This window comes from Ranitomeya imitator, chromosome 2 (genome assembly GCF_032444005.1).
Source record: "Ranitomeya imitator isolate aRanImi1 chromosome 2, aRanImi1.pri, whole genome shotgun sequence".
In the NCBI taxonomy this organism is placed as follows: domain Eukaryota; kingdom Metazoa; phylum Chordata; class Amphibia; order Anura; family Dendrobatidae; genus Ranitomeya; species Ranitomeya imitator.
The window spans coordinates 149472095-149544183 of NC_091283.1; the positions used below are offsets into that span (position 1 = coordinate 149472095).

Below are 72089 nucleotides of genomic sequence, written 5' to 3' on the forward strand. Positions count from 1 at the left end.
GAAAAAAAACAGTCTCCAAATCAATGGGATATGTTGAAGCATTTCAGAGTTATTACCACTTAAATTGACACTGGACAGATTTAAAAAAAATTAGCTCCATCACTAAGGGATTAAAGAAAAACTAACAAGTCTGTGAGAGCCAGAATTCTTGCTGGTTGGTAGGTGATCAACTACGTACTTCATGAAATTTATGTAAAAATCACACAATGTGATTTTCTGGTTTTTAATTTTAGATTCTGCCCCTTAGTTGACTTGGTGTACCTACGATAAAAATTACAGACCTCTCCATTCTTTGTAGGTCAGAAAACTTGCAAAATCATCAGTGTATCAAATACTTATTTTCCCCACTGTACACGACTCATACAGATACAGATGACTGATAATGTCTGCACAAACAAAGAAGCAGGGAGTGCTGGGGAGATTCAGCTTTATGTCCCCTTCTCCCATGTGTTTAAGAAATCAAATTTTTTTTATAAGATTTATTATAACAAAACTGTTTGCTTACAAAGCGTAAAAAAAAATACATCATTATTTCCAAACTACAACTTTGCGTGTAGATAGATACAATATTTGTCACTACATTCTAGACCTTTTTTTTCCCCCAATTCTCTTTACAAGATGATATCAGACGCTCCCGGTATTAATCCGCATATAGAAAGGGACTAGGAGTTCATCTCTCCAGCTACTTTAGTCTCAATACGCTTTTTACAGTGGAGGACAACCTCGTAATTCACCGTTCTCCAACCGTGTGCTCATAAGAGCGTCCTTTGCCGAAATGTCTTTGTAAGATTAGAGTTCACGGCGTAGAACCGCAGCGAGTGCGTTTTCCTCCAGGGATATTCACGTAGACTTTTTAAACAAAATCCACAGTATGGGTCTAATGTCTATATACAAAGCTTAGAGATGCCACAGGCTTGTACCAAAGAATAACTTTTTTGTTTCTTCAAGGCGCTGTTCACGATTTGAGGGAACAATGGCTCTGGGACAAAGATATCAAATGTATAAAAACTGACCAAAAACCATTATAACATGTAACTGGGTGGGATATCAATACAACTAAATAGCATATTCTACCATTTAAAAAAAAAGAAAACAGTTTGGGGGCATTAAAAACAAACATTTTCCGTGCGACAGTCGTCAATAATTTGAGTGTTTAAATGTGGGAAGCACATTCAACAATAGACCATAATACTGCAGACTGTCTCAGATGAGGGTTCTTTGGCCCCACAAGCTGCACACACTAATATATATATATATATATATATATATTTTATACACCTTAATGTACAATGTTTTGCCAGTCAGGGGATAAAGTGTTTTGTTCTTTCCAATAGATGGTGACATGAGCAGAGGAGAAAATAAATACCATATTCAATACAAAATCTGTTATCACACAATAGACATCTATAGCTCTATACTTTAAGGCAGACATACCGGTATGAAAAAAAAAAAAAAAAGAATAAAATAAAAGACAAAGTTCATCCAGAAAACATAAATAAAAAGGGGCAGTGTTAAGATTTAGGTCAGCACTAAAAAGTACTCAAATAAATAAAAACAAAATGTTCTGGACTTTGAAATATAAAATTGTATAAAAAGTTTTCCTTTCATAGTCTGTATCAGCATCTGATATTGGCCCAGGCCTTGCTTTATGGCTATTCTTTAGTAGAGTCTATTTGAAAGCCTCAGGAATGTGGTTATGTTGGGGCTGTATATTTGTCGGAGGACTCGATATACCCTCAGACCAATCAGATAGATTTGAATGAGGGGACGAGCTTGACCATTGGTCTGGCGATTCAGGAGATGGGGTTAAGAAAGGGTGGTCTGGGACCTGTAACTGGTGGCTTGGGGTATTGTCTATGGGAGAGGAGTAACTGTGCTGTGAGGGTGGTGTTAGGAACTGGGTGGTTGACATAGATTGAGTAAGAGTGGTTGGCAAAGAGCCCGCTAAGATTTGGGTATCCTGGGGAATTAACGAACGCAGGCTGTTACTCGTCAACTGCTGCATGTCTGATTGTGCCATGTCGTTTGCACAGAAGGGTGCACCAATGTGGGTGGTAGATGCAGAAGTTGCATTGTGTTGCTGTTGCATATTTTGTTGCTGCTGTTGCATATTTTGTTGCTGGAGTTGCAGGTTTTGTTGCTGCATCTGCTGAATTTGCTGAGCTTGCAGAAGATGAGTTTGTCCAGACAACCTTGTGTTGGGAATAGCCTGATAGGTCATCATTGGTGTGAGAGCGGTGGTTGGCAACCCATTATGCAAAGAGGACATCAAGCTGTGCTGGAGGGCTGCTGCAGTTTGCTGATGGCCACCCTGCTGGAGACTAGTTCTCATGGGATTGTACTGGTTGGGGACCATCCCATTCTGCAGCCTCAGCCAGTCACACTGGCCATTCATCACTGAACCACCCACTGTAAACTGCATGGTGCCTCCATTCAGAACAGTGCTCGGGTTCGATACGGAGAGATGAGCGAGACGGGGTGTCATAGACTCAAATCCCATTTGGCTACTACCACCAACCATTTCTTGCTTGGCGGACATATTCATGTGATTCATGCTGATGTGGGTATCAGGCATATTGTTGAGGTGGCTGAGAGGCATTGATGGAGACTGCTGGAATGGGGAAGTCATCAGTGGAGGAGATGACACATCCGACAGGTAGCCATGAGGAGACTCCAGTGAGTCGACGGGGGAGAGGACACCTGAGCTGTTGTTGTCTAGCACCCCACCCTTGCCATCTTGACACTTTTTCCTCCTGGTTTTAAGGTCTTTAGTCTCTTTGCACCCAGAAGCTTTGGCACTTGGCTTTCGAGCTTTCTTCCCTTGCACTGCTGCCTTCATGTTTCCAATATAACCATTAGGAGAGCAGATGGGGGATAAAGTTGAAGCTCCCATGGGACCATTGTGAAGCTGTGGACTCCTGACAAGGTTATAGTCATCCAATAATCGAACAATATCGTGGTGCATACGCTCTTGTGCAATGTCACGTGGAAGCCGATCCATGTGGTCAGTGATGTCTCTGTTTGCGTAGTGATCCAGAAGCACTTTGGCCGTTTCATAGCTTCCTTCTCTTGCAGCAAGGAACAAAGGAGTTTCTTCCTGCATGTAAAGAAGCAGTAGGTTAGAAGATTTGCAGCAATACATTTCTCTACTTTTCCAGAGCAGAACATTTCATCACATTTCCAGGAGGCCACAGATAATACAATACTTTTGCCTCACCTTGTTATTTTGCATGTCTTTATTGGCACCATTTTTCAAGAGAACAGTTGCTGCATCCACGTTATTCACTGCGGCCGCCCAGTGTAAAGCAGATTTTCCTGGGAACATATAAAAGCACAGATTTTACAACCTTTCCCGAAAGGACAGGAAAAAAATGTGATGACTAAAATAGTGTCCATGTGCTTACCAAGATCATCCACTGCGTTCACATCGGCATGGGAGTTGATTAGCTCTTCCACCATACCCTCCACAGCCAGACGAGCCGCCAGGATTAGCGGAGTTGTACCGTCGTACATGCGAGCATCTAACTCTGTTGCTCTATTCCGAATGAGAATCTGTTCAAGGAGGATAAAATAATTAAAAAGGTATTTCCAAGAAAACTGCATCTTTCTAAGCTTCAGGTCTATTCCTGCCCTTGCTTAGAGACGACTGTTATGGAAGAGGGTCAAGATAACGTTCAGTAGTTTTCTTGGTACTCACGTCAGAGGCAGAAGCAGCAACGTAACATTTTATCACACAATATCTATAATTGAACAAACAATACTACACACCTGAAATACACCTTGTGCATCAGCTGCCACCGCAGCATGAAGTGGAGTGCGCCCCATGTTGTCTGGCACGTTGGCATCAGCACTGGACTCCAGCAGCCGCTTGGCAGCATCAGCACGGGCATATCGAGCAGCCAAGTGAAGGGCAGTCTCTCCGGTGCGGTCAGTTTGGTTGTGTAGACTTGCACCTTGACCAATAAAGTCAGAGATCATGTTAGCAGGCGTATCCTCCTCTTCTTCACTGTTCCCGGTCTCTAGTCCTCCTCCGCTGCATGCTGCGATCATAAGTGGGGTGAAGCCATCTGGAAGGAGACAAGAGACTGTTAAAATAATAAATAATAATAATTTTTATTTATATAGCGCCAACATATTCCGCAGCACTTTACAATTAAGCGGGGACATGTACAGACAATAAATTCAATACAAGTTAAGACAATTTAAACAGTGACATTAGGGGTGAGGTCCCTGCTCGCAAGCTTACAATCTACAAGATGATACTTTCTAATACCCAGGATGCAGGTAACATTTATATAATACCCCAAAAAATAAAATAAAGATATATAAGCTTGCCTGGTCCCCGCACGTTGACATCCATGTCACTATCAATCTCTCCTTGGGGTGGAGTGGGAGCCATAGATGGAGCTCTGAGATCGGCTGCATCCAGGTGTTGCTGAGTCCACTGTCTGTGGTCTGTCTGATCATCAAGATCGGGAAGTATGACGTGATCATCAAACTAATGGAGAAGACAAATATCAGCATGAGGCACCTCCAGCTCAAAGACACACACAACTTAGAGTTCCCTGATCTATAAATGCAGCACAAATATGTCAAAAAAGATGCAAAAGCAGCACAAATACCTCTACAGAGAACAAACAAAGCACAGTTGTCCTTAAGGAGACCCAAGATGTAAAGCTCAGTGCAAACTGATGTACAACTATTAAAAGATGATTTTTACCCGGAATCTCTTGCTTTCTGAGGCTTCTTCATCTCCCCACTCATTCTGATTATCATCCATCAAAGAACCATCTGCACCATTTTTTAAGGGCCTACAATGAAGTAACAAAAAAAACAGCTAAAACTTTAAAATAAATAAAAAACAAAACAAACTAACATTTATTTAACATGGTTAACCCAGAACTTAATGCACATAAACAGTATAAATAGAAAAGGCCAATATGTAAAAGATGGAAAGAAATGTGGCGGCAATCAGCACATTTCCAGCACCGGGTTCAACACTTACTTTAAGCCTACTGAATCCTCCCCAAGGGGCTCTCGTCTCTTCTTTTTGGTTGACTCCTTTGCATTGAACCCTTCTGGGTACCAGAGGTGACCGTGCTCCCGTCGTCTCTTCTTGTTGTGGATGAGGACTCCCACGACAGCAAAGATGACAAGGATGACGCACAGGCTGACACCTAGGCTGGGATAGAGCGGTGAGCTGGTCGGTGGAGTTGCCGTTTCACCTGAAGATAACCAGGAGAAGCTCGGTGAGACAGACATTAAAGCTGCATTTCAAAGAACAAGCACAATGAAAATGAGCAGAATTCTCTCTACAAAAAAAAAAAAAAAAAAATTGTAATCTCTTAAAAAAAAATCATTAAAAAAAAATAAGATTATTTTCCGTTACTCATCAGAATTGCAAATTACCCTTAAAATTTTCTCCTGCCCCAAATGGCAGTATCAAGAGACAGGTTTTCTTTACTCCTTTAAGAAAATGGATTAATCAACTTCACATCACTGCGCTCTCGTTGAGCTGCTAAGTCAGAGGATTTACATGGGATTTTCGAGATAACGGTTCTACCACCTCGTGTATGCTATTGATCAATTTTTCTCCCTTTTTTTTCTCCCTTCTTAAAGAATTAATGATCCTGACATAAATCCGGTAGAAAAAAAAAAAAGTTGAAAGGCGTTTTATTTACTAAGCTTTATGAAAAAAAAAAAAGACACCGATTTATTGTACGGACTCCTGAAGTTTGGGAACTTACTTCTAACAGCTTCTATCTTGTATGGGAGGTCTAGATTGCCAAGTGATGCCAGAGCCCCGAGAAATGCCGCCACGTCTGTGGCACTATTGAAGCACTGAGAAGTGGTCTGGAAACACTGCCTATTATCGATCTCCAGGTAGACGATTGACCTGTGTATAGAGGATTACAGGTCACTTACAATTCAATCATGGCAAGCTTTATCTCATGTAACTTTGTGTCGGAAGGAGGTAGTCCACCTACCCTTTCACCTCCAGCTGGTCGAGTTCTCTTCGATATCTGGCAAGCATCAGGGAATCCTTCACACCACTAAAGATGGCACTTGGGGCATCGGCCCAATCCCTTGTGGATCTTTTGATGTGATGTTTCTTCAGCTCCTCTTTGTTGCCGTAATATGGGATAATCATGTAATCTCCATGCTCGTTCTTCTTAAACACAACATTTGTGTGAAGGATCCTACTTAACTCTCGGAGGAAGTCAACAGAAATGTTCTTCAGCTTTTCTGGGGGTACCAGAACCACTAATACCAGGGTGCCATCAGCCAATTTCTCAGGCATATTATTAGCGCAGTCCAAACCATCCCACTCACACTCGGCATTGTTACAGCCTTGGTCACAATGACCATCCCGGAAGTGGTCCTTGCAATACTGGTCATACAGAGGGCTGGAAAAAGTAGGAAAATGGAGTCACTCACAGAGGCTTCAAATGCAGGTCGCCATGCACTTTCCCCACGCTAACTGCACTGTCAGCACTGCCGTCCCCCTGCTCACCCCAGTGTCGGCACATTCTCCCCTAACTTGCCCCTACTTTTTTACTTACTTGCACTGATTGTCGATGTTCTGGCAGTCAAAGCCGTCATAGAGGCATCCTGCGTTGTTACACTGGGAGTCACATTTTCCATCGTTAAAATATTTCCAGCACTGCAGCGCCTCGGTACAATTCTTCCAAGGATCGTGGAAATCCAGGGAGCAATCGCCTCCATCCCATCCACAGGCATGAGTGTTGCAGTTTGTGTTGCAGATTTTATTTCCTGCCTGATCTGCACATAGGTCAATTCCACAAGCTTCTTCAAACTCAGGTGGTTCGATGTCCTGTCCTTGGCCGCCTTTAAAGCCATAGTCCAAGATGTGGCAAAACAGACCATTAAAGTTCTGGGGGCAGATGCACTGGTAGAAAGGTTCCTCTGTTACAAACTTGCACGTGCCACCGTTGTAACAAGGGTTGGAATTGCAGGGGCTGCTGACCGGGTACTGACACAGGGGTCCAGTGAATTCATCTGAACAGACACATTTAGGGGTCTTGAGGGCAGATATACAGGTCCCACCATTGTGACAATGAAGATTCCCACATAGACGGGTGTCATATTCACAGCTGGCTCCATCAAATCCCTTAAAAAAAAAATAATTACAACTCAGTTTTCCATCTCCATATTCATCTTAATAATCTACAGGTTAAAAGACCAAGTGTCATTTTTATAGATAAGTTTTGTTAACTACATTTGGGCCCCAAATCAACAAATCAATTTGGAAGTTGTGTAAAAAATTAACCACTTTTGTTTTCAGTTCTGCTAAAATGAGCAAAGCTGGAATGGGGAATGGATGGGGCCTGATGCCACAGTTGGTCCAATACATGAGGAGCTGTGGCGTTCCCTACAGTAGAAATCTTACTCCAGTTAGGTTTCAGGTGTGGCGCATGAAGGTACATGCCACTCGCCAGATGCTCCCGATTCATAACAAAATATTCAACTCTTCATGAACTAGGACTCCCATCACACCCCCCTCATAAAGACTGGGGAGAAAAAACACCAGTCTTGATGAATTGGGGCCAATATGTTTTATGCCCAGCAGTTCATGCTCATTTCTTACCAGGGGACACTTGCAGATGAAGCCTCGCTCTGTATTTGTTGCAATGGCACAAGTTCCACCGTTTTTGCATGGTTTTCCTTTGCATCCATCAAGCAATGACTCACAGCGCCTCCCTAGTGACATAAGGAATTGGATTAGTACTCACGGTTTACACGGAAGACAAGAGGAAAGAATGGGACCAGAGATATTTGTTACCTGTAAATCCTTGTCGGCATTCACAGCGGTAATCATTCACCAGCTGGACGCAGTTCTGGGTACCGCGGGCATCACAGGGGTTAGAAAGGCATTCGTTCACATCGCCCTCACAGCGCTCCCCGACAAAACCTGGCAAACACTTACAATGATATCCACCAACACGATCAACACATTTGCCGCCATTGAAGCATTTAGGTTCTTGGTTGGGCCCCTCATACAGTGGATTGCAGTCATCAATGTTAATTTCACAGTGAACTCCTGGAGTGAAAAAAAAATAGAAAAAATGTGGAATATTGATGCAATATAAGAACTGGAGGGTTGATATAGCACCCGCATATTTGCAATGTCCTTTTTATGGCTTCTGCTTTACCTTGGGTGCCTCTGGGACAGGAGCATTTGTAAGTATTGATCAGATCAATGCAGGTTCCTCCATTTTGGCAAGGGTAAGAGTGACACTCATTAATTTCCTCTGAACAGTTAACCCCATGGTAGCCTGCAACACACTGCAAAAGAGAAGAATATATAACAAAAATATCCAATCTCCATTTTATTGAGCACTGACAGCAGGTCAACAAGGTCCATAGATGCTCACCTCACAGGAATAGCCGCCCAGGTAGTCTGTACAGGTGGCTCCATTCTGGCATGGGTTGGGACTACATTCATCCACCTGCTCCTCGCAGTAGCTTCCAGTATATCCGGGCTGACACAGGCAGTAGTGGGTGTTCCCAGTGTCTCGGCAAGACCCAGTATTCCGGCAGAGACTCTGGACGTCCACACCTGGTGACAGACAAAGTGCAATGTCACAAGACAGGATTTTAAGGAAGCAGTAACGTGTGATTATAAAGCACAGTGGTCTCCGAGAAGATCTCACCTCGCTGTAAAGCCGCAACATCGCATGAAACATTGGGGACATCACAATACAGCCCAGTCCAGCCGCTATTACACTCACACCGATACAGGTTGTTGGTTTGCCAGCATTTTCCCCCGTTTTTACATGGTGAAGAGTCGCACCATCTCACCAAATTCTGTAGAAAATAAAATCAATGTTGTTACATTGTGGAATATGGAAAACATGCTTTTCCTATGCAAGTAGAAATAAACTTGCAGAGTATAGTATTGAGTACCTGACAGTTCAGTCCAGTGTAGCCCTGGGGACAGGTGCACTTGTAGGTCCCATAGCTGTCCTGGCACGTGCCACCATTGAGGCAAGGTTTGGAGTCGCACTCATTGATGTCATGCTGACAGTAGCTTCCGGTGAATCCGGGCGGACACTGACAGGTAAAGGCGTTTATTCCGTCCACACAGGTGCCACCATTGAAGCAGGAGCTGGAAAAGAGAAGACCAGTGAATGGCGGAGAATATTCAGCTGTATATAATAATAAGCTTCTCATTTTCTCCAGTGTGTGTGCTCTTGAAGCTGCTGTACCTTTCTGTACAGTCTGGAGTGTTTATTTCACAGTGAATTCCACTAAATCCCGAGGGGCAGGTGCAGGTGTAGCTGTTCACACAATCCGTGCAATTTGCCCCGTTCTTGCAGGGGTTGCTGGCGCACTCATTAATATCCTCTTCGCACTTTGGCCCACGGAAGCCGGGCAAGCAGTTGCAGTAGAAAGCATTGATACCGTCAGTGCAGGAACCTCCATTGTGGCAGGGGTCTGAAAATTAAAATCATAGGAAGGCAATTAATTTCTCGCTCACCCCCCTAAAATTCCACCATCTAGAAGAGACGGCTGGAGGCTGGCACAATGCACTCACTCGGCTGGCAGTCATTAATATCAGTCTCGCAGTTCCTGCCGGTGTATCCAGGTTTACAGATGCACTTGTAGCTGCCATTCGTGTTCTGACAAAGGGCGCCATTTCGGCAGGGGTTCTTCACGCACTCATTGATATCGATCTCACATGTTTGTCCTTTGTGAGAAAAAAAAAAGGATAAGATTGTACTGATATGGAGGATGATTCAGGTCACTAGTTAAGTCTATGGAAAATATCTGCAAGTCACTCAGCTGAATAAGCACACATTGGTACGGCTGGTTTCTATAGCAAAGGATTTATAAATCTCAAGTTACAGGGGCTTTATTACTGAGAACAAACAAGGCAGCTTGTCGGCCATCAACCATAGGACTTTATATATTACTCAAAGGGATCCAATACAGAAACATAGATGAGACTACAAAATATGCAGCAACATGGAGCTCCACTCCATCACGTCACACAAAGATAAAGCCAAAAAGGAACATGTGCTGCAAGACATATCAAGAGAGCAAATCTCATCAGGCTAGGATGCCAGGGTAAATGCAGGGCTAAATTACCTTGCCAACCAGCAGGACAGACACAGGAGAAACTTTCAAAGTCTTCTGATTCTCGACAGTTTCCATCATTTTTACATGGGCTATTTGCACAGGGGGCTAAGACATCCTCACATGTGGCTCCTGGAGAGAGTACACAAACAGCATTACCAAAACAGTGTGCCAAGACCCATTTTATTACAATCAGTGCCTCATCTCCAGGTTTTGTGCTGCAGTTATTGGTAGATGAAAAAAAAAAAAACCTACAAAAGCAAGCAGCTAAAAATGTGACATCGGCAACACGGAAAAAATAAAACGTAGGAAATTTATTTTCTCAGTGAGCCGCTCTCTCTGAAATAGGCCATGGCCTTTTTCCAAAACCTTCGATATCCTCATTGGGTTACTGTGGAGACCAGGGCCAGGCAGGAAATTCAGTAGGGTTTCCTGCAATTGTGCACATTGCCATTTTAATGGAAGGGGAAGCAGGAAGCCAGTAAGCAGGATTTGACTCGGACAGCAATTCCCATCTACCGCAAATCTGTCAAAATAATCTCTCACCCACCCACCAGGGCTGGAGACGCGCACTGTAAGCCGGTCGCCCGAGAACGATCCAAAAAAATGGCACTCAATACGCCAAGAATGAGGGTTTTTCCACCTTTGACAGGATCATTGGAGAGACTCATCGCACAGCCTCAACTTGTTTGCGGGAAAACTATGTTATTTTTGGAGAGAGACAGTGTATGTGGAGGCAATGGATAGTTTTTCCAAGCAAAATATTTTCTTCCCTTGACTTGGAAAAGAACAACGAAGTAAGCCGAGTATCCCAGGCGCTAGCGCTGCTTATATAACAAAGTATTCAGTCTGTTGGACTTACCAGTGTATGGTAATATACAGTTGCACTTGTATCCAGCCACGCCATCAATGCACGTCCCCTCATTGAGACATGGGTTAGATGCACATTCATTGATGTTTGTCTGGCAGTTCACTCCTTAAAAATAAAGCACACAGCATCAGAAATAAATCCGGTTATCCATTAGAATTCGGATTGTACTGATAGGCGAGGATGGCGACACTTACCACTGAAGCCCTCCTTACAAGTGCAGAAATAGCCGCTGGTCATGTCCTTACAGGCTCCCCCATTCATACACGGATTGGAGTCACATTCATTGTTATTAATGTCACAGTTGGTTCCACTCCAGCCCGAATCACAGTCACATTTGTATCTAGAGAACAGACATGGGATGTGATCTGTGGCCAAAATTATATGGTCATCCAAGATGGCTGTTCCTATAATGCCAGCCCCTGGATAGCAAACCTACATATTAAGGAACCACTACTTCCCTTGACCCATGGTCAGGCTTATTTACCAATCAGGGAGCGAGAAAAAGTTAAGTAATAGCCCCTGGAGGGGGTACTATGGGTAATTATGTTATTACATTCTTAGACAATTTTCCCACAAATAAGGCAAACTAAGAAGTTCAAGGTTAATCATTAAGTACTCCATCCAAGAGGGTTAACTAGCTTGTAACCTGCGATATCAACCCCTTGTCAACACTCACCCATTGATGCCATCACGGCAGAGTCCATGTATACAAGGGTTGCTCCTACACTCGTCCACTTCAGACAGACACATTGGTCCTTGGAAACCCTCAGGACACGTGCACCGAAAGCCGTTAATAAGGTCTTCACAGGTTCCCCCATTGTGGCAGGGATTGCTGGCGCACTCATCAATGTTAATGTTACACATCTTCCCTGAAAACAACATAAATGTCACAAATGGCAGATTGCATTCCTATAAAGCGAAGGATCTCCGTGATGTATTATCTGTCTGACTTACCTGCATAGCCCGGCTCACAGGCACACTCGTAACCATTGATCTTATCAATACACTTCCCCGAGTCACAAGGATTGCTGGCGCAATCATCTACATTTACTTCACAGTTGGTTCCTGTTAAAAAATAAATAAATAAATACATTAAAGTTGCATTTTACATCGTGTGGTCTGTCAGTGTCATTAATTATCTAGATCGCTTCCCAGCTCCGTCCATGGTTTAATAGCAGGGAGATTCCCTATAACAGACGCCAGAGGACAATGTATGTTCTGTTCACTGGAGAAGACTATGGCGCCTCTTACCTGTTGTTCCTTTGAGGCACTGGCACTCGTAGTCGTTTTCTTTGTTTACACACTGTCCACCATTTTTACAAGGCATGCTTAGACATTCGTTAATGTCTGTGTCACATTTCCTTCCAGTATACCCAAGTTTGCATTCACAGGAAAAGGTGGCAATGCCATCGATGCAGGTTCCATGGTGGCAGGGTTTTGGACTACAGTCATCTATATCAACTTCACAGTGGGGACCTGCAAATCCTGCAAACAACACAATTAACCTTAGAGCCGAGAAACACAGAGCTGACGGGTAATTACATTAGTGGACCAAAAGTTGTATCAATATGACTTTTTGTCAGAAGCCTAAGAGGAGATATTATAATTTTTCAACTGCGGTATATAAATTATCATCTCTATCAGTCATTCGTCAAAGACTTCTGTAGTTTGCAGTGGCAGCAAGAAACAGTACAAGTCTCTGACGACTGTCACCTCTATTAGCATCTAGGGGAGCAACAACTGTACGGGACAAAGTGGTCACAGATACTATTTCAGTAAGATATGGCCTGCAAAATTAAAGTAATCTTCCTACGTTCAGGAAATTATCTCAAAGTATTTAAAATGTTTCTCCTCCTGTAATTTTACGTCTGTCTAATAAAATATGGGGAAAAAAGGCTGCAGTGATTATGCAACAATGAAGTGTCTCCGTCTTCTCAGTTTGCTCGCAGGGAGAAGCATTCAGGGCGCACAGTGGCCGCGCACTTGCTGGAAATAACAGCTTTTCATCGCTCGCTGCCATTCATAGGAGCCTGATTAGAAATGATTCAGCTGTGAAGGCTCAGTGGTGACAATAGTGGCATTGTCTCCCCTCAGGGCTCATGTCATCGTCCCATCAAGGCCACTCCTCGCAGCCTGCCGCTCAATGCAAAAGAGAAAAAGAAAAACCCTTTCTGTAGAATGGCCTCCAACTTTTCCCGCGTCTTTTTCTTCCCCTCCTTCTCTACACAAAAAAAAAAAAATGTTCTGGCTTTAGAAGATAAAAGCACAAAAGGAGAAAAGAAAAGAGCCCCTGTGTGACAACACCTCTGCCCTGCGTTCCACATGGGGAGCGTTCCGCTTTCATTCTAATTGCGACACCAAAGCTGCAGACATCTGCTCCATCGCAGATCACTTTCCACGCTCTTTCATCATTAATCCATTGGCTTTTGCGACATAGGACAGAGGTTTTCTAATCTTCTGAACAATCAAATTATTTTTCTCTTTGGTCAGTACAAGACCACAAATCCCAGCATTTCTTTCTGGATAACTGCCAGCCAAAACAGAGACAAAGAACTGATGTGGATAGTACATTACCTTCTGTGCACTGACAGGTGTAGGTGTTCGGTCCATCCACGCATTTGGCGCCATTTTTGCAGGGTGTGCTGGCACACTCGTCAATGTCATACTGACATAAGTGACCGTTAAAACCTGGGGGGGGGGAAGTTGAAAATTTGGTTTTGTGGGGGGGGGTTTAGGCAATATTTTGGGCAATATTTAGGCAATCCCCTGCTTCCCCCCCCCCCCCCCCCCTCTGCAAATCTCTTCACTGGCTCCCATTCCCTCAGCGTATCCATAACCTGTCTCCTCCATACATCTCTGAACTAATCTTCCCTCACGTAATCTCCGGTCCTCCCAAGACCTCCTACTCTCCTCCACACTCATTCGCCCCTCATCCAACCGTTTCCAAGACTTCTCCAGAATATCCCCCATCCTCTGGAATTCTTTGCCCCAACACGTCCGACTATCAACCACATTCGGATCCTTCAGACGAAACCTGAAAACCCATCTCTTCAGGAAAGCCTACAGCCTGCACTGACCCCGCTGCCGCCTCATCACTACCGAAGCTACCGCCTCACCAACACCGGAGCTCCTGCAACCCTCAACATGCTGTCTCCTTCCCCATAATCCTGTAGAATGTAAGCCTGTCATTGTTAGTTTGCTTACTGTAAGTGATATCTGTAACTTGTATGTAACCCCTTCTCATGTAAAGCACCATGGAATCAATGCTGCTATATAAATAAATAATAATAATAATAATCTGCTTGAATGCTTGGGAAATGTGGGTTCTGGCAATGACCAGAAACATACGCATTGTCAAAATGGTCATCCACTGACTGCGATAAACATATTTGGAAGACAGGCGAGGGGGACAGTCTAGTCTTAAAAGACCCAATACTGCAGCCAGGCCTTGTATGCCCATCTTAAGCTGGACTACAGAGAGATGATGCCGCTCAGCATGAAATCAGTCTGCCCCATTACTGCAGCCGGCTCAGCCTTACTATCCTCACAGCTCAGTTTAACATTCATTGTCAATCTTCACACCACATTGCCCTCCATTGCAGGTCACGAGACCAGAGGAACCAGTAGCCTTATGAATGACTTTAGGATTTAAACTTTCTTGATCCTTAGACACAGGGGGCCAAAGCACGTGCTTCACTAAGGATACCATGGAGGCATCCACGCTGGATGAAAGGGAACGGGGCCTCCGATGCTGCATTCACATCAGGTTATTTACATTCTTTGCAGAGATTAGGCGAATCCTGATTAGAATACAACGCTGCTTTCAGCTCTAACCTCCCGCCTCACCTATCCAGTATCCCCTCTCTATACTGCACACATGCATTGCACCTGTCAGTGCCACTGCATATAATATGCATAATCTTTCATCAGGACACAGCATGTTCCCTTTTTTTGGCTCTAATATCCATTGTGAAATTTATGCGAAATATTCACATTTACAATTAGGTCTTTAATATATACAAAAAGAGGACAGCAGCCAATATGAAGACCAAAGCAATGTCAGAAGATGCAACCAATGCTGTGCCCTTCAATAGCCCATTCTTTCCTATGTAGAATTATAACATGTGATCGACCCATCTCAGATCGGCAGACGAGTATCAGCTGATGGGAGGAATTTTCCTCAAGTGATGGAAGGAAGATGCCTGCGGGTGCAGATTAGTTGTAGCCCTGCCAGACAGCGCTGTTCTATTGATCCGCTTTCTCACCTGTGGGGCATTCACAGAGAAACTCGTTGATTTTATCGATGCATCTGCCATTGTGTAGACAGGGACTGCTGGCACATTCGTCAGAATTGATTTCACAGAACTTCCCCTCATAACCTAACAAATTAAAAAGTAACAGTTCATATGATGACACGACCAGAAAGAGAAGGTGAATGCTCCACATCTTCCTATAATCAGTAATGGGCGCACCTGGCATACAGATACACTGGAACTCGCCAATCTGGTCCAGACATGTGGCGTCATTCTGACAGGGGTTGGAGAGACACTCATTAACATCAATCTCGCAGCGAGGTCCTGTGTAGCCCGGGAGGCAGTTGCACTGGAAAGAGCCCTGAGTGTTGATACATTTACCACCATGTTCACAGGGGTTTGCACCTGCATAGTCAAACCAAGAGTTAGTGCGACTTTCCAGTAATGTCTGACGTTATGGTATTCATTGAGGATGGTTGGAAGTCTTTTTACCTAGAGAACATTCATCCACATCATGGTTGCAGGCAGGGCCCGTATACCCAGAGGGGCAGGTGCAGATAGCTTTGCCATTCACTGGGTTGGTATCGCAGTTGGAGCCTTCGTTGCAGGGGTTGCTAATACAAGCGTCATCCAGGTGACAAAGCAGACCTGTAAAAGCAAAAAAGTACAGCAAGGCATCAGCCAATTCTGATCAAATAAGCTATGAAACATACCCGGAAGTCTCAGAAGACATGAGGAATTATTCTCACCAGTGCGGCCGTGTGGACATTCGCAGTAGAAGGATGCTACTCGATCATGGCAGGTGGCTCCACTGTTACATGCGGCGTTGGCACAGTCATCAATGTTCTCACTGCAGTCCTCTCCTGTCCAGCCGTTGACACAGACACAATTATATCCTCCATGGGTGTTGTGGCAGGTGCCTCCATTCTGACAGGCGTTTGGCATCAGCTGACACTCGTCAACATCTTCGGTGCAGTACTGGCCTGCGTGACGAAAAATCACAGACATTGAGGCAGCAGCACTGATATACTAGAAACATATAATACACAAAGTTATCCCTACCTGTCCAGTCAGGAGAACACCGGCAGTTGTAGGTGTTCACGCCATCCACGCAGGTGCCTCCATTCTTGCACTGATTTCCTGGACAGTCGTCAATATTCTCCTCACAATTTTGGCCAGAAAATCCTTTAAAAAAAAAAAAAAAAAGTGCAAAATAAGTGACAGAAATAAAGGGAATTATTGTGTGTCAAAACTAAACCGGGGGGAGGAAAAGGTTCAATTTTAATCTAGATACCGGATGCAGGTAGGCGTAGGTGAAATATTCATGGACGATACAGACCAACAGGATTGGGATTAAATTACAGCTCGTTTTATGATTTGACCTTATTTGATGGCAGCAGTCGCTGTATACACAAAACGAGGAGCTTATTCTCTGGGATTTGCACTATATAGAGAAGACTTCACTGTTGGTTACATGGAGTTATTGTTTTGTTTGCTAAGTGTGAGGAAGATGGAAATTGAGCAACAAGTGAGATTAGACCAAGTCTCCAGCAGCAATCAATGTGCCAGGGAAGGGCCAGGAGTAGACCAGCCATAAAAACGTGCACAATAGACTTCTAATGCTGCCGCCAGCCTGATTGTTGGAAGCTCTTACACAAGACCAACATGTGGCTAGTTACTTATTAATCAGGCTACTGCAGCATATGAAGCTTATGTGATAACGCTTGCCATTCCTAAAGGTGGTCATAAACCTTAGATGGCTGCTGGCTGAACATTCATTTAGTCAGTGAGTTTTCTCTCAATCACCCCATGTACACGTGTGATGGGCGCAGCAGATCTGGTGTGGAGAATGAGCAGAGACCGGGCACCACTGATACTGGCTTATTTGGAAAGTAGAAATCAAGCATGCCCAGCTTCCCCCACAAACACAATAGATGGTCAGCTGGTTAGTTGCATGGGCACCAAGTGGGTAGTCTGGATCAGGAACTCTCTGCAGAAAACGGATCCTTTTGACATTTGGATAGGGATTCTTCGGCCAACCTATTGACAGAGTTCTGCAGGTCTATGACTTCATATTTCACTTAGTCACCATTTTGAAGATCTCAGCTTGGTGTCAGTGAACAAGTCCATTCTATACAACCATAGGCTGACAATCCTATTCACAGCAAAGTGATAGTTACAATCCTCTGTGAGCGACTGATACATTGTAGCAAAGACAGGAGACAATTAGGTGGAGAGCTGTACTGAAAATATTGTAACGCCTTCAGTTACAGTAAACACGTATCTATAGATTACCGGATAATTGATCGTTCAAGAGGCATTGGAGAATGTTTTACTGTGAGAAAAACAAACGTTTCTAATCAAATCTAAGTTTACTGTACACAGAGCGAGGTAGTTGCACTGACGGCAGGGATAGCATGCAGGTCAGTGTGAACCTGTGTGAACACATTAGTGGGTGTGAGAACCAGGGCGAGGCCATCAATCACTGCTCACAATTTATCTGATAATAGCAGGATTTCTACTGCAAACAGCAGCAGAGCTTTTTGTGCCGCCGGAAGGCGAGAACATAAATGGTGCAGTTAAGCAACGGGGCCCAATAATGAAATTGAATGTGAACAATGTCTGCCCCATCCATCGGTGTGTGTACAGTGACAACATTGCCGTTCGGCTGCCCGTGCTCTGCCAGGTGTAATATGATCAGCACGTGTTTATCCAACAACAAGAAACAAGTCTTTCCGAAAGTGTTTCTAAATCTGCTGGTGCTGCCGGCCCACACCTCATTCCCTGCAACAAACTGGTTGTAACCAACTTTCAAATAACTGACGCTGCAGGAGACACCAGAACATAACGTCAGGATGGATCGGCAGCCAGCAAACAGAAGGGACAGGTCCTTCAATAAAAGGCAGTAATGATCCAGGTGTGATGGAGCGCGGGACGCCCCACCGCCAGCCGCCGAACACACACCCGGGGATCATGTGGTCTGCTCTTTGATCTCTCAATCTCTAGAGGAGGTATTCTATTTTATGATAAAATGTCCCAAGTCGCATGTGCTGTTAAAGACACCTGCTCCACAAGCCCATAAAATAGAGGCGGCTATTGTTGTTCAGCTTCAAAGTATCATGCAGGTTAATGTTTGCCCAGTTTTAACATGCCTGGGTGCAGAACTAAGAGGAAGGAGAATATACCCGATGATTCACAACTTAACCCATGGAATGGTCTGGAAATCATGAGACAATGGAGACATCTTACTGCATATATGCTGTCCGGATACAGCTTCTGAAGAGCACAACTCCCAGCATGGCCACACAGACAACTCCATACATTCTGCAGCAAGTGCGGGTATATAGGCACAAGCCACATGCACACATTTCAGAACTAAGCACCAAATATCAATGTGCCTTTAAATCTGGGATTATTGATCTTTGGTTACTTCTTGACCTTGTGGTAGGGTTAGAGGGGTATGCCCATCTCCAATAACCTATCCCAATATGTAGGAGGTGTAATAGTAATAATATTAGCAAATACCTCCAGTTAGAAATGTAGTATTTGTTTTCGGAATCACGGTGTCTTTCCTCATGTGCAGGCATTGCAGGACTTGAGGTATCCATGGTTACGACTACTAGCAACTAGCCGTCACTACATAAGTGGTCGTAACCATAGATACCTGCAATTCCTGCAATGCATGCATACGAGGAAAGACACAGTGAATCAGAAAAAGTATACTACATTTCTGATTGGAGGTATTTGTTAATATTATTACTACTACTACACCTGCTACATATTGGGATAGGATCTTGGAGATGGGAATACCCCTTTGATGCTCCGTGTTTCTCCTGGTGCCCAATATATTTAGTGTAGTGTTCAGTCGCAAATTACATGCCTCTGAGGCTACTTTCACACTGGCGTTTTTTTCATTACGTCGCAATGCGTCGTTTAGGGGAAAAACCGCATCCTGCAAAGTTGTTTGCAGGATGCGTTTTTGCCCCATAGACTTGACACACGTCGCAACCGTCGTGCGACGGTTGCGCCGTGTTGTGGCGGACCGCCGGGAGCAAAAAACGTTACATGTAACGGTTTTTGCTGCCGACGGTCCGCTTTTTCCGACCGCGCATGCGCGGCCGGAACTCCGCCCCCACCTCCCCGCACCTCACAATGGGGCAGCGGATGCGCTGGAAAAATGCATCCGCTGCCCCCGTTGTGCGGCGCATTCACTGCTAGCGTCGGTACCTCGGCCCGACGCTCTGCGACGGGCAGAGTCCGACGCTAGTGTGAAAGTAGCCTAAGCCACCTATTAATTCAATTTAAGGATCTCTGCTCCTAACTTTTATACTTGTTTGGTCTCCAATAAAACTAAAGATTTTTTTTTTTTACAGCTTAATTTTGTATTTTCATTCAATTAAAAAAAAAAAAACTCCAGTGGAGCATTTGACACCCATTATTCCACAGGAGGAGATAATGCTACAGGCGCATGAGGGAATATCAAGGATTTTCATACTTCTCTTGATCTGAACAGAAGGAATTTATTTTTATTGCTTTTCTGAGCTGAGGAGGAAGAAATAACTTCCGCTTTGTGCGAGGTTGAAGCTTCCTGTTCTAGAAGTGTGTGGCTCTAGGGGTCATCATCTTACGTCTCAGAATCAGACCAATATAGAAACGGTGAGCAGTGACACAGGCAACGGATCCCTTAGGAAACTGCAACCAGAGCGAGGAGGCTCAGTGCTGAGTATACACATTATTCTTCACTTCAATTATCTTATTGCTAGCATTAGGAAAATCTGGTTATATACCCTAGTCGCCTACAATTTTCTGCCGTGGAGGCTGCAGGACCAGACATCTTCCTCCTGTTCTTTAGAGTGACAATTATTGTGGTGGAACGCTTTCTCCAGGTAGGTCTGTATGTGCAGCTTGGGAAGTGATTGGAGTATTTGGTGTGGAATCACATTGCCGGACATTCTTCTTAAAGCCGTATAACAAACACTTACACCACTTAGCAGCTTCCCCTTTAATGCTACGGCTGAAAATCAGTAATCTTATAAATGGCCACACATTGTTACGGGGCAACAGCTCAACATGCATGGCCATATCTTTGAATTGTGGGGAGAAGCGGCGTGTGATCACATCAGACAAAACATTTCCTGCCACAGTACAAGACCCAAAGCTTACACAGAGGTCTGCAGCCACAGGATCCCCCCCGCTCCGCTCATAACCTCATTATTGCACTATGCTTCCAATAATTGGTTTTATGTCACCATCCAGATGTGACGTCATCTCAATTCAACAACAGTTCTAGCGCTCTGCATATAATCTCTAGAAATGGACATACCTGGCAGACACGTGCATTCATAAGAGGTGTCATCTGTCTGACGGCAGGTCCCACCATTTTGGCACGGTGACGGGGTGCATGGCACGTAGGGGATATCGCAGTAGCTTCCAGTAAACCTGCTTTTGCATTTGCAGGAAAATGATCCAATTTCATTTGTACATGACCCTCCATTCTTACAGGGGTTATGCTTGCATTCGTTAATGTCCAGTTTGCAGGTTTCTCCATGAAATCCTTCTGGACATTTACAAATGTATTGAGAATCAAAGGGGACGCAGCTTCCACCATTAGCGCATGGGTTGGACGCACATGGGTCTGCTTTCTGGCACGTGTCACCTGTAGAAATGTAAAAAGACAACGTGAGACAAATACACTACAGAATGTCAGAGCTAATGACGCCCCAGCACTAGCACCATTCCATATATATGTATTCCCTACCTGTCCATCCTGGGGGACATCTGCATTTATAGCTCCACTCATCTGTGGTCAGATCGCAGGTCCCTCCATTGCGACAGGGGTTGCTGAGACACGCATTGTCCTTCCGAGTGATGCACCGCAAGTCCTGATAACCCAGCGGGCAGGTGCAGGTGAAATAAGCTCCGCTCCCTCTGATGTCGTATTGGCAGAAACCACCATTTAAACATGGGTTACTCATGCAGGGATTGGTAAACTGGCAGCGCTCGCCAATATATGGACTTGGGCATCTGTAAGCGTAATATCAGAATTCAGCCTATAAACAGCTTGTAAAAGACGACATTTTACACACTTAAACACAATGCAATGTTCTTGGTTATCAGCCAGTTCAGGCTGCGGAGGAGATGTGACTGTAAGACAAGTAATACAATCTGTTGCTCCCTGTTGGCGACCATTTGGGCTGGAGAGTGGCTGATTTTAGGACAGGTATAAAAAATGTATTCCTCCCTCCCTTACAAAATGTAGTGTTATTTAATAGGGCAATCAGAAGGATGCCTCATTCATAGGTTTTAATCAATGGTTAAATATTCGTAGCTCTTTTTCCTCAGGATTAGTGTTAGAGCTCATTCAGTACACGAAAGGCAACTAGATCTGCCCTCCATTAGCAAACTCGGCCCCGGGAGAATCGTACACCTCCTGGCAATAAGCCTTTAACATGACTGTGTCGCATGTAAAAAGCATGAAATAAGCATGCAACGCTGCAGCCTGTGGATCAGAGTGGGCGCAGCAGATGTGACCCCTACATCACCACCTGTTACCAGCGCATTGGCCAGTGAAGCCTGCCTCAAACTAAACAGATTAAAGGGAGATTTGTGGGAGTGTGTGGCCCCTGCAGTCAGGGATCATCACTTCCCAATCATCCCAAAAATCAAAAGTCAACAGAAGAAGAAACTAAACAAACACAAAGCAGCAAACTCCCTGCCAGATGATTGGAGGTGGAGGCTCCTTGTAATCTGGAGAAGGAAAATCGAGCAGTGGTGAGAAGAGCACTACAATTAGGGTTTCGAAAAAGTTTTATATACTGAAGTATGTAACTATTTATAGCTGAAAGGGTATATTGGTATATACAGCGAGTTTAATAAGTATTGAACACGTCACCAATTTTCTAAGTAAACATATTTCTAAAGGTGCTATTGCTATTAAATTCTCACCAGATGTCTGCGACAACCCATCCAATCTACACAGGCAAAGAAATCAAACCATAGATGTCCATAAATTAAGTTAGGTGTAATAATGAGAAACAACACAGGGAAAAAGTATTGAAAAGATGAAGACAGGTGCAAAAAGCCATGGAAAGTCATGACACTAGCTGAAATCCATCAATGATTTGAAAACCATCACATCAAAGACTGAAAAAATAATATCAACTGGTTCAACTGATGGCCTATAAAAAGATTTCTCATTACCAAGGTGCCACACAAGAAATATCTCACGATGGATAAAACCAGAGAGTTGTCGCAAGACCTTCGCAACCTTATTGTTGCAAAATATGCTGATCGCATTAGTTACAGAAGAATTTCTAAAATACTGAAGGCTCCAGTGAGCACTGTTGGGGCCATAATCCGGCAGTGGAAATGGGCCACAATCAGGTGCTTCCCACAAGATTTCAAACAGGAGTGAAAAGAATTTTCAGAGGAGTTGTCCAAGAGCTAAGGATCACCTGTGGAGAGCTCCAGAGAGACCTAGAATCAGCAGAAAAAAATAAAAATAAAAAATAAGGAAAATCGATAAGACAACTCAGGAGACGGGAGACATCACCCTCACATTGAACATATGGCATTAATTGGCCTGGGAAGAGAGAAACTAATTAAATCAATCAACACTTCAATGTCAATAGAAATCGGGGCCTCCTGTAGTGACCAGGTAATTTAAGCAGATAAATTCTCTGGGGAAAAGACACAAAGTCTGAGATCCATATATTCCATAGGCAGAGAAGTGGAAAATCTAACATCTTCAGAGGTAACTTGTTCTTTTCAGAGAAAAACTCAACAATTGCAGTTAAACACTGAATCCGGTGTACAGATATGAATATTGGGGTTTTATATTGATGTGATATTTAGGGGAGTTTTTTTTTTGTGTTGTAGTGAAGGGACGGACATAAATTAAATCACCGTAAGGCCATTGTAACCCCTCCAACTTAATAATGATGGTGCTATCCAGGTCATGTTTAAGCTCTATAGAGATAGTTAAAGTCACGATAAGAAGTATGACGACAATATCTATCGCCTGGGTCCTCCAGGGGCAAAATACCCTTTTAAGTTGGGGATCTCATGGAACTCTGAAGGACCTAGCACATGTCACAATCGGTCCCCATGTGAGCTCAAAGGGAGGGAGGATTTGGGCATAGCACGGAGCTAATAAAAATGAAAGTTTGTGTGTCTATGTACATTTTTGCTGTGAGTGTTCAATTTTCCTAACCAGATTTTCTTTTGTTATTCCTTTTTATTTTATATAATTGTATATATAATATTGTGTTATTCTCATTTTGTATCATCTTTGTATATTTTTATAACCATTGCCTACCTTTCTGGATTAAATATATAACATTTTATAGCGCTGTTCCTCTTACTATGTAAACCGCACCCTGAAGCCATGCACTGCCATTAACTGTTGTCCAATCGGCCTGTATAAAGGATTGTTGGTGGCTGCTAGTGGTGGCGCCTTTTTTTTTTTTTTTTTTTTTGGTTATTGTGGTGCTGGCAGTGACCATCCTGGGATATATATTTATATATTATACACACACGCACACCTGTGAGAGACAGAATCTAATAGTAAAAAAACTGAAAAATCACATTGTATGATTTTTTCATAATTAAATTGCATTTTACTGCATGAAATAAGCATTTGACGACCTACCAACCAGCAAAAAATTGCGGCACTGTTTCCCTGACAGACTGGTGACAAGAGGTGGGATCTGCGTGAACCCACACTTGACAACTGGTGACAGCGGTAGGATCAGTGCAACCCCCGACTGTCGTCCTTGACAAGCAGGTACAATTGTTTCAAAGAAAACAATACATAGTGCACTCAACCTCCATGGCCTGTACGCAAGACTCCATTGCTGAACAAAAAGCATCTTCAAGGGGGTTTAAAGCTTGCTCAACATTTAGACAAGCCTGTGAAATATTGGGAGAATATAGTCTGGTCAGATGAGACGAAATTTGAACTTTTTGGATGCCATAATACACACCATGTGTGGAGGCCAAAATACACTGCACACTACCCCAAAAGCACCATACTAGCAATGAAGTGTGAAGGTGGGAACATCATGTTGTGAGGCTGTTTTTCAGTATACCACACTCGCAAGCTTCATATAATTGAAGGAAGGATGAATAGACAAATGTATTCTTGATAAAAATCTGCTGCCATCAACCAGGATGATGAAGATGAAACGAGGGTGGACATTTCAGCAAGACAATGATCCCAAACAAACATACAGCCAAGGAAACTCTCAATTTGTTTCAGAAAATAAAAATAAAGCTGCTACAATGGCCCAGCCAATCACCGGACCTGAATCTAATAGAAAATGTATGCAAGAAGCTAAAGCTGAGAGTCCAGAGAAGGAGCCCACAGGACCTTCAGGATGTGAAGAGTGGAAGAGTGTAGTGTAGAAGAATGGGCCAAAATCACACCTGAGCAATGTATGTGACTAGTTTCTCCTTACAGAAGGCATCTTGAAGCTGTCATCACCAACAAAGGCTTTCGTATGAAGTATTAGTTCAATTTTAGTAAGCGTGTTCAATACTTTTTCCCTATGTCATTTCTCACTATTACACAGTTTTGAACAGCTATGATGATTTATTTGTCAGTGTGGATTGTTTGTTACCGACATCTGGTCAGAATTTCATGTCAATAGCACCTTGAGAAATATGTTTACATTATCAAATTGGTGACATGTTCAATACTTATTTAACCCGCTGTTGACCCTCCAAAGCATCAGTCACAGCATAAGACTTAGAGCCAGTTCCATCTCCACATGGCTCAACTGCACCATTACATGTGTATCTTAACAATCTACTATATAATTGTCTAAGGGTCACTTCCGTCTGTCTGTCTGTCTTTCTGTCTGTCTGTCACGGATATTCATGGAAATCCAAGTCGCTGATGCGTATGCAGCATCAATAGTAAAACAATCTAATGTTACAAATAATAATAATAAAAAAAAGGTTATTCTCACCCTCCGACGTCACTTGCTGTCCTCGGCAGTGCAAGCGGCAGGTTCCGGTGCCAAGGATGCTATACGAGAAGGACCTGCCATAACGTCACGGTCATGTGACTGCGACGTCATCACAGGTCCTGCGCTCATACCAACCCTGGGACGGGAAACGGGAAGCTGCTGCATGCACCGCACACAGGCGCCAGGACTTCAAGGGGTCTTCGGAAGGTGAGTATATGTTTATTTTTTATTTTAAGTCTTTTTTAACCACGCATATAGTGCCCACATTGCTATATACTACATGGGCTGTGTTACATACTGCGTGGGCTGTGCTATATACTACATCTCTGTGCTATATACGATGTAGCTGGGCAATATACAACGTGACTGTGCAATATACAACGTGACTGTCCAATATACTACGTGCTCTGTGCTATATACTACGTGGTTGTGTCGGTTCTGTTATATACTACGTAGACTGTGCAATATACAACGTGGCTCTGTTATATACTACGTGGCAGTGCAATATACTACGATATACGATCTGGCTATGTTATATACTACGTGGATCTGCTATATACTACGTGGCTGACCAATATACTACGTGTCTGTGCAATACACTACGTAGCTGTGCAATACACTACGTGGCTATGTTATATACTACGTGGCTGTGTTATATACTACATACGCTGTGTTACATACTACGTAGCTCTGTTATATACTACGTCGGTTGTGTTATATACTACATCACTATGCAATATAGTATGTAGCCTGTGCTATATACTATCTACATATTCTAGAATACCCAATACGTTAGAATCGGGCCACCATCTAGTTCTAAATAATGAGCGAAGTCATCTATAGACCCCGGAAAGCTGCAGGGCCAGGCCACACTGAGACATCGCCACCATTTGCTGTTATAAACCAAAAGGTCTGACCATTTGCATCCACTGCCTAAAAAGGGACAAGAGATGCAAAAAGTCTTAAAGACATCAGCCCCATCTACTGCTTTAAGAGGGAGGTCTGGACTAGCCCAATTTCTAGACGCTAATATATTGTATTTCTAGGCTATATAAATGCACGAGAAGAAAAAAAAATTGACCACCAATAATCCACGTAAGCGTTGTTACTTGACTTTTCCAGGTTCTTGAATATCCAAAGCTCTGAACTGAGGAGACAGTGTGTGTGTGTAATGGAGTCACATACTGAGCGAAATGCAGAGATTAGATTATGAGCTTCTATGTTCTGCAGAAGAAGTTCCTGCTATATCTAGTTAGATCAACAATTATCAAGTTTGTTACTAAAAAAAAAAAAAAGTACAGAAAAGTAACAAAATAAACTTTGGGGAAAGTATTCATTTATTTTCTTAATTCCGAAGGAGGATCCTTGCCCCTGGATTTCCCTGCTCCCATTTTCTTTGTTAGGGAATTGTGAGAGAATTTGTTAGGAATTGGAGACATTTCGAGTTAATGAGAAAGCATTATGCCGGCCAAAAGGAGTGCAGAGAATAGGAGCAAAATTAATTAGGGCATCTGCCGGCTGCACAAAAGCTGCAAAGAACAGGTGTGCATATTAATGAGAGGCGGCAGCTGCCTCTCGCGAGTGGGGCCCAATCACCATGAAGAAGGAGCCCAGGATTGTGGGTGGCTGTCCGCTCTGCTTCCAGTCGGAGAATGCAGCGGGCTCGAGCTGCGCTCATGAGAGAGGCCATTGTCCTATGGCCGCTGAGGCCAGTGAAGGCATGTGGCTTGTATGAAGTGTGCACTCAGTTGGAAAGTCCGCCTCGCTACGCACTTTTCCAGGATGCATGCTAATATTAATGCGCTGCCAGCTATCCTGTGGGTTCCCTGTCACACATGTCAATGTGTTATCAAAGGCCGGATGCACCTGCAGGGGATGACATTCCAGAGACTGCGCCAACCACTTACTACCACTATTCAGACTAATCGCCGAGAAGAATCAGAGACCTAGCGACAGTGAAACACAATGCGGACCGCAGGATGAAAACCAGTGCGATAACTGCCTAAGTCTCTAGAGGAGCACGGCCATTACCTGACTCATGACCTGGTGTCTGCCACATCAAGTTGTCAATGGACAAGGAATTTGGGACTGATGCTTGATTTCTAGCGGTTACTAAACAGCAGGACAAGATCACATCATGACACAAAAGGGATGAGTCCAGATATGTGACTGAGCGTTGTGCAGACCCCAGATGCATGTAAGATGTGTTTATTCTGAGTGGGCCCCAACTCGAGGGACTGTCAAAAGATAAAGACTATGGAATATTTTTAGCATCGATTGAGTAAATGGAATTTCCTAAATTGTTCATATGATCTTATTTAGATAGACAGGAGTACAAAAGAAAAAACAAACAAACGGTAATCATTTAATATTAATAAAGTCCTGAAACTTTTCACTGTGTAGGTTATGAAACTATGGTTAAGAAGACCAAAAACTTGTCATACGTGGAGCCAAACTAGGTAGGAGTGTTAGGAAGCTAAACGGCTTTACCTCCAGGAGTATAGCAATTGCCTACAATGATATACTGCAACAAACCTTCGTGTGTGTGACCAGGACCTGGCTCTGTATATTCACACTGCAAAATATCAACAGGTGAATGTCGCTATAAATACCACATTAAACCATTCCAAACCATTTTTTATTTTTACACCCATTACTCTTGTAAGGCTGATGACATATTAAACTGGTCAATAAAAACTCCAGCAATATTTTTCTTTATTCTTCAGATGATAAACATCTGTGAGACGTTAACACCGCCAGTTTCAGGATGTGGAGACAAGTCGACGCTTCTCCTTTAGGCCATTTACAAGAAGCACATGATGAGTCTAATGAAGCCTCATAACATCCCGGACGACACAGGCCTCAGATCTGAAAATCTACATGAGGGCAAAAAGAATTCTATACTCTAGAGAAAACAACAATAAGGCGAATGTCAAAAACAGAAAAGAAGAAACAGCTGGGATCTCAGACACACAGCGACCACATACAGTCATGGCCAAAATATTGACACCCCTGCAATTCTGTCAGATAATACTCAGTTTCTTCCTGAAAATGATTGCAAACACAAATTATTTGGTATTATTATCTTCATTTAATTTGTTTTAAATGAAAAAACACAAAAGAGAATGAATCAAAAAGCAAAACATTGATCATTTCACACAAAACTCCAAAAATGGGCCAGACAAAAGTATTGGCACCCTCAGCCTAAGGCTGCCGTCACACTAGAAGTATTTGGTCAGTATTTTACATCAGTATTTGTAAGCCAAAACCAGGAGTGGAACAGTCAGAGGAAAAGTATAATAGAAACATATGCACAACTTCTGCATTTATCACCCACTCCTGGTTTTGGCTTACACATACTGATGTAAAATACTGACCAAATACTGCTAGTGTGACGCCAGCCTAATACTTGGTTGCACAACCTTTAGCCAAAATAACTGCGACCAACCGCTTCCGGTAACCATCAATGAGTTTCTTACAATGCTCTGCTGGAATTTTAGACCATTCTTCTTTGGCAAACTGCTCCAGGTCCCTGATATTTGAAGGGTGCCTTCTCCAAACTGCCATTTTTAGATCTCTCCACAGGTGATCTATGGGATTCAGGTCTGGACTCATTGCTGGCCACCTTAGAAGTCTCCAGTGCTTTCTCTCAAACCATTTCCTAGTGCTTTTTGAAGTGTGTTTTGGGTCATTGTCCTGCTGGAAGACCCATGACTAGTGTTGAGCATTCCGATACTGCAAGTATCGGGTATCGGCCGATATTTGCTGTATCGGAATTCGATACAGAGTTCCGATATTTTTGTGATACCGGAAATCGGAATGTACGGTGCGTATGGTTCCCAGGGTCTGGAGGAGAGGAAACTCTCCTTCAGGCCCTGGGATCCATATTAATGTAAAAAATAAAGAATAAAAATAAAAAATATGGATATACTCACCCCTCCGACGAACCCTGGCTGTCACCGCTGCAAGCGTCCGCCTCCGTTCCTGAGAATGTAGTGAGTGAAGGACCTTCGATGACGTCGCGGTCAGGTGAGCGGTCACGTGAGCGGTATTTTGCCGGTATCGGCCAATACCATCCGATAATTTCAAATATCGGCAGGTATCGCTCAACACTACCCATGACCTCTGAGGGAGACCCAGCTTTCTCACACTGGGCCCTACATTATGCTGCAAAATTTCAAGCAGTCCAGTGCCAGAGGCAGCAAAGCAACCCCAAAACATCAGGGAACCTCCGCCATGTTTGACTGTAGGGACCGTGTTCTTTTCTTTGAATGCCTCTTTTTTTCTCCTGTAAACTCTATGTTGATGCCTTTGCCCAAAAAGCTCTACTTTTGTCTCATCTGACCAGAGAACATTCTTCCAAAACGTTTTAGGCTTTTTCAGGTAAATTTTGGCAAACTCCAGCCTGGCTTTTTTATGTCTCGGGGTAAGAAGTGAGATCTTCCTGGGTCTCCTACCATACAGTCCCTTTTCATTCAGATGCCGACGGATAGTACGAGTTGACACTGTTGTACCCTTGGACTGCAGGGCAGCTTGAACTTGTTTGGATGTTAGTCAAGGTTCTTTACCCAACATCCGCACAATCTTGCGTTGAAATCTCTTGTCAATTTTTCTTTTCCGTCCACATCTAGGGAGGTTAGCCACAGTGCCATGGGCTTTAAACTTCTTGATGACACTGCGCACGGTAGACACAGGAACATTCAGGTCTTTGGAGATGGACTTTGTAGCCTAGAGATTGCTCATGCTTCCTCACAATTTGGTTTCTCAAGTCCTCAGACAGTTCTTTGGTCTTCTTTCTGTTCTCCATGCTGAATGTGGTACACACAAGGACACAGGAAAGCGGTTGAGTCAACTATAATCCATGTCAACTGGCTGCAAGTGTGATTTAGTTATTGCCAACACCTGTTAGGTGCCACAGGTAAGTTACAGGTGCAGATAATTACACAAATTCGAGAAGCATCACATGATTTTTCGAACAGTGCCAATACTTTTGTCCACCCCCTTTTTTATGTTTGGTGTGGAATTATATCCAATTTGGCTTTAGGACAATTCTTTTTGTGTTTTTTCATTTAAGACAAATTAAATGAAGATAATAATACCAAATAATTTGTGTTTGCAATCATTTTCAGGAAGAAAATAAGTATTATCTAACAGGACAGAATTGCAGGGGTGTCAATACTTTTGGCCATGACTGTATAACATTACGGATTGCTTCATTCATTTCCACCAATTTGATAACCATGGGCATGAATAGGCTGATCTGAAAAGTGATCTGGTACTGGTTGGCCCATGTGAAATCTGGAGACATTTCGCCCAAAGTAGCAAAGAGATGCTAAATACATAGCCAGCTGATTTTGTGTGTGCCTGGCAGTCAGGCGGCAAACCATCACCTGCATCTGAAATTCTTGTACTAGTTTTTAAAATTAGTTTTGATGAGTAACTATGACAGATTGTGTTTTTTCCTTGCTGGTGTCCGGCGGGTAAACAGCCTAATCCTCACTGATTGTACCATTTATGGTTTTTCCTAACCAGGGCCTGATATTATAGCCATCGATAAACAGCCATATGACAGGACCTGTAATCCGCATGTTCAAGCATACTACTAACAGGAGGAAATTTGCTCTGTTTATATGGGGTAAGACTGAGAATCCACCTGTAGACAGCAGAAAATCAGACTAAGCTCCAGAGTGGGAATGGACGCCTGTGCTTCATACTATGTACAGAGGTGACAGGAAGCAGCAGCGACTTCTACAAAGCATAATAAACGCCCAGAAAAAAAGAGGAAGCAAAAATACTACATTTCTTTCGCTGCTACAATAATGAAATTAAAAATGTAGAAAAAAAAAAAAAAAAATTGCAGAAGAAGTGACAGAAGTTGCTCGCATAATTCAAATATCCCGCCATCTATATTACAACCATCTGCAGCACATTTACTGCACTTAAGAAGTTCAATAAAACTTGGTACTATTGCCTTGTGCTGATCGCCCCGCTGCCAAGACTCTCAAGATGGCAGATGTTTCCCAGTAACCTTTGACCCCAGTCTTATTTCGGAGTTCAGGGATTGTAGCCATTGTGTGTGCAGCCATCTGCCGCCTCCTCCCCAGAAAGACGACAGCAACAATGGAGCAAGAGGGAAAGCACAGAACAAGAAGGGGAAAAGCCCCAGTCTGGGCCGCACAGCAGCGTGGGAATTGGATTGAAAACTCCAAACAGAAAATAACATCTACACTTCTCCCCAGTATCAGTCCTGGACTCTTTTTCAGCCAGTCAGTTAAAGCTTTTGAAATAGTCAGTACAGATGAACATAGGGTTGTCAGTCAATTTGGTCAGGAGTGTAGGAATATGGGGCAATCTGGGGAGCTGAACTGGTGGCAATGTTGGCTGCTTCCAACTTAAATTCTTATAAAATGCAGCAGAGATCACAAGCAGGCAAAACTTCAGTCATGGGAGAAATCTGCAGTGCCATTACTGGGGCTGTATCCATGCTTGCTGCAGTCAGAGTAGCCAGATTGTCCTCTTGGTGGCTTTATGTGGTAGACACAGATTTGTGTTCTACTCCCAGCAACACTCTGCTTCCACTAGAAATAAAGTTAACCGTGGGAAAGAACTTTTAAAATGTGAAGGGGTCATGACTTTAATTAGCTCCATCCCCCTCCCTAGCGTCTAAGAGTAATCACTGAGTTTCTGAGTGCTTGGAAGAAGCCCTAAATGTTTCCAGGTACCGGAAAAGAGTTGGCGCAAGATGCAGTCAGCACCCACTATCAAGGGCACAATCCCGATCTTACAAATGGACTTTATAGGAGCGAGACATTTCTGTGTTGTGTCATTCTGTTCATTACACGAAACATCGATCACAAAGCTATGAACCCAAGAGGGAAGATGATGTTACCCCCAGAGCGCTCAATGGAGACCCATTCATCTAATACAAATAAAAGGGATAAAAAAGGAAAATAAAATGACCTAAACTTGATCATTATGGCAGACACTGTCCGCTTGGGACAATCATTACTTCCGGAGAACCAACCTCAACATCAAATCAGTTTCTAACAACTTTAGGTGATGAAAGTAGATGCAGAATTTGAAGGATTGCTGTGCAAAATTAAAAATTGGGTTTTTCCTGTTTCACATATGAGGTGAATGATTATTTGCCTCTGCCCCCAATTCCCAGTCCTATTTAGAAAGGAAACAAGACCAGTCCGTGGTCTCATATCAACTATAGAGGGCGTTTTCCTTCTATACGCAGCCTCAGAACACAGACAGCAACTTTAACCGATGCCAGCAGGTTCCCTCACCGAATGTGGGGATAGTTATTAGAACACCTTCCCCCCAAAACCACAAGTGATCGGTTTAACCCACTGAGCAGACTGCCTCCTACCCGCCTTCGCAGCAGATGGATCTCCACCTGGATGGGAGTTTCATGTGGTTTCTCTACATCTGTTCCAGGAATCCACGGCCCGTTGTTAAACAGACGTCTATGTAAAATTGGGTAAAATGATCAGATCATCAACCTGAAAAGAAATAATAACCTACCCAAGAGACGGAACATTACAACTAATAACCTGTAATACACTGCAAAAGTACATCAGGAGAATCTGAGTAAATTGTCCTCAGAGGAGGCATCTTATTGCTCCCCATAGATACCACCCAATGAAATGCACAGTCATCGGGGGTACGAAGCAAAAAGAAAATTTCCAAAGCTAAATAGGACTCGTCCTTTTCTGTCAAGGGTTATCTCACACTCAGACATTTACATTTCAAGTCAGAAAACTGTCAATATGGCCATTACAACTCATCCTGCTTTCATCTTATGCGAGATTCCCTGGTAAAGTCGGAATATGGGAGCAGGGAATTAGGGTAGGTTAACACAACCGATTTCTCCACAAATTTGAAAAATGGACTGATTTTTCTGATCAGACTGGCATCAGTTTTTCTTGTAGGTGGAAAGAAAAAAAAGTTTCTACACTTCATCCTGTTAGTCTGCATTAATTCAGACTCAGACTTGCATTGGAGATTTTGATCAAACCCCTTGGATCAAAACCAGACATGCCTCCAATTTTTTCTGTGGACCTCTCGGCCTGAGGGGGGAGGGGAGGGGCTGCGTGGGGGAGTTAGGAATAAGAAAAATTGTACATGTGCACATCCCCATAAAATATCATAGGCACGAGTAATATCAGTGAAAACCATGGATAGCACTCGTAAGAGAAAATCGGTCATGTGCACGAGCCATCACATAGGATCAATCATCCAGGAACCTCAACAAATATCCAAGATGATCTCTATAGCCAAGAGACCTGCAGGCAAAGGTCTGGCCTCACCCCTTGGTGGCATTCCTCTGGATCCATGACCCCAGTGATTGGGATGATAGATGACGATTTTTGGGAGAACCCTAAGTGCTGTCAACACCAACAAACTCCAAAGTGGCCAGGCATGGACAAGGAGGAAATTTACTCCTAAAGTATGGGATCACGTTCTTTACTAGGATCCTGGGAGACTGAAGAAATGTTAAAGGACAGGATTTTCTCAAAACTGGCTGGACTAAAAAAAAACTGAGAATTTGAAGGTTTTTGTGGCCTCAACCTAGAAAAAAAAAGGAATCATGTTACCCAGAATCCACATCATCTGCTGTCAGATTTGTTAATGTTTTTTTGTCACCATGCTATAAATACACAGGTTTATATCAATGTCTTCTGCAACTGTTCAAAGCAATGTATAAGCTCCCTTGCTCCGTTATTCTACACACTTTGGATGCATAAGGCGAGGGAAAAAAAAAAAAAAAACACCTTGCACACCGACCTATACTGCTCTCTATAAACTCCACGCAGCCTTGAGGCTTATTTGCATGTTCGACTCATTGAACAAGTTATTAACCTCCAGTGAGCTGTGAATCTCCCACCTCTGTATGGACGGTACCCTTGCGAGGAGGTAAATACGAGGAATATTAACACACTGGGCATGGGAACCGCAGGGCAGGGGATGGAACATTAAACTCCAGGAATGGCAGTCAGGGCAAGTCAGGCATGGCGTCACCTCCTAGCACAGCAGCCTATATACTCAGATCCACATTGCCACCCAAGGAACATGGCAGAGCTGGCTGGGCACATGCTGCATAGAATACCTGCAGTTCGTTATTGTCAGCCACTTGTAGATACTACCCGGGCACAATGTGTCCAAGGCAAAAACAGCAGGAGAAAAGGTTTTGTAAACCAAAAATAATCTGTAACCTGCTTGTTAGGAAACGGACATCAGTCACAAAGAAATCAAAGAGTCCATTATAAATGGTGAAAGGCGTTTACCACAATAACACTGACACATACCGTGGTGGCCTCTGTGGCAATGGATACAGCTTCAATAAGAACTTTCCTTAGATCTTGGACTATTTTTATCACTGTTATCCATGTTTTCTCAAACACAGCTATGGAGCATCTACAAGACATGTGACCGTATGTACAGGGGGCGCCAGTGGTGGCAATATGAAGCATCATGTGCTCCTTTATTGGGGAGTTGCCTTCTTATCAACGCAGGAAAAAAAACGATGGAGGGGGAGAGCTGAGGCAGTCTGTGCAAACATCTGCTGACTACAGCGCTGGCAGATGGACGGGAAGGGACCTCTCACATGCAGACCATTATACAAAGGCTGTAGAGCAGGAGACTCCCCGTCCTCATAACGGGACTACAAGTGGATGAGCTTCACATCCTTCTGTCAGCACCATAAACCAACCAGCATGGCATCATTACAGCTTACACAGTTGTCACCCAGCTTTACCGTAGATGGGCAGACTAGACATTCAGCGGCCCAAGAAAGCTGTGTGCTGGCTGCACCAATGTCCAGTACCCGTAGGATAACTGGTGCAATAACCAATGGTGACCAAAGGAAAAGTTCTGGAAATTAACTGGGAAGTTTTGTTTAAAAAACAAAAACAAATAGGTGCCATCAAGCCCCCGAGCACTTGGAGGTGCCCCCCAATATAATCTGACATCTGGCTGCAAGTTTCAGACTCTGCAGATGGAGGAGACTTGCTCGCTTTACACATCAGCTGCAGAAAAGCAGGAATCTCCTTTCCCTCAGCGGTTTTTATTTCACTTGACTTTCTAATTGGATTTGGGGGAAACATAATGGAACCTTTGTGAACAAAACTGATAAGAGACAGGTGAATGTGAGATGTGGCTGCCAGCCAGTGCGCCATATTGTATCCCAGCCGGGCTCAGATGCCACGCTATCCTGACGCTTATCTGGACCCGGCGCTGTGATGACAGAGACTCCTACAAAATCAGGAGAGAGCAGAAGAGGGGCAGGATACAGCAAATACCAGAGATTTCTCATTAACCAATTCACTGAGAATTTACTCCTTATTATAATCCAGGAGTTTAATTGGTGCAATTAAAGTCCATGGGTTCCTGTAGTTGGGGGAGGGGCAGGATACAAGAACACAGGGTGATAATTGCACTTTTCTTTAAAAACGTCCCTTTGGGAAAATTGTTTAAGGAGATGATCAGGCTTAAAGTGACTGAGCTACTTAGCATTACACAGCCAAATACACCGGGAGGAACCATTGGAAAACATTCATCAGAACAGTTGTGTTATTCAGAGGGCCCCTGGGATCGGGCAACCATCTGCCTGCAGATTATGGTCACCACGCTCATTTAAGAACGCTGTTTTCGCAGCTTGCCACCCCGGCTTCGCTTTATCTGGCTCCTAGAGACAAATTACACACAGAATCACACAAAAAAAAAAAAAATCAGTGCGGGCTTCGCTCATTTAGATACAGCTGTCAGGAAACTCCTGGAGAGAAATCTACAATCACACGTTTCATTCAGACGCTGCAATAAAACGCAGTCAGGGGATTCGTGAGCGTCACGCTGATCTGAAGAAACAACAAATCTAGCCAATTAGATAAAAACTCACTGGTGGAGAAATTTAAGGAAAATTTAAGAATTGTATTTTTTGTACAGATGCCTCCTCTTAACAAACGTCTCCGTGTCTCAGCCCCCGATTGTGAAGACGAGGGATATTCCATGATCGTTTGCTCTGGATACAAGTTCTCATTGTGTCTCCTCTGAAGTTTTATATTTTTTTTTTATTCACTGTCCTTGGGATTGGGGGTCAGTAATAGAATCAGCCCCCAAGAATAAAAAGTGTCCGCAGTGCATTCTGGGCCGGCGGGTGATTAGTTGCACAATGTTAATCTGCATCTCTGAATAATGGAGACCAAATTTTGAGCGAACCCCAGCTGTCGCTTTTCTCAATGAAAAAAGAACAAGATTTACAGCATCAAGCAGCCATGTGGCTTCAGTGTGAAGGGTGGAGGGGAAAAAAGTGGTCTGTATTCATTAGAGGCGGACAATAGAGGGGCTGCCCTGTGCAAGACTGCCTGTCAATAGGCCTGAAGGACTCGCTATTGTTCATCAGGATCATCCTGGGGGGAAGCTGCTAACATCGCCAGGAAATTGCATCATGTCTGTGCCCAAATACCTGTGTGCCCAAATAGAACGAGAATATATATACACATATATATATATACACATATATATATACACATATATATATATATATATATATACACATATACACTATATACTGTATATATAGTTTGCTTCCGTGATATTTATAATGATCTTGGTGGCCAGTGAGGCATCTACACCTATCACTAATCCCAATGTTGGAAGACTACAGTCAGCCCCTCCCCAGCCTCAATTGGCAGATACCAGAAAGTAATAGTTTGTAGCATATTTATTTTATTCACTTATATAGCAACAATAATTCCACATTGCTGTACAGACATGATTATCAGGATAGGTGAATACAGTCAGTCTCTTCATGGCTGATCACACTATTTTTTGCTCTATTATATGGTGACATTCGTATTTATAGAACATCCAAAGAAAAAGAAAAGGTGGCACTCACCAAGCAATGTATTAAAAATCCTTTATTCTTCCATATATCGGAGTAAGGACATGCCTTTTGGGCTGCAGGTAAAACGAGAGGGTGCGGGGAGTGAACCGGGCGAAACGGCTGTCGTCCACTTCACTCCCCGCACCCTCTCGTTTTACCTGCAGCCCGAAAGGCATGTCCTTACTCCGATATATGGAAGAATATAGGATTTTGAATACATCGCTTGGTGAGTGCCACCTTTTCTTTTTCTTTGGATGTTCAATACGAATTACTGTTTGGTAGAGCACCACAGTGCGATTATATTCCACCGTTGGTCCGATTGCCATGAGAGACTTTGATTGCTGCAGTAAATTGCTCACTTGAAGGCCATCTAAAACCATCTATCCTGGTGCCGTCATACTCTCTTCTCTTTTTATATGGACTATTTGTATTTATAGCCTCAGGGAGAGCGCGCTGTACAAATGATGGTGACTCACCTGCACTCCGTCCCGCCAGCCTCACATCTCCCATTATTCAGGCATGTTTCTCCTGGCTGCGTACACCGTAATCCTGCAAAAAGGGACAGCACCATTAAAGTCTGGCAGCAAAGTATAACAGAAGTTATCAGCTCAGTATTAAAGTACACTACGGTGAATGTAGACTGTGACTGATACATAGAAGAGACAGTTAGCCCTGTGAATGGGCAGCTTCACCAGGCACTGGCCACGGCTATGCCACTAGAAATGGACTCCCCAGACACATCGACTTCGAACCAAAAGACACATGAGCCTCTCGGGAGTGGAGCCTGAAAAGCTGTAACATCATCATGTGCCCTGGACACCGACATAACGATGAAAGATCAGAGGCAGGAATGAGAACTGTAACGGAGATGTAGCGGTCTGCTCCTCATGTATATACACCAGGGTAGGGAGCGGGTTTGTCCTGCCAGGCACTGGCATGGGGCACTGCACACAGTGGGGCACTACCCTGTAGTCACCTGGACATGATTTATCACTGCAGACAGGAAACATGTTCTCGTTAATTCCTGCACTAAAGTCTTGATTTAAAAGAAGCAGAAAGCAAAATTGTGATAAAGTATTTCACATTGAGTCACAGCACGTGGGAGAGGGGACAATGACAGACTAGGATTTACAACTTCATTTTGGACCATTCGTTTAGTAATCGATATTTCCAGGACTCTCAGGATGAAAGTTTCTTGTGCACTATTAGGCTATGTGCACACGTATATAAAACACTGCATTTTTCCTGCGGGTTTACTGCGGTTTTTGTGCGGATTCTACTGCGGTTTTACACCTGCAGTTTTCTATTATGGAGCAGGTGTAAAACCGCTGCGGATTCCGCACAAAGAATTGACATGCTGCGGAATGTATACCGCTGCGTTTCAGCGCGTTTTTTTCCGCAGCATGTGCGCAGCATTTTCGGTTTCCCATAAGTTTACATTGTACTGTAAACTCATGGGAAAATGCTGCGGACCCGCCGTAAAATCCGCATCGTGTGCACAGAGCCTTACTAGTTATGCCCAACAAAGTTAGGCATCCTCAATAATCAGAACCTCCCACTCCCGTCTCCAAGACTTTACACGTGCTGCGCCGATTCTTTGGAATTCACTACCTAGGTTAATACGATTAATCCCCAATCCCCACAGTTTTAAGCGTACCCTAAAAACTCATTTGTTCAGACTGGCCTACCGCCTCAATGCATTAACCTAACGATCCCTGTGTGGCCTATTTATAAAAAAAAAAAAAAAAAAGGTTCCTCGCATCATGTTCTCATACACTTTATGCAGTATTAGCCCTCTGTGTCTGTACTGCTACATACTTAGGCAGATAACTGGTTCATGCAGCTTTACATGAACACCCGAGCCTTACACTATGGCCGGTCCGAATAACTAAAGCAATTGTTACCATCCACCTCTCGTGTCTCCCCTTTTCCTCATAGTCTGTAAGCTTGCGAGCAGGGCCCTCACTCCTCCTGGTATCTGTATTGAACTATATTTCTGTTATGCTGTAATGTCTATTGTCTGTACAATTCCCGTCTATAATTTGTAAAGCACTGCGGAATATGTTGGCGCTATATAAATAAAAATTATTATTATATTATTAACAAAGTTTAGAAAGATGAGGACTAGATGGTGCCACATCTGAGGGGTCATTCTTTAGCATCACTACTGATGGAATACCCCCATGTGTCCTGAAGTACCCGCTGCGGGGGAGGGGATGTGTGACATACAAATAACGCCCCCACCCCTCCAGGCTGCTCCTGGGAAAACACAACAGCTGCAGAGCAGGGTCTATTCTTCATTCCCAACAAAGAAGGAAATCAGAGCCGGCCATTGTGAGGATCCACACACCTCTTGGCATATTGTTCAGCACAGGGCAGGAATCCATGTCCTGCTCCCCTGTCACATAATACCTGCAGCCCAGAGCTGGGACTAGAATAGCCCCCTGCTAGGAGAGCACACTGCCGCCTGTGTTTGCCCTCCTGGAGAGGGGGCATCAAAGAGAAGGCCAATTAACTCTTCAGAACAAAACCCACTCTAAAAAAAAAAAAAAAATAATAATAATAATAATAATAATAATAATAGAGGAGCCATGCTCCACCTGTGAGGCCATGGCTGCTGTGATACTACAAACCCCAGCAGGCTATGGCAGCCTCTCTTATGAGCCTACTGCAGATACTAGAGGACAGAAGTGACAATGAGAACTGGGCGCCAATCCTGTTATGTCAGCCATATTGGAAGTTACCCGATTTTTACAGACTTTGGTACAATTAGCAAAATGCAGAAAGGACGACTCCGTCTAATTTTCACTGTGTACCGTTCTCTTATGGACTGATTAAATAGTCAGGTGTTGGAAACCCAGAAGTTTAAGAAGCAGACAAGCGTCACATTCACCCCCTCCCTCCCATTTCCCTGCAGTCATTCTGCGATAGGAAATGATCTGAACTGTGAAACTAGACGGGGAAAGTTTGCGCCTCCAGCTTCTTCGTAGAGGAACAGATTTCAGCTCCAAAACAAGTTCAGAGACTTGTCCACAGAGCACGTGCGGCAAACCTAAATGATGGGGCGAGCCTATCCTCAAATACAAGCCTCCCAGCAGGGGAGAGACATTATCCAGTGTATCCCAGAGGGCCCAGCTACCACCACTGTAGCCCAACAGCAATCACTAAGCTCTAGAATAGCCTGTTAACCCCCCCAGTGCCAGTCATTATACACGGTTCTCAATGGTAAAAGTCAAAAACCTTGCACAATGCTAAAGTCAAGTTCTCATCTACCTCCTAATATGACCACTGGGGGCACTGCTTCACATAGAGACCCCCTCACATAATAGTAATAAAGTATCCAAGTAAAAAAACGACATTTCTATATAAACACGATACAACATTTCCTGTACTGATAACTACTGTTATGGTAGGGGGGAACAGGGGTCTGATTAAGGAGAAATGTCAGTGAAGGACACCTATGTGTGGGGGGACTCTGCTTCCGCTACTAAACAGAAAGCAGAAGAATAACTGTCCCTAGTCTGAGAGGCCGGAAACCCTCAAAATGGGGCAGACAGTGAAGCCGCTGATAATGATTGCAAGCTCATGGGACAAGACATCCAGTAACAGCAGCTCATAAGCAGATTTATTCACAGAAAATAATCCAGGCCGGAAACATCATACTAGGTGGACCCCAAAATACAAAGAATCCCCCAATTAGACACAATGAACACCCATACAGGACCAGCAGTCCGCTCACCATAAAATTTAAAAACGTAACCTCATAGCACCTCCACACTCCACAGTGCTGTTCACGACCACAACCCAAGGCATCAGCTGCCAGAAGTCACAGATGGAGGGGTTTTCTCTGTCCACCAAACACTCAAATGCAAAAGAGACAATGAAGATGAATCGGCAGCTCCTTCCACCTGGGAACTACAAGGCCCAGCAGGCTTGGCACCTCACTGGCAGTTTTGGTGTTCAGGCTGCCTGCACCTTGTGTACTAGAATCCAGAAACATTGAGAGAAGGATGAGCCTGATGTCACACACACCCCAGAGGTCTACACACTGCTCCCCAATGATGAGTGTGTAGGGGGATCATAGACCCAGGGCAGGAGCAGCAGTGTCCCCTCCACCTCTTATCCACAGAACCGATGTACACAGGAGCATTATAGAGCGGAGGACCAGAGAACCTGCTGCCCATCCAATGCCACAGTCATCTGTACCCACCAACAGAAGCTGCAGATTGTCAGCTCCACGGGTCAGACAGGAGTGATCAGAGCCTTCTGATTATATAGTACATTGTATCATCCGTACACAGCTCCTGCACGTTACACTATCAGTCCATATACACAGCTCCTGCACGTTACACTATCAGTCCATATACACAGCTCCTGCACGGTACACTGTATCAGTCCATATACACAGCTCCTGCACGTTACACTGTATCAGTCCATATACACAGCTCCTGCACGTTACACTATCAGTCCATATACACAGCTCCTGCACGTTACACTATCAGTCCATATACACAGCTCCTGCACGTTACACTATCAGTCCATATACACAGCTCCTGCACGTTACACTATCAGTCCATATACACAGCTCCTGCACGGTACACTGTATCAGTCCATATACACAGCTCCTGCACGTTACACTGTATCAGTCCATATACACAGCTCCTGCACGTTACACTATCAGTCCATATACACAGCTCCTGCACGTTACACTATCAGTCCATATACACAGCTCCTGCACGGTACACTATCAGTCCATATACACAGCTCCTGCACGTTACACTATCAGTCCATATACACAGCTCCTGCACGTTACACTATCAGTCCATATACACAGCTCCTGCACGTTACACTATCAGTCCATATACACAACTCCTGCACGTTACACTATCAGTCCATATACACAGCTCCTGCACGTTACACTATCAGTCCATATACACAGCTCCTGCACGGTACACTGTATCAGTCCATATACACAGCTCCTGCACGTTACACTATCAGTCCATATACACAGCTCCTGCACGGTACACTGTATCAGTCCATATACACAGCTCCTGCACGTTACACTATCAGTCCATATACACAGCTCCTGCACGGTACACTATCAGTCCATATACACAACTCCTGCACGTTACACTATCAGTCCATATACACAGCTCCTGCACGTTACACTATCAGTCCATATACACAGCTCCTGCACGTTACACTATCAGTCCATATACACAGCTCCTGCACGGTACACTATCAGTCCATATACACAGCTCCTGCACGGTACACTATCAGTCCATATACACAGCTCCTGCACGTTACACTATCAGTCCATATACACAGCTCCTGCACGTTACACTATCAGTCCATATACACAGCTCCTGCACGGTACACTATCAGTCCATATACACAGCTCCTGCACGTTACACTGTATCAGTCCATATACACAGCTCCTGCACGTTACACTGTATCAGTCCATATACACAGCTCCTGCACGTTACACTATCAGTCCATATACACAGCTCCTGCACGGTACACTATCAGTCCATATACACAGCTCCTGCACGTTACACTATCAGTCCATATACACAGCTCCTGCACGGTACACTATCAGTCCATATACACAGCTCCTGCACGTTACACTGTATCAGTCCATATACACAGCTCCTGCACGGTACACTGTATCAGTCCATATACACAGCTCCTGCACGTTACACTATCAGTCCATATACACAGCTCCTGCACGTTACACTATCAGTCCATATACACAGCTCCTGCACGTTACACTATCAGTCCATATACACAGCTCCTGCACGTTACACTATCAGTCCATATACACAGCTCCTGCACGTTACACTATCAGTCCATATACACAGCTCCTGCACGTTACACTATCAGTCCATATACACAGCTCCTGCACGTTACACTATCAGTCCATATACACAGCTCCTGCACGTTACACTATCAGTCCATATACACAGCTCCTGCACGGTACACTATCAGTCCATATACACAGCTCCTGCACGTTACACTGTATCAGTCCATATACACAGCTCCTGCACGTTACACTGTATCAGTCCATATACACAGCTCCTGCACGTTACACTATCAGTCCATATACACAGCTCCTGCACGTTACACTATCAGTCCATATACACAACTCCTGCACGTTACACTATCAGTCCATATACACAGCTCCTGCACGTTACACTATCAGTCCATATACACAGCTCCTGCACGGTACACTGTATCAGTCCATATACACAGCTCCTGCACGTTACACTATCAGTCCATATACACAGCTCCTGCACGTTACACTGTATCAGTCCATATACACAGCTCCTGCACGTTACACTATCAGTCCATATACACAGCTCCTGCACGTTACACTATCAGTCCATATACACAGCTCCTGCACGGTACACTATCAGTCCATATACACAGCTCCTGCACGGTACACTATCAGTCCATATACACAGCTCCTGCACGTTACACTATCAGTCCATATACACAGCTCCTGCACGTTACACTATCAGTCCATATACACAGCTCCTGCACGGTACACTATCAGTCCATATACACAGCTCCTGCACGTTACACTGTATCAGTCCATATACACAGCTCCTGCACGTTACACTGTATCAGTCCATATACACAGCTCCTGCACGTTACACTATCAGTCCATATACACAGCTCCTGCACGGTACACTATCAGTCCATATACACAGCTCCTGCACGTTACACTATCAGTCCATATACACAGCTCCTGCACGGTACACTATCAGTCCATATACACAGCTCCTGCACGTTACACTGTATCAGTCCATATACACAGCTCCTGCACGGTACACTGTATCAGTCCATATACACAGCTCCTGCACGTTACACTATCAGTCCATATACACAGCTCCTGCACGTTACACTATCAGTCCATATACACAGCTCCTGCACGTTACACTATCAGTCCATATACACAGCTCCTGCACGTTACACTATCAGTCCATATACACAGCTCCTGCACGTTACACTATCAGTCCATATACACAGCTCCTGCACGTTACACTATCAGTCCATATACACAGCTCCTGCACGTTACACTATCAGTCCATATACACAGCTCCTGCACGGTACACTATCAGTCCATATACACAGCTCCTGCACGCTACACTGTATCAGTCCATATACACAGCTCCTGCACGTTACACTGTATCAGTCCGTATACACAGCTCCTGCACGGTACACTGTATCAGTCCGTATACACAGCTCCTGCACGGTACACTATCAGTCCGTATACACAGCTCCTGCACGTTACACTATCAGTCCGTATACACAACTCCTGCACGGTACACTGTATCAGTCCGTATACACAGCTCCTGCACGGTACACTGTATCAGTCCATATACACAGCTCCTGCACGGTACACTGTATCAGTCCATATACACAGCTCCTGCACGGTACACTATCAGTCCATACACACAGCTCCTGCACGTTACACTATCAGTCCGTATACACAGCTCCTGCACGTTACACTATCAGTCCGTATACACAACTCCTGCACGTTACACTGTACCAGTCCGTACACAGCTCCTGCACGTTACACTATCAGTCCATATACACAGCTCCTGCACGTTACACTGTATCAGTCCGTACACAGCTCCTGCACGTTACACTATCAGTCCGTATACACAGCTCCTGCACGTTACACTATCAGTCCGTATACACAACTCCTGCACGGTACACTGTATCAGTCCATATACACAGCTCCTGCACGGTACACTGTATCAGTCCATATACACAGCTCCTGCACGGTACACTGTATCAGTCCGTACACAGCTCCTGCACGTTACACTATCAGTCCATACACACAGCTCCTGCACGTTACACTATCAGTCCGTATACACAGCTCCTGCACGTTACACTGTATCAGTCCATACACACAACTCCTGCACGTTACACTGTACCAGTCCATTCACAGCTCCTGCACGTTACACTATCAGTCCATACACACAGCTCCTGCACGTTACACTATCAGTCCATACACACAGCTCCTGCACGTTACACTATCAGTCCGTATACACAGCTCCTGCACGTTACACTATCAGTCCGTATACACAGCTCCTGCACGTTACACTATCAGTCCGTATACACAACTCCTGCACGTTACACTATCAGTCCGTATACACAGCTCCTGCACGTTACACTATCAGTCCATACACACAGCTCCTGCACGTTACACTATCAGTCCGTATACACAGCTCCTGCACGTTACACTATCAGTCCGTACACACAGCTCCTGCACGTTACACTATCAGTCCGTACACACAGCTCCTGCACGTTACACTATCAGTCCGTACACAACTCCTGCACGTTACACTGTACCAGTCTGTACACAGCTCCTGCACGTTACACTATCAGTCCGTACACAGCTCCTGCACGTTACACTGTATCAGTCCGTACACAGCTCCTGCACGTTACACTGTACCAGTCCATATACACAGCTCCTGCACATTACACTGTATCAGTCCATATACACAGCTCCTGCACGTTACACTGTACCAGTCCATATACACAGCTCCTGCACGGTACACTGTATCAGTCCATATACACAGCTCCTGCACGGTACACTGTATCAGTCCATATGCACAGCTCCTGCACGGTACACTGAATATACACGGCTCCTGCACGGTACACTGTATCAGTCCATATACACAGCTCCTGCACATTACACTGTATCAGTCCATATACACAGCTCCTGCACGTTACACTGTATCAGTCCATATACACAGCTCCTGCACGGTACACTGTATCAGTCCATATACACAGCTCCTGCACGGTACACTGTATCAGTCCATATACACAGCTCCTGCACGGTACACTATCAGTCCATACACACAGCTCCTGCACGTTACACTATCAGTCCGTATACACAGCTCCTGCACGTTACACTATCAGTCCGTATACACAACTCCTGCACGTTACACTGTACCAGTCCGTACACAGCTCCTGCACGTTACACTATCAGTCCATATACACAGCTCCTGCACGTTACACTGTATCAGTCCGTACACAGCTCCTGCACGTTACACTATCAGTCCGTATACACAGCTCCTGCACGTTACACTATCAGTCCGTATACACAACTCCTGCACGGTACACTGTATCAGTCCATATACACAGCTCCTGCACGGTACACTGTATCAGTCCATATACACAGCTCCTGCACGTTACACTGTATCAGTCCGTACACAGCTCCTGCACGTTACACTGTATCAGTCAATATACACAGCTCCTGCACGTTACACTGTATCAGTCCGTACACAGCTCCTGCACGTTACACTGTATCAGTCCATATACACAGCTCCTGCACGTTACACTGTATCAGTCCGTACACAGCTCCTGCACGTTACACTGTATCAGTCCATATACACAGCTCCTGCACGTTACACTGTATCAGTCCGTACACAGCTCCTGCACGTTACACTGTATCAGTCCGTACACAGCTCCTGCACGTTACACTGTATCAGTCAATATACACGGCTCCTGCACGGTACACTGTATCAGTCAATATACACAGCTCCTGCACGTTACACTGTATCAGTCCGTACACAGCTCCTGCACGTTACACTGTATCAGTCCATATACACAGCTCCTGCACGTTACACTGTATCAGTCCGTACACAGCTCCTGCACGTTACACTGTATCAGTCCATATACACAGCTCCTGCACGTTACACTGTATCAGTCCGTACACAGCTCCTGCACGTTACACTGTATCAGTCCGTACACAGCTCCTGCACGTTACACTGTATCAGTCCATATACACAGCTCCAGCACGTTACACTGTATCAGTCCGTACACAGCTCCTGCACGTTACACTGTATCAGTCCATATACACAGCTCCTGCACGTTACACTGTATCAGTCCATATACACAGCTCCTGCACGTTACACTGTATCAGTCCATATACACAGCTCCTGCACGTTACACTGTATCAGTCCATATACACAGCTCTTGCACGTTACACTGTATCAGTCCATATACACAGCTCCTGCACGTTACACTGTATCAGTCCATATACACAGCTCCTGCACGTTACACTGTATCAGTCCATATACACAGCTCCTGCACGGTACACTGTATCAGTCCATATACACAGCTCCTGCACATTACACTGTTTCAGTATCTATGCACAGCGCCTGTACGTCACACTGTGACAGTATCAATACACTGCTCCTGCACCGTTACGCTGTCAGTATCTATGCACAGCGCCTGCACTGTTACGCTGTTTCAGTATCTATGCACAGCGCCTGTACGTGTGTCAGTATCTATGCACAGCGCCTGTACGTGTGTCAGTATCTATGCACAGCGCCTGTACGTGTGTCAGTATCTATGCACAGCGCCTGTACGTGTGTCAGTATCTATGCACAGCGCCTGTACGTGTGTCAGTATCTATGCACAGCGCCTGTACGTGTGTCAGTATCTATGCACAGCGCCTGTACGTTACGCTGTGTCAGTATCTATGCACAGCGCCTGTACGTTACGCTGTGTCAGTATCTATGCACAGCGCCTGTACGTTACGCTGTGTCAGTATCTATGCACAGCGCCTGTACGTTACGCTGTGTCAGTATCTATGCACAGCGCCTGTACGTTACGCTGTGTCAGTATCTATGCACAGCGCCTGTACGTTACGCTGTGTCAGTATCTATGCACAGCGCCTGTACGTTACGGTGTGTCAAGTATCTATGCACAGCGCCTGTACGTTACGGTGTGTCAGTATCTATGCACAGCGCCTGTACGTTACGCTGTGTCAGTATCTATGCACAGCGCCTGTACGTTACGCTGTGTCAGTATCTATGCACAGCGCCTGTACGTTACGCTGTGTCAGTATCTATGCACAGCGCCTGTACGTTACGCTGTGTCAGTATCTATGCACAGCGCCTGTACGTTACGCTGTGTCAGTATCTATGCACAGCGCCTGTACGTTACGCTGTGTCAGTATCTATGCACAGCGCCTGTACGTTACGCTGTGTCAGTATCTATGCACAGCGCCTGTACGTTACGCTGTGTCAGTATCTATGCACAGCGCCTGTACGTTACGCTGTGTCAGTATCTATGCACAGCGCCTGTACGTTACGCTGTGTCAGTATCTATGCACAGCGCCTGTACGTTACGCTGTGTCAGTATCTATGCACAGCGCCTGTACGTTACGCTGTGTCAGTATCTATGCACAGCGCCTGTACGTTACGCTGTGTCAGTATCTATGCACAGCGCCTGTACGTTACGCTGTGTCAGTATCTATGCACAGCGCCTGTACGTTACGCTGTGTCAGTATCTATGCACAGCGCCTGTACGTTACGCTGTGTCAGTATCTATGCACAGCGCCTGTACGTTACGCTGTGTCAGTATCTATGCACAGCGCCTGTACGTTACGCTGTGTCAGTATCTATGCACAGCGCCTGTACGTTACGCTGTGTCAGTATCTATGCACAGCGCCTGTACGTTACGCTGTGTCAGTATCTATGCACAGCGCCTGTACGTTACGCTGTGTCAGTATCTATGCACAGCGCCTGTACGTTACGCTGTGTCAGTATCTATGCACAGCGCCTGTACGTTACGCTGTGTCAGTATCTCTGCACAGCGCCTGTACGTTACGCTGTGTCAGTATCTATGCACAGCGCCTGTACGTTACGCTGTGTCAGTATCTCCGCACAGCGCCTGTACGTTACGCTGTGTCAGTATCTATGCACAGCGCCTGTACGTTACGCTGTGTCAGTATCTATGCACAGCGCCTGTACGTTACGCTGTCAGTATCTATGCACAGCGCCTGTACGCTACGCTGTCAGTATCTATGCACAGCGCCTGTACGTTACGCTGTGTCAGTATCTATACACTGCTCCTTCACCGTTACGCTGTGTCAGTATCTATGCACAGCGCCTGTACGTTACGCTGTGTCAGTATCTATGCACAGCGCCTGTACGTTACGCTGTCAGTATCTATGCACAGCGCCTGTACGTGTGTCAGTATCTATGCACAGCGCCTGTACGTTACGCTGTGTCAGTATCTATACACTGCTCCTTCACCGTTACGCTGTGTCAGTATCTATGCACAGCGCCTGTACGTGTGTCAGTGTCTATGCACAGCGCCACTGTCGGTCTGTGTGGAGTGTCAGCTCTTGGGCTCACGCTTTACCTTGTGCAGTGACGGTCAGCGCCAGGACCATTATAGCGGCGGCTCCTGCCCGCTCCATTCCTCCTGGACGCGGCTACAGCAGACACATAAGTCCTCGGTATAATCCTGCCCCGCTTCCCGCACTGTGGCCGGCTTCCTCCGCGCAGCTCTCCGGTCTCTCTCAGTCCCCGGAGCCGCAGCTCTGCTCCAGGTCTCAGCAGGGAAATGCCCAGAGTGAGCGCAGCGCTGGGTGTGCGCGACCGGCCAGTCTCCTTCCGCCGGCAGAGGGAGGGACTACTTCTTCACAAACTTCAAAAGTTGTGACTTGTGGCTGCGGAGGGATCGGGCTGATGCTCACTCTCATTACCATGTGAATAGGAGTGTGGAGGGCGCTGTGCTGCCGGGGAGGAGGGGAAGGGTCCGGGGGGGGCTGGCTATGGCTATGGCTGCAGGCACAGTGCCCAAGGGACTGGTGGCAGGAAGAGCTGTCAGGGGACTGTAAATCCCAGCAGTGTGCAGGACTGTGATTGCTACTTGCATCATGTCACATCCTGCTGGTACTTGTAGTCAGTCCTGGGTCATCAGGGAAACCATAGGATGTAGAGCCTGCTGATACTTGTGGTTCTATTGGCCACAGTTAAATAGGGGACTGCGGCAGAAATCTGTTCTGTGACCCCTAACGGGATACAGGGCCACCAGCCAACCCCTTTAATAATGCTGATTTTACACTGATGAGCATTTTCCCATTAGCAGCTGAACTCTAGCCCTTGCCCAGAACACGCCATTACAACTAGGCCCTGAACCCTTCCTTGGCTGGCCCTGAAGGGGTTACCCGGGGCCACCCTCAGGCACATAGCATGTGGTCAGGGCATAGTATGGATTTCAGCCTCATGCTGTCATTCTGGATACAACCATCTGTCAAGCGATGCTCTTCACCCCCTCCCCTGGCGTCACTGGGATGGATCCGCTGCAGTAATGGTTGGCAGTCCGGACAATATGATGTGAGCTGTCGGCCGCTGGTACAACTTATTGTGAGGAATAACTATTTACTTCAGTCTTCAAGAGGTTAAAACGTGGTAAGCGGTGATAATGGCCACTTGTCACCTTTATTCACCACAACATGGAAAGTACGCTAATTTCCAGAAGGATTGGGGGGTTATGGTGATATTCCACTTTTTACACCATCTCCTACTGGCGCAAATAAAAAAAATGTCATAATATGGGACCAACCTGGTTTATGGAGCTGAAAATAAAAATGATGGATTTGGTGCAAAAGTGCTTTAAAATTAGAGCACAACTGTCTAAAATGTGCACAAAATGCCCCAAATCCTGGTTGGTTCCAAACATTGGATAAATTGCCCACTTTATGTTTTAATTCACCATTTTCAAGCTCTGCCTGTGTCAGTGAAGGAGAACATTCAGCCCTGACCTGGTTCTTGTTTACTTTTCATGAATCACCACCCAGAGCTCGAAGAAAACTAGGTAAGGACCCAGCAAAACCATTCATGGCCGCCATACTGGTTGTCACATGCCCTTCAGATAAATGGATAAAGGAGAATATATAAAGAGGTATTCCTTCCTCCAAGATCCTATCCCTATATGTAATAATAATAATATTAGCAAACACCTCCAATTAGCAATGTAGTATAGTTCTTCTGATTCACTATGTCTCTTTCCTAATGTGCAGGCATAGCAGGACCTTAGGTATCTATGGTTACGACCACTTGCAACTAGCTGTCACCGTATCAATGGACATAACCATGGATACCTAAGGTCCTGCAGTGACTGCCCATGAGGAAAGAGACATAGTGAATCAGAAATACTAAACTACATTTCTAATTGGAAGTATTTGCTAATATTCATCATCTTTCCCCCATCTCACTTGACCCCCCCCCCACCCCCCCACCCCCCACGGACCTATCCATTACAGTAAGCGGCTGCCCACTCTCCCCAGTCCCACAAGCTCGCTGCCTCGGGGTAATCCTTGACACTGATCTCTCCTTCAAACCACATATCCAAGCCTTTCCACTTCCTGCCGACTTCAACTCAAAAATATTTCCCAGATCCATACATTCCTAAACCAAGAATCTGCAAAAACCCTAGTCCATGCCCTCATCACCTCCCCCCTTGACTACTATAACCTCCTGCTCTGTGGCCTCCCCTCTAACACTCTCGCGCCCCTCCAATCTATTCTAAACTCTGCTGCCCAACTAATCCACCTGTCCCCCCGCTATTCCCCGGCCTCTCCCCTCTGTCAATCCCTTCACTGGCTCCCCATTGCCCAGAGACTCCACTACAAAACCCTTACCATGACGTACAAAGCCATCCACAACCTGTGTCCTCCATACATCTGTGACCTCGTCTCCCGGTACTTTCCTGCACGCAACCTCCGATCCTCACAAGATCGCCTTCTCTACTCCCCTCTTATCTCCTCTTCCCACAATCACATACAAAATTTCTCCTGCACATCCCCCTACTCTAGCCCTCTCGCCTACCATGGGAACCTTCAAAAAGAACCTGAAGACCTACCTCTTCCGACAAGCCTACAACCTGCAGTAACCATCGCTTCACTATACCACTACACGACCAGCTCTACCCTCGCCTACTGTATCCTCACCCATCCCTTGTAGATTGTGAGCCCTCGCGGGCAGGGTCCTCTCTCCTCCTGTACCAGTCGTGACTTGTATTGTTTAAGATTATTGTACCTGTTTTTTATTATGTATACCCCTCCTCACATGTAAAGCGCCATGGAATAAATGGCGCTATAATAATAATCCATGCTGGCTTCCAGTTAGCGCGCCGGCCTTCATGTGTCACTGATGTTCTCTGCAGGTTCAGTGCGGTTACCACTCATGCTTGGCTGCACCACTGACACCAGGTACTTACTGATTGGTGACATACAGAAGGTAACATCTCCCATAATAATAATAATAATCTTTATTTTTATATAGCACTAACATATTCTGCAGCACTTTACATTTTCCACACATCATCATCACTGTCCCCATTGGGGCTCACAATCTAAATTCCCTATCAGTATGTCTGGATTGTGAGAGGAAACCCACGCAAACACGGGGAGAACATACAGACTCCTTGCAGATGTTGTCCTTGGTGGGATTTAAACCCAGGACTCCAGCGCTGCAGTGCTAACCACTGAGCCACCGTGCTGCCCATAAGGCAACAGATCAGAACGCCTCAGGGTGTTATTGAAGCTTAGGCAAGGGCAACGATTCCAAAGGACATCCAGCAGAATTGTGAATGCAGCTCTGAATGTGAAGATAATACATACACATAATACACGGATGCTTTGGGTGGGAGTACACTGCACACCCCCACAGCCTAATTTAGGGCATTTGTCGGTCTATAGATGACTGAAATAGAGCAGATTGGGCCCTTCGCCGGAAATTCTGCAGTGATGCTATTGTTTGTTGGCATTCATTGTGCCAGCACTGGTACCACCCTCGCTTTGTGGCACCCAGATGTAGGCGCTACACGACTGACATTGGCTGCGTTTATCCACAAGATGAAGCCAAATCTGCGGGGAATTCTCTGATTTAAAACAAGTTATGTGGAATGGAAATCCGCTATTTAATTATCACTCTAATGTAAGAGGTGGAAATCCCCGGCAGACCGAGCGTGGCATCGCCCCAATGTAATTACAATTGGCACTGGCAGAAGGATTATATTACAAAAAAGCCTTCCCCGGGCGATGACAGAATCGGGGGCCCGAAGTATAGGAAGATGAATTTACTCCTGCGGAATCTGGAAATCTGTGCTGAAAAGTCAGATGTCAATTTATCATATCAGTCGATGTCAGAAAACTGGTGCAAAACATTTGAGAAGCAGGAAGTTGTGGGAAAGGTGCCAGCTCCACCAATCGAAAAAGTGGATAGAGCTTAGAAGAAGGGACGGAGCCTGATGTGATTCCATCAATGGATTAGAATACCATAAAAGTGGCGTCGATTATGGCAGAAATGTTCTCCTATCCAGCACTGGCGGACATTTCTTTTTCCGGTGCTCGGCAGCCAAATTCATTAAGAGGCTCCAGCTCCTCTTGCTCCAGTGGACTCTGCACCGAGACTTAGGCTATGCTCACATGTGGCATTTTTGCTGGATCTTTTAATGCAAATTTTAAGCTGTGTTTTACAGTACCAGCAAAAGCTATAAGATCTCAGAAATCTCTTGCACACATATTGTTTTTTTCCTGACTGATTTGGAAAACGACTGCGATTTTGCAAACTTCAGCACGTCACTTCTTTCAGCGTTTTTTTCACCCATATAAAGGAATGAGTAAGTGCAAAAACACAGGTATCAGGCTTTGCTGCAAAAACCTTAAGGAAGTTATATCATGATTTTTTGGGGGGGAAGTAAACGTTATCAGCATACACAAGACACAACAAAAAAGCAGCAAAACATGTTTTTTGTATTTTTGTAAGCAGCTTCTTTACTACCAAGAGAGCAGGTTTTGCCTGTAGAAAAAAAAGATAGCAAAAAACTCAATGTGTGAATATAGTCTAAGGGACGAAATGCCCTTCGTCATGAATCAGTCTCAAGGCTGTTTCATTTAATCAGATTATTAGTTATTCAAATTGTAAAGGTAATAATACCTGATCTGAGGTTTCTACTAATCAGGACCTGTGGTAATCAGGGGAGATCAGAGGTTACTATTGATAATCCGTACAGACCTGAGGTCAATACTAGTAATCTGGACAAACCTGAGGTTACTACTGATAATTGGAGAAGATCCGAGATTATTACTGGTAATCGGAGCAGATCTGAGGTTATTACTGATATTCGGAAGAGATCTGAGGATATTACTGATATTCGGAAGAGATCTGAGGTTATTACTGATATTCGGAAGAGATCTGAGGTTATGTTTAATCTGGTTTTTTATTAAAAAGAATTTCAGAACAATCAAGCAAAAAAGGATTCAGTAACATAACGAGTACTGAGTACAAAAATAAATCTCATTTACAACTGTATTCTCACCCATCCCTTGTAGATTGTGAGCCTTCGCGGGCAGGGTCCTCTCTCCTCCTGTACCAGTTATGACTTGTATTGTTTAAGATTATTGTACTTGTTTTTATTATGTATACCCCTCCTCACATGTAAAGAGCCATGGAATAAATGGCGCTATAACAATAAATAATAATAATAATAACTGTATATCAAGACCTCTAGCCAACAAGTCCCGAAATAATAGAACTTTCAGGTCGAAAGTAATTTCCAATCAAGTCCAACAAAATCTGAAAGAGATCTGAGGTTATTACTAATAATCAGAAGAGTATACAAAAAAAATAAAAGGGCGTACAAACATGCCAATATATAAAAAGTATATCAATTATTTATTAATTATCAATATAATAATAAAATACCACATAAATAATTGTTAAAAGACTATTCCAAAGACAAAGAAGTATATAATGTGAAGGACACAGAACAGAAAGAAGTCCGACACAAATTGCGTATATCACAGGACTGGGAACTCAGAGATCATAATATATATATCATATCATATTGCTATCCAACCACCATAAATCAAGGTAAAAGAAACATAGTGCCAATATGGCTATATCCTCATACAAATAACAAAGGTGTGGACAGAGCAAAACTTTAAGTCAAAATATAATCTCACCCAATTTTGTCCCAGCAATAGGTCAGACCACGCAGCACCTATTATTGCTGATAATCGAAAGAGATCTGAGGTTATTACTAATAATCGGAAGAGATCTGAGGTTATTTCTGATAATCGGAAGAGATCTGAGGTTATTACTAATAATCGGAAGATATCTGAGGTTATTTCTGATAACTGAGGCAGAACTGAGGTTATTACTGATAATTGGGGCAGACCTCAGGTTATTACTGATAATCAGAAGAGATCTGAGGATATTACTGATAATCAGGACAGGTCTGAGGTTATTTCAGGTAATCTGGGTAGACCTGAGGTTATTACTGATAATCGGGGCAGACCTGAGGTTATTACTGATAATCGGGGCAGACCTGAGGTTATTACTGATAATCGGGGCAGACCTGAGGTTATTACTGATAATCGGGGCAGATCTGAGGTTATTACTGATAATCGGGGCAGACCTGAGGTTATTACTGATAATCGGGACAGACCTGAGGTTATTACTGATAATTGGGACAGACCTGAGGTTATTACTGATAATCGGGGCAGACCTGAGGTTATTACTGATAATCGGAAGAGATGTGAGGTTATTACTGATAATCGGAAGAGATCTGAGGTTATTACTAATAATCTGGGCAGACCTAAGGTTATTACTGATAATCGGGGCAGACCTGAGGTTATTACTGATAATCGGGACAGACCTGAGGTTATTACTGATAATCGGGGCAGATCTGAGGTTATTACTGATAATCGGGGCAGACCTGAGGTTATTACTGATAATCGGGACAGACCTGAGGTTATTACTGATAATCGGGGCAGACCTGAGGTTATTACTGATAATCGGGGCAGACCTGAGGTTATTACTGATAATTGGGGCAGACCTGAGGTTATTACTGATAATCGGGGCAGATCTGAGGTTATTACTGATAATCGGGGCAGACCTGAGGTTATTACTGATAATCGGGACAGACCTGAGGTTATTACTGATAATTGGGACAGACCTGAGGTTATTACTGATAATAGGGGCAGACCTGAGGTTATTACTGATAATCGGAAGAGATGTGAGGTTATTACTGATAATCGGAAGAGATCTGAGGTTATTACTAATAATCTGGGCAGACCTAAGGTTATTACTGATAATCGGGGCAGACCTGAGGTTATTACTGATAATCGGGACAGACCTGAGGTTATTACTGATAATCGGGGCAGACCTGAGGTTATTACTGATAATCGGGGCAGACCTGAGGTTATTACTGATAATCGGGACAGACCTGAGGTTATTACTGATAATCGGGACAGACCTGAGGTTATTACTGATAATCGGGGCAGACCTGAGGTTATTACTGATAATCGGGGCAGACCTGAGGTTATTACTGATAATCGGGGCAGATCTGAGGTTATTACTGATAATCGGGACAGACCTGAGGTTATTTGTATTTGCTGGTTCGTTTGTACAGAGCGGCAGCCAATGACAGCAGCAGGAACATGTGGGAGACGTTTCTATCTAGAATAATCCGCATCGTTCTACCTGTAACTTTCAAAAGAAAACATCCCGCTCACTTCATAACAAGCTGATGGAACAAGATCCCGGCTCAGGAGATTCTCTGCCCAGACATGTCCCCTTCACACAACACCTGCCTTATACTCACTGACACTTTCTGCTGCAGAATAAGTTGCACTGCATTGATAAATGTGGCACACACTTGCTAAAATGAAGCCTTGCAGGCTGCCAGGGGTCATAGCCCCTCACCCCCTGTGAAAGACCATCTTCTCACTGCTAATAATACAGGTATTGCCTCTGGACATGAATGTACTCTCTAAATTAGCATACATGAGCCAGGTATAGTGCTGCTGTGTTCATTGTGGCCACAGGGGTATGTAAAGGGCAAATGCTACCACTGCATCCCCTGGAGGGTCAGCAAAAGCCAGAGTAGTAAAGTGACATTGGCCACGTGCATTCCTCCAGTGGGGTTGCACCATTGTTCTCCTTCCCACTTCTCTACCTCTGTAGCCCTCATTGCTATATGTGTGTGTACATGGCTTTTGATTAATTCCCTGACTTTCTTTCTCCTTCACCCTTATCATCACATCATTATGTCTGTGCCAGGAGATTATAAAGAGTCAGGGCCTAAACTCCCCAGATCCTAGATGTGCAGAGGACACTGGTAATAAGCCCCACTCTGCTCACTTACACACCAGTATCCAGGGTGCGGTCGTGGTGTGAGGCATCCTGGGTGGCCATGGCTTGGTCAGTGGTCACCCATCCAGCCTTCCATCAGAGGGTAGAGAGTGGTCCCAAGTCTGAGAAATGCGCCCGCCTTGCACAATGGACGCTGCAATTTTTAAGCAATAACAAAAGATAAGCGCAGCATTGTTTTCCGAGCGCAGACGGGACGGTTCTGTGCCGCTATGAAAACATTACACTCATAAGAACAGACTTTGCACATCTGCCAAGTGTTGTTCTTTCGCCTCCAGAGATCAGAGAGGATGGACCAGCGCTCGGCTCTGCTGTATGTTCCCCTCCTTGCAGAACACAAGCCTTTTTGGCGCAATCCCGACTCTGTATAGAGTACCGGCGTGGGAATGTTGACTTATCCTAAACTTTGCCTTGGGCAGAATGTAAGCTGGAGTTTGTATTAGTGAAGAATATTTCTCTATCTTTGGAATAAGCCCCTGCAGCCCAGTGCTGGGGGAATACCGAGGGGCGGACACTGAAAGTATATTCTATCAGTATTAGGGCCTCTCCATGGAATGAAATTATGGCCCATTATCTACAGGCAGGATACACACAGCTCAGAGGCTGTACAGTGAGCAGCTCTGTAACGCAGAGCCATGATGTGGTGAGTATATCACCCATGCCTCCTACATGATTTGATATACGAGCTACAGATAATTACCCATATGATTCTCTAGGTGTCCAATAACAGATCCATATCAAACCAAGCCATAATACGGCAGTGTGCATGAAGTCTTAAAGAAGCACTCCCATCAAAGTTTTTACCCTTTTAATATAGTGCACTCATCATATTATACAGCACTGTGTACTTTCAATTGCTCATATTCAGTACCATAGCTACTGGGGGGGCAGAGGGTGCGGGCGCCCCGGGCCCTGCGCTCTTAGGGGGCCCACCCGGAGCTACACTACTGCAACTGGGAGCAGCGCACCGATGTAGTTACATTCTGCGGCAGAGCAGGGAGAATCGATCTCCCTGCTCTGTCGCCGGCTGCTATGGGGCCCCTGAGCAGGCGGGGGGCCCAATGCCAGCAGTGGGCCCCCTGCCCTCATTGGAAGATCAGCTGTACCGACATTTAGCCAATACAGCTGATCACATTGATGGGAGCGCTGAGCTCATTGTCGAATGATCCCCCTGTCAGTGTCGGCGTCTGACGTCACCGACAATGACATCGGGCACGATGACGTCACTGCCTGGCGCCCGCTGTCAGGAGATCAGTGGGAGCAGCGCATTTACCAGGAAGAAGAGAGGTTAGTATTTGTTTATTTTTGTGGGTACGCTGGAAGACAGGGACCCAAGTCAAGCACGGGCAGACAGGAAAATGACAGGTAAACTGACTGGCTGGTACTCGAGACCTGACAAGTAGCAAATGTGCAGACAACTGACTTTACATGTTGCTCAGTCACCTCCATTCAGGTAGAGGTGCCTTAAATAATAAGTGTCTCCCAGCCATTGGCTGGGGATACTTTTAGACGGTGTCACAGGATTTTTCTATTTGAGAACTTCAAATGGGCAGATGAAGCGAGGACCCAATTTATACAAAGGTAGCTTGAGATGGATATACTTTGAAGATGGCGAAACCGTGTCCCCAGGACGAAACAGAGGCAGGTCCAGACATCTCTTTTCTGCGTGTCTCTTCATCCATTCAGAGGATTTGAAAGTGCTCTTGGTGTCTTCCCAGATTTTAGAAAAGCACTTGATGGGGGATTCAGAAGCAGGAACATCTGTGGTAGTAGACACAGGGAACGGAATATTGGGATGTTGACCGTAGACCACAAAAAAAAAAAAGATTTGGCAAAGGATTCACTCACATGGTTATTGTATGAGAATTCGCCCCAAGGCAGGAGTTCAGCCCAATCATTGCGGTGAGCAATAACGAAGAGCAGCAGGAAGTTGGTCAGGATCTGGTTGACCGGCTCTACCTGGCCATTGGATTTCAGATGCTAGGCTGAAGAGAAATTCAAGGTGAAATTTAGTAGTTTGCAGGTAGCCTTCTAGAAGCAAGATGTAAACTGTACGCCTCTAAAACTTTATGGAGAGGTAAACCATGGAGGTGGAAAATAAGTTGGATTAACTTCTCGGCAAGCTCAGGAGCAGACAGGAGGCAAGACAAAGGAGTGAAATGGGCCATCTTAGAAAAGCGATCCACAACTACCCAGATGATGGTGCACCGGGCCGATACATGGAGATCGGTAATGAAATCCATTGCGATATGCTGCCAAGGAGCAGATGGTACAGGCTAAGGAAGTAGCCGGCTGGTCAGAAGCTGTTTCTGACTCTTGTTCTGGGCATAGGGGGGACAGGCCTAGACAAAATCAGCAATATCCTTGCTCAGGGTCGGCCACCAATAATGTTGGGAAAAGAGAAGAGCCGTTTTCTTTTGTCCAGCATGACAAGCCAATTTAGATGAGTGACCAGAGTGAAGAACCTGCTTCCTATTTGGTTCATTGATTAAATTGTTTCCGGATGGGACCTGAGAAAATCTAGCAGAGCAACCATAACTATTTTGGAGGGCTCAATAATGTGTTGAGACTCTTTCTCCTGGTCGGAAGACAGAAAGGACCTAGAGAGTGCATCCGCCTTGACGTTCTTATCCACAGGCTGAAAATGGAGAATAAAATTGAAACTGAGGAAGAACAGAAGCCACCTGGCTTGACTTGGATTTAGCCACTGTGCAGATTGCAGATAGGCTAGATTCTTGTGGTGAGTGTAAATAACCACCGGATGCGTCGCTCCGTCAAGCAAAAATCGCTACTCCTCCAGAGCCAGTTTTATCACCAACAGTTCTCGATTACCTATCGAGTAGATGCGATCTGGTAATGAGAAGGTTTTGGAAAAGAAACCGCAGGTCACCATATGGCCGGAAGTAGATTTCTGGGTAAGAATTGTTCTGGCCCCAGAAGAAGAAGCATCCACTTCCAAAACGAATTGTTTATTATTGTCTGGTCAATGCAGCACAAGAACTGAGGACAAGGCATGTGTTAAGGCAGTGGTCTCAACCTTTCTGACCTTAAGAGCCACATTCAACTCTGTAAGAGGGTCATGAGCCACACCCAGCTACTGCCCCCCTCACAGTAGTGGCAACCAAAGCCCCCATTACGGGTATAATGATAACCAAATATTTTCCACACAAATCACCCTGAAGCAGTATACCAAGATCCAGGGGTTCCCATCACACCCCACCACATTCAGCATTCTCCCATCAGACACTCCCAACACAGTCACATCCAGCTTCAAGCACCTCCTCTGACCGGCAGTATCATCCTGTCTCCAGCGTACCATACGTAAATTATCTCTAATCCCCAAGACCAGTAGAAGTGTACTCAAATCTGCTCTTCCCTGCAGGGCCACTCACAAAGTTCACCATTTTGAGATGTGCTCTTCATACCAGTTTACTAAATTTGGAGCTAATGCACCAAGCTGGCAGACAGCCGCAAGCCACAATTCGTGGGACCGCAAGCCACATGTGGCTCCCGAGCTAAAGGTTGGGGACCCCTGTGTTAATCCCTTCCCGACCTGTGACACCACGTTGGCGTCATGAAAGTCGGTGCCAATCTGACCTGTGACGCCTATGTGGCGTCATGGCAGGATCGTGTTCCTGCAGGTTGGGTGAAAGGGTTAACTAAACCCCCGTGTCTTCGATTGCTCTAATTGGCTGTTAAAAGTGAAACAGCCAATCAGAGCAATCGTAATATTTCACCAATGCAAATTGGTGAAATATTACAATCCAGCCATGGCAGATGGTGCAAAATCATCGGCCATGGCTTGAGACCGCGATCTGCCCCCGCCACCGACTGACAGCGGCGATCTGCTGCCACCGTCAGTCTTTCCTTCCCTCCGACCTGTCCTCCGCTGCCCTCCTCTCCCCTCCGTCCTGTCCTCCACCCCCCGCTGTCCAATCCCACCCAAATTAATTCTAGGTACATTTTGATCATTGTGATAGAACCTATCACAGGGATCAAAATAAAAAAAATAGTAAACAAACCCCCCATTTTATCACCCCCATAGGTAGGGAAAATAATGAAATAAAGAAAATATATTTATTTTTATTTTTCCACTAGGGTTAGGGTTAGAATTAGGGTTAGGATTGTAATTAGGGTTAGGGTTTCAATTAGGGTTAGGGTTAAAATTAGGGTTAGAGTTGCAATTAGGGTTAGGGTTGCAATTTGGGTTCGGGTTAGAACTAGGGTTAGAATTAGCGTTAGGGTTGGAATTAGGGTAAGGGTTAGAATTAGGCTATGTGCACATGGTGCTAATTGGCCACTGCGGATTCGCGGCAGTTTTCCATCACGTTTACAGTACCATGTAAACCTATGGAAAACCACATCCGCTGTGCCCATGGTGCGGAAAATACCGCACGGAAACGCTGCTTTGTATTTTCCGCAGCATGTCAATTCTTTGTGCAGATTCTGCAGCATTTTACACCTGTTCCTCAATACGAATCCGCAGGTATCCGCACAAAACACACTGGAAATCCGCGCTAAATCCACAAGTAAAACGCAGTGCGTTTTACCTGCGGATTTTTCAAAAACAGTGCGGAAAAATCCGCACACGAATCCGCAATGTGGGCACACAGCCTTAGGGTTGGAACTAGAGTCAGGGTTGGAATTAGGGTCAGTGTTGGAATTAGGGTTATGATTAGGGTTAGGGGTGTGTTGGGGTTAGGGTTAACCTTGTGGTTAGGGTTATGGTTAGGGTTGGGATTAGGGTTACGATTAGGGTTAGGGGTGTGTTGAGGTTGGGGTTGTGATTACGGTTATGGTTAGAGTTGATATTAGGGTTACGGGTGTGTTGGGGTTAGTGTTGGCGTTAGAATTGAGGGGTTTCCACTGTTTAGGCACATCAAGGGGTCTCCAAACGCGGCATGGTGCCACCATTGATTCCAGCCAATCTTGCATTAAAAAAATCAGTTGGTGCTCCCTCCCTTCCGAGCCCTGACGTGCACCCAAACAGTGGTTTACCCAAACATATGGGGCATAACCGTACTCAGGAAAAATTCCACAACAACTTTGGGGGTCTAATTTCTCCTCTTACCCTTGGAAAAGTAAAAAAAAATTAGGCTAAAAAATCATTTTTGTGGGAAAAAATTATTTTTCATTTTCACGGCTCTGTGTTATAAAATTCTGTGAAGCACTTGGGGGTTCAAAGTGCTCACCACACTTCTAGATAAGTTCCATGGGGGTCTAGTTTCCAAAATGGGGTAACTTATGGTGGGTTTCTACTGTTTAGGCACATCAGGGGCTCTTCAAACATAACATGACACCCGCAGACCATTCCATCAAAGTCTGCATTTTAAAACGTCACTACTTCCCTTCCGAGCCTCGATGTGTGCCCAAACAGTGGTTTACCCCCACATATGGGGTATCAGCGTACTCAGGACAAACTTTACCACAACCTTTGGGGTCAAATTTCTCCTGCTACCCTTGTGAAATAAAAAATTGCGGGCTAAAAAATAATTTTTTTGAGGAAAAAAAAATATTTTTTATTTTCACAGCTTTGCGTTATAAACTTCTGTGAAGCACTTGGGGGTTCAAAGTGCTCACCACACATCTAGATAAGTTCCTTGGGGGTCTAGTTTCCAAAATGGGGTCACTTGTAGGGGGGATTCTACTGTTTAGGCACATCAGGGGCTCTGCAAATGTAACATGATGCCCGCAGACCATTCCATCAAAGTCTGCATTCCAAAACATCACTACTTCCCTTCCGAGCCCCGACGTGTGCCCAAACAGTGGTTCCCCTCCACATATGGAGTATCAGTGTACTCAGGACAAACTGGACAACAACTTTTGGGGTCCAATTTCTCCTGTTACCCTTGTGAAAATAAAAAATTGCGGGCTAAAAAAAAAATTTGAGGAAAGAAATTATTTTTTTTTATTTTCACAGCTCTGCTTTTTAAACTTCTGTGAAGCACAAGCCCAAGATAAGTTCCTTGGGGGTCTAGTTTCCAAAATGGGGTCACTTGTGGGGTGGCTCCATTGTTTAGGTACACAGGGGCTCTCCAAACGCGACATGGTGTCCGCTAACGATTGGAGCTAATTTTTCATTCAAAAAGTCAAATGGCGCTCCTTCCCTTCCAAGCCTTGCCGTGTGCCCAAACAGTGGTTTACCCCCATATGTGAGGTATCGGAGTACTAAGGAGAAATTGCCCAACAAATGTTACGATCCATTTTATTCTGCAGCCTATGTGAAAATGAAAAAATTGAGGCTAAAAGAATTTTTTTGTGAAAAAAGTACTTTTTAATTTTTACGGATCAATTTGTGAAGCACCTGGGGGTACAAAGTGCTCACTATGCATCTAGATAAGTTCCTTGGGGGATCTAGTTTGCAAAATGGGGTAACTTGTGGGGGAGCTCCATTGCTTAGGCACACAGGGGCTCTCCAAACACGACATGGTGTCCGCTATCAATTGGAGCTAATTTTTCATTCAAAAAGTCAAATGGCGCTCCTTCCCTTCCGAGCCTTGCCGGGTGCCCAAACAGTGGTTTACTCCCACATGTGAAATATCAGTGTACTCAGGAGAAATTGCCCAACAAATTTTAGGGTCCATTTTATCCTGTTGCCCATGTGAAAATTAAAAAATTGAGGCTAAAATAAATTTTTTGTGAAAAAAAAGTGCTTTTTCATTTTTACGGATCAATTTGTGAAGCACCTAGGGGTGAAAAGTGCTCATTATGCATCTAGGTAAATTCTTTGGGGGGTCTAGTTTCCAAAATGGGGTTACTTGTGGGGAAGCTCAAATCTTTAGGCACACAGGGGCTCTCCAAACGCGACATGGTGTCCTCTAAAGATTGGAGCCAATTTTTCATTCAAAAAGTCAAATGGCGCTCCTTCCCTTCCGAGCCCTGTCGTGCGCCCAAACAGTGGTCCCCCCCCACATATTGGGTATCGGCGTACTCAAGACAAATTGTACAACAACTTTCGGGGTCCAGTTTCTCCTTTTATTCTTGTGAAAATTTAAAAAAATGATGCTAAAAGTTCAGTTTTGTGACTAAAAAGTTAAATGTTCATTTTTTCCTTCCATGTTGCTTCTGCTGCTCTGAAACAACTGAAGGGTTAATAAACTTCCTGAATGTGGTTTTGAGCACCTTGAGGGGTGCAGTTTTTAAAATGGTGTCACTTTTGGGTATTTTCAGCCATATAGACCCCTCAAACTGACTTCAAATCTGAGGTGGTCCCTAAAAAAAATGGTTTTGTAAATTTTGTTGTAAAAATGAGAATTCGCTGGTCAAATTTTAACCCTTATAACTTCCTAGCAAAAAAAAATGTTGTTTCCAAAATTTTGCTGATGTAAAGTAGACATGTGGGTAATGTTATTTATTAACTATTTTGTGTCACATAACTCTCTGGTTTAACAGAATAAAAATAAAAAATTTGAAAATTGCAAAATTTTCAAAATTTTCGCCAAATTTCCTTTTTTTTTTAACAAATAAACACATAAATGATTGACCTAAATTTACCACTAACATAAAGCCCAATATGTCACGAAAAAAAGTTTCTCAGAATCACTAGGATCCGCTGAAGCGTTCTTGAGTTATTATCTCATAAAGGGAGACTGGCCAGAATTGCAAAAAATGGCCAGGTCATTAAGGTAAAAATAGGCTGGGTCATGAAGGGGATAAGGAGACAAATGCATTCTCTGCCTCCAGGGTCTATACCTTAGGGTTGACTCCCTTGCAGTTCAGGGCATAAATATGAGCAGTCCAAGAGGAAAAATGCGGAATGAACTGACGGTAATAATTAACGAATCTGAGAAACTGCTGGATATTTGTCAGACTGTCAGGACGGGACCACTTCAGGACGGCAGACACCTTCTCGGGATCCTTTCTCAGACCAGTCTCAGAAATAATTTGCCCGAGACGGAAGATAGGTCTGCTCGAGGACGCACTTCTCATACTTGACATACAGATGGTTATTCCTTAATCTCTGCAGAACCAGACAAACATCCCTCCTGTGAGTGGGCACATAAGGAGAAAACACCAAAATGCCGTACAGGTAAACTACCACACACGTGTAGAGGAGGTTCCGGAAGATATTGTTCACAGTTCTTGAAAGACTGCAGGGGCGTTACAGAGCCCAAATGGCATTACATGATACTCATAATGAAATGAGGGGCAGAGGATATATATTTTTGATCGTACGGGCAGGCAAGTGGAGGCGAGCATGGTTGGAGCAAGAGTGGATCTTTAAGGAAGGGACTGAGGATGACAGGCTTGAGGAGAGACACGTGAAATGAATTGGGGATCCGTAAAAAAGGCCGGGAGTTTGGATTTGTAGGCAATAGGGTTTGTCTGCTTGAGAGTGTCAAACAGACTGATGAAACGAGGACCCAATTTATACAAGGGTAGCTTGGAAGAGGAAGAAGTGCAGGATGGGGGCTGTTGCGGTTAATGAGTCCGCTTCCCTGCCAGGGGAGGGGAGAAGCATGCAGGGACGCCGGCGCTACACTAGACAGCTTTTAATCACATTATGGCATAGACCTAATGGAAAAGAGAATAATCTGGGTACAAGGGCAAAATGAGCAATTGGAAATACACAGTGCTATATAGCATAATGACTGCAATATATTAAGAGGATAAAAATGATGATGGGAGTGCTTCTTTAACCCCTTAACAACTGCCGATTTGCCTTTTAACGGTGGCAGTTAAGGGGCCTTATTCCTCAGCGCTGCTTTTTAATGGCGCTAAGAAATAAGTGAATAGTGCCCCCCAGCGTCAAAAGATCTCCGGGATAGACAATATCACAGTGATCAAAAGCCCAATATTTGGTAAACACGGCAACACTTGGGCTGTGCTTCTCTCTTCTCTCCCTTGTAGTTATTCTGGGAGATAAGAGAGATACACTACACTTACATGCTGTCCTGTCACATAAAAAATAATCACATTTCTAAATCAATTTCAATAAATTTGTAAATTTGACTCCAATCTCCTAATCACTCCCTTGATCGTCTCCCCCGTGTCTTCCCCCCCAGTCAGATAAAAAAAAATATATTTTATAACTTTTTATTTTTTTTGCCTGTACTAGGTATATGGTTAAGGTTACATAAAAAAATTAAAAAAAAATATAGAAAAAAAAATAATTACTACTGTTACGTTAGGTTTACTAGTGTTAGATTAGGTTCGTTTTTTTGTGTTAGGCATTCATATAAAATAAAATAATGGCCCGCAGAATGTTCACCGCAAGCGTACATCCTGCTTTGCTCCAGCAGTTCTGGGAGTGAAACCGAATCTGCTTCTGAAGTAGAACAATTTTCAGACAGTAAGGACTCCTCTTCCTCCATGGGATCCCACAGCCAGATGGTAGTGCAGTCAGTCATCAGAGGCAGTGTTAAGTTCTGCAGTCCCCCCTCCATTGTGGTATCCCGACAATGCATTTTTCCTCTCAAATTCCCCATTTTTCAGCAAACTTTAAAATAAAAGTAAATGTAAGCAATTTTACTCCCTTTGAATTTTTACTAATTTTTGTTACCCAAGAAGTTCGACAATCAATTCCCCACCAAACAATTTTATATGCCTGACAATATATTTTCCAAAAACACACATCATATGATTCCCATTCATGGATTCCCACAAATGTTCCTGAAATAAAAAAAAGTTGGGCTTTACCCTCAACATGGCTTTAGTAAAAAAAAAAAATCAACTCTCCGTTCCTACTGGACAACAAAAACTGTCCACAGCACCCTTGTATTTGCAGCTGTCAAGACCCGAGCCTGTTATGAAACCCAAATGAGATTCCTTCATTTAAATTACAATTCCCAAGTCCCCAAGAAATTACCCCAACTGTGACTTCTAATTACGGTATGCTCCTTAAGCATTCATTCATTCATTCATTCCCTCCTATACCCCTGTACAAAATATTGCAGTTGACGTGTCCCTCATGAGTTTCAAAGGCAGTCTGGCATTCCGCCAATTTATTCCCTCCAAGTGAGCCAAATACGGTTCAAATGATACAAAATGAGCTAGAGCACATCAGGGTACGCTTGCACCTTCCTAATATATGACGGTAGCGACTGTCAAATACACCCACCAAACTGCCACAAGACAAATGGCATCCCTGGTACAATTTTCCGGGAGCTAGTGATGCCATTTCTCCATCAAGTGTTCCACGTGTACACCGACAACTATTACACAAGTATCCCCCTATATACTGTAAATCCCCCCATGCTGCAAATACAGAGGCATATGGGAGAGTCAGAAAAAAAAAAGTTGATTTTCCGTCACCGTTGGTGTCCAGACATTTGGAGAAGGGGGCATCTGTCATGGTTAAGACATGGTTAGTGTCCTGTTCTCTCAGGGTTAATCTTGTTGTTTCAAGATGGGAGGGGTATTTATACTCACTCCTTGTCAGCTATACTTTCTGCTTTGGTTTGTGTACCTGACTCCTGGAGTGTGTGCTCGGTCTGCACTATGTTTACCTTGCTCTCCGTGCTTTACTATTCTGGATTTCTGACCTCTGGCTTTGCTTCTGACAATCCTGTCTCTCACTTTGGTACCTCGTGATCTCCTGGCTCTGATCTTTGATTGTTTAGAAACTCTCTAGTGTTTGTCCCTTCTCTGTTCCCCGGCATCTGGCTACGCCCCCTAAGCTCCTCCTACTCTGTCACATGTCTAAGGTCCTGTTGGTGACCAGGTTAAAACCTGGCGTTTAGTTCAGCTCCGTTGCTGCTGTATGCAGCTCTCCCCGCTGCATTTATACCCAGGAGCTGTGACCATGGCTGCCACTAGAAATTTTGGGGCACCATACTGGCAACATTTTTGGGGCCCCCTTGAGACTCCGCCCAGGCTCCACCCCAGCCCCGCCTCCACCCCTCGAACTGTCCACAGTCCCATCGCTCTCTCTTGGAAAATCTCCATTTCTCACCTATCACACATTGACAATTCCCATCACCAGATCACACATATAGCTGGCAGCTTTTGTTTTGGCCAAAAGATTTTTTAAGCCACCAAAATGACACGGTAGACACTTTTGGCCGGGCCCTACTCTACTGTAACCTATTAAATATTTGTTAAAATATGCAATACAATTTAGGTATGTTTTTATTTATTTTTCAATTTTTAAAATGACCTATAATACCACATACAAAGAACAAATACCACAGCACTATGACCAGACCGCATATTACCACCACAGTGATCGAATAATATCACATACAAGGAAATAAATACCACCGCACCATGTCAAGACCACATATTACCACCACATAGTGACTGAATACTACAATACTGATCAGTAATACAAAAAAAAAAACACAATACTATCACCATCAGTGCCATTATACACAGGAGATCTGTACTTAGTATGCAGTGTCTGTACAGATAATACAGTGATCACCAGTGACATTATACACAGGAGCTCTGTATATAGTGTATAGGTAATACAGTGATCACTGGTGACATTGTACACAGGACCTCTCTATATAGTATACAGTGTATAGTGTCAGTGTATAGGTAACACTGACTCACCAGTGATGTCTCTAGGTGAAGTCCTTCATCTTTCATCCAGCACAGACCGCCATCACTTCTTCCAGCCAGGACTTGTTTCTGCAGGAAATAACACAGTTATCTCGAGCTCCGCTTGCAGAACACATTACTTAATTTTTCACAACTTCTACATGAAGAAATGAAGAAAAAACTTCCACATGAAGAAAAAAAGGCGAAATAGTGTCACTCTACACAGTAATAGGACCGCGCCCCCATTTAAAACCGTGTCCTCAAAAAATAAAATAAATACATCACTGCAGTAATAATATCCCTAAATTAGCCCCTATGGTAATAATATTCCCCATCCTGGCCACCGTGTGTCTCATTCCTGGCGTCAGCCATATGTTCTCCCATCCTGCCCTCATCAGTATCCATTCTACCCCATATGATCTCCCCATCCTGCCCCATCTGTCTCCATCGCATCCATTCTGCCCCATGATCCTGCCCCATCTGTCTCCAGTCCTGCCCCCAGTGTTTCCAATCATGCCCGTATCTCCATTCTGCCCCGTCTCCAATCATGCCCCCATGTCTGCAATCATGCCCCCTGTGTCTCCATTCTGCCCCATCTGTTTCCAATCCTGCCCCATCTGTCTCCAGTCATGCCCCAGTGTCTCCAGTCATGCCATGTCTTTCATCCTGCCCCCTGTGTCTCCAATCATGCCCCGTATCTCCATTCTGCCCCTGTGTCCAGCATTCTGCCCCTGTGTCCAGCATTGTGCCCCTGTGTGTTGTGAGTTCCGTTCTGGAGCTCCCTCCTGTGGTTGCTAATGATATGTTTGCGAGTTCTGCCCTTGGGCTCCCTCTGGTGGTTTCGAGTGGAACTGCTGCTCCGTTAGGTAGCTGTAGCAGCTGCCTTCACTAATCGCCTTGCCTGGGTTTGTTATTTAAACTTGCTCTGGGCTTTAGTCCATGCCTGCTGTCAATGTTCTTGGTTGGATTTGATTCTTCCCTTGGATATCTCAAATGGCCAGTCCTTGTCTGCAAAAGATAAGTTTTGCTAGTTTGTTTGTCCATTTGTTTGGACTCTGTTGCTTTGCATTTTGTCTCTTTGTCCAGCTTGTCACTATGTCTTATTTAGGCTAGCTGGAAGCTCTGGGAAAGCAGATTTGCCCCTCCACACCGTGAGTCGGTGTGGAGTTCATTTTTGTAAACTCTGCGTGGATTTTGTAGTTTTTAATACTGACCGCACAGTTTCCTTTGCTCTCTGTCTATCTAGTTTAGTATTGGCCTCCCCTTTGCTGAATTCTAATTTCATTTCTGTGTTCGTCATTTCCCTCTCCTTTCACAGTCAATATTTGTGGGGGGCTGTCTTTCCTTTTGGGGGTTTCTCTGAGGCAAGATAGCTTTCTATTTCCTTCTTTAGGGGTAGTTATATCTTAGGCTGTGACGAGGTGTCTAGGGAGTGTCAGGAACATCCCACGGTTATTTCTAGTTGTGTTGTTAGGATTAGGGACTGCGGTCAGTAGAGATACCACCTTCTCAGAGCTGTTCCATGTTGCGTTTTAGCCACCAGGTCATATCAGTGTGGCCTCTTAACCACCAGGTCATAACAGTACAGCAGGCCAAGAATGAATTGAATGCATCTCAAAAGAAGGAAAAAAAACAGAGTTCTGAACCATTTTTTTTTTTCTGTGCTCTGTTCTGCCTTTTTTTTCCTCTTGATATCTGGGTGGTGCTGGATATATGCTCTGGTATGGAGCTTCAGGGTTTGTTTTCTCGTGTGGATCAACTTGCTGCAAGAGTCCAGAGTATCCAAGATTATATTGTTCAGACTCCGGCTCTAGAGCCAAGAATTCCTACTCCTGATTTGTTTTTTGGGGACAGATCCAAGTTTTTGAACTTTAAAAATAGCTGCAAATTGTTTTTTGCTTTGAAACCCCGTTCTTCTGGTGATCCCATTCAGCAAGTGAAAATCATCATATCCTTACTGCGTGGTGATCCTCAAGACTGGGCATTTGCTCTTGAATCGGGGAATCCGGCATTATTGAATGTAGATGCATTTTTTCAGGCGCTCGGATTGTTGTATGACGAACCTAACTCTGTAGAGCATGCTGAGAAAACACTGTTGGCCCTGTGTCAGGGTCAGGAAGCGGCAGAGTTATATTGCCAGAAATTTAGAAAATGGTCTGTGCTCACTTATTGGAATGAAGAGGCGCTGGCTGCTATTTTCAGAAAAGGTCTTTCTGAAACCCTTAAAGATGTTATGGTGGGCTTTCCTGCGCCTGCCGGTTTGAGCGAGTCTATGTCTCTAGCCATTCAGATTGATCGGCGCTTGCGTGAGCGCAAGGTGGTGCACCATATGGCAGTGTCCTCTGAGCGAAGTCCTGAGCCTATGCAATGTGATAGAATTTTGACTAGAGCAGAAAGGCAGAAATTCAAACATCAGAATGGCCTGTGTTTTTACTGTGGTGATTCAGCTCATGCTATTTCTGATTGCCCTAAGCGTACTAGGAGGGTCCCTAGGTCTGTTACCATTAGTACTGTGCAGCCTAAATTTCTCTTGTCTGTTACCCTGATTTGCTCATTGTCGTCCTTTTCTGTTATGGCATTTGTGGATTCTGGCGCTGCCCTGAACTTAATGGACTTAGAGTTTGACAGGCGCTGTGGTTTTTCCTTGGAACCTTTGCAGAGTCCTATTCCCTAAAGGGGGATTGATGCTACGCCATTGGCCAAGAATAAGCCTCAGTACTGGACACAGTTAACCATGTGCATGACTCCAGCACATCAGGAAAATATTCGTTTTTTGGTGTTGCATAATTTGCATGATGTTGTTGTGCTGGGTTTTCCATGGTTACAGGAACATAATCCAGTGCTGGATTGGAGATCTATGTCTGTGACTGGTTGGGGTTGTCAGGGGATACATAGTGATATTCCTTTGATGTCCATTTCCTCGTCCCCTTCTTCTGAAGTTCCTGAGTTTTTGTCGGATTTCCAGGATGTATTTGATGAGCCCAAGTCCAGTTCCCTGCCTCCTCATAGGGACTGCGATTGTGCCATTAATTTGATTCCTGGCTGTAAGTTCCCTAAGGGCCGACTTTTCAATCTGTCTGTGCCAGAGCATGCCGCTATGCGGAGTTATGTAAAGGAGTCCTTGGAGAAAGGGCATATTCGCCCGTCTTCGTCACCGTTGGGAGCGGGATTTTTTTTTGGTGCCAAGAAGGATGGCTCCTTGAGACCCTGTATAGATTATCGCCTTCTCAATAAGATCACTGTCAAATTCCAGTATCCGTTACCTTTGCTTTCTGATTTGTTTGCTCGGATTAAGGGTGCTAGTTGGTTTACTAATATCGACCTCCGAGGGGCGTATAATCTTGTGCGTATTAAACAAAGTGATGAATGGAAAACAGCATTTAATACGCCTGAAGGCCATTTTGAATATCTTGTGATGCCATTCGGGCTCTCTAATGCTCCATCGGTATTTCAGTCCTTTATGCATGATATCTTCCGGAATTATCTGGATAAATTTATGATTGTGTATTTGGATGATATTTTGGTTTTCTCCGATGATTG

The 72089-nt window shown here is 44.5% G+C and overlaps 1 protein-coding gene across 2 annotated transcripts; it reads right to left on the reverse strand.

Moving 5' to 3' along the window:
- Positions 1–395: 395 nt before the first annotated feature.
- NOTCH1 (notch receptor 1) lies at positions 396–49505 on the reverse strand. Of its 2 annotated transcripts, XM_069747471.1 has the most exons (34): positions 49261–49505; positions 37563–37635; positions 20984–21249; positions 20549–20881; positions 16288–16410; positions 15975–16208; positions 15718–15873; positions 15445–15630; positions 15238–15351; positions 13547–13660; positions 12224–12457; positions 11927–12037; positions 11649–11841; positions 11167–11312; positions 10964–11077; positions 10114–10233; positions 9560–9712; positions 9231–9459; positions 8929–9130; positions 8676–8829; positions 8397–8581; positions 8175–8307; positions 7805–8062; positions 7610–7722; positions 6564–7132; positions 5988–6407; positions 5748–5896; positions 5006–5225; positions 4721–4811; positions 4336–4498; positions 3769–4067; positions 3405–3552; positions 3218–3315; positions 396–3097 (listed from the first exon to the last, which is right to left on the reverse strand). In XM_069747471.1, the coding sequence occupies exons 1-34, from the start codon at positions 49316–49318 to the stop codon at positions 1670–1672; spliced, it is 7587 nt and encodes a 2528-aa protein (XP_069603572.1). In that variant the 5' UTR covers positions 49319–49505; the 3' UTR covers positions 396–1669. The 2 variants fall into 2 exon arrangements, with proteins under 2 accessions (XP_069603572.1, XP_069603573.1); XM_069747472.1 differs by lacking the exon at positions 13547–13660 and having other exon boundaries at positions 397–3097; positions 49261–49504.
- Positions 49506–72089: the final 22584 nt, after the last annotated feature.

Bases quoted from the DNA above. Each gene is read 5' to 3' on its own strand.
- NOTCH1 (XM_069747471.1), bottom strand. From the start codon at position 49,318: ATGGAGCGGGCAGGAGCCGCCGCTATAATGGTCCTGGCGCTGACCGTC. The intron at 21,250-37,562 runs GTGAGTCACCAT...TTACGCTTACAG, and splicing joins GCTGGCGGGACGGAGTGCAG to ATGCCCAAGTCCATATATTG. The intron at 15,631-15,717 runs GTAAAAAGACTT...TTGACTATGCAG, and splicing joins TGTGGATGAATGTTCTCTAG to GTGCAAACCCCTGTGAACAT.